Raw genomic sequence first — 60948 nt, 5'->3', positions numbered from 1 at the left:
ATATCTGTTTTATAAGTGTGGAGAATAATGTGTTCTGGGCTTTGAATCTCAAACTGTGGCACTCGGCGAGATTATCTTCTATGTCCTTTTATTTGTATTCTTAAGACAATCAATTCAATAAATACCAATAGCTTGGCATTACACTGAAGGAGCGAGTATTTAAACCAATACGTCTGAATATGATGCAATGACGTCAACTCAAGAAAATGTGATTTGCAGCCAGACTCCAAATGAGTAAGATTTGGTTTCACTTGAATCTTTATTGTTTACATAATTCAACATAGATAGTAGGTAATTATGTCCTTGATGTGTTCAAAATGAGAGAAAAAGATGGTAGGATTAAGCTGAGCCTACTTGGTAAAACATTGCTTGACCTTGAGAGGAACGACACGGCTGCACAGACAGAGCGTTTCCCATTGGCAGAACACAGAAGCACATAGAATTCTGGAGTGGACATCATCTCTGAGCCTCCTCCTCTCGCTTCTCCTCTTATTCCAATCTAAAGCCGGCACGGCTAAAAGTCTAGCAACGATTCAACAGCTGTCAATACTAGAGGTGGATCTGTACATCGGGAATAACATGTACACCGAGTATAACTTGACTATTTTTCTGTGCAGTGAGAAATATACCTACCTATTATCCTAAACATCACTGAAATACATAGAGTAGGATGGTAGGGCCACAGCACTCCAGCAAAAACCCACTTTCTTTACTATTCACACGCCACTGAGAAATTGTCATGTGAAGAACAGGACAATATGTATTTTAAAAAGACAACAACAACAAACAAAAAAAGAAATATGTGAGTAGTATTTGTATACATGTATGTATGTATTTACTATCCACGAAATACCCAAAAGGAAATATCTGGTACTATCTTGACGGGGGGAGAAATACAACAGCAATGAAAAAAAAACAAAAAAAAACAACAACCAACAACTAAGTACAAAGGGTGTTAAAATATTGCAGAGAGAACATCAAATCTAACCATGCACCAAGTAAGGCAACCTACTGCATATGCTCTTTTTACTTTTATAGATATAGAAAAAAAAAATAGGGTGTATGCACTATGAGAAGTGCGCCTACTCCTACAACACCTGTAAGGACTATTGTCAGCGCTGTCTGCTGAGTGTACACTTAGAGATGGGGGCTCCTGGATTTCTGGCCCCACCTACAGACAGACAGTCTGGTGCAGACTAAAGTCGTCACTCTATTGTACGGCAGAGGTCACTGGTAGTGTTGCCCATCATCGATAACCTAAGTAATGCAAAGTATGCCCTTATGCTACAATAAAGCCTTAGTGTGAACTCCGACAGGAAAATAGATGTATCAAATTCCCAGTTTGTTCTTTTTAAAATACAGAATATGTTTGTTTGTTTTTTTTCTTTTCATTTCTCCTCTTTACATTCACTTTTATTTTGCAGTTAATAGTCTAGGAAATACTTTCATAAATGTACTGACTTATATGCATGGGAGTGTGTTAGTGTGCGTGTGCACATGTATAAATGTGCCGCGGGAAAGCCTGGGATTGTTTCAGGAGGTTGTGTTTTACAAATCCTTTGTCTTGATGAGGGTAACCAAAGGTTTGTCATCGGGACTGTAGTCTTCGTAGGCGATGGGGGTGGCGTCGTACATGGCAGGCCGGGACTTCTTCCCAAATCTGAGGAGAAAACAAACAATGACAAAAAAAACAACAAATATCCATCGATGTTGAAAGAAAATGTACATTTTGCAAAAAGAGTGCCGTAGAGTTTAATATCTGTAGAGTCAAGAAGATGCAAAAAAGGCGACATTAGACACAAATGTCAAGACTTGCATGAAAATATTAGATATTCTAGAATATGTCTTAAACACTTGTTTATGGAGCCTGCTTGTTAAACCCTTGTTTGTTTCAACATATCACTTGTGAATCGGACCGCTGAAAAGAATCCTGGGATTAACTGCTTTCAACTCGTACTCAATTTTGAAAATTGACCTTAAACTAGGATTTCAATCTGGGGTCAATCTCAACAGAAACATTGGATTAAAGTCTTTGTGATCATACATAGCCCTTCACATCTCCTGGACTCCTCTCTCCACTCCACAGCAAGGAAAAATCCAGCAAATTAATTTTTCACCTCAACTGCCATCAGTAAAACTAACAGTGGAATATCAGTGATCTCATTTCTGTGTCGGTTTGTAAGTTTGGACAGTTTGACATTCATTAAATGTGTTGCTTTGGTTGTGTGTTTACTTTTTGGCAGTCAAAGATGAATTCCCACTGTTAAAGTGCTAAAGTCATCCGGATCCGGCTGAACGCTCGATGACAGAAAAAGCCAGCACTGACCTGGCGTGGCGGATGGAGGCGATAGCGTTGCTGAACTCGCTGTCGATGCTGCGACAGTTGTAGAACTCCTGGTAGGCGTGCCGTGACGAGCCCTGGTACTCGATGCGGCTGATGCGGCAGATGCCCACAATGAGGATAATGAGCATGAGGACGAAGGCCACACACAGAGCTCCAATGATGATATACAGGGAGTGGCGGGGCATGTTGGTCAGGGTGTCCTCGGTGTGTGCTGGCTTCCACTGCAGATCTGACACACGCACACACACACACACACACACACACACACACACACACAGAAGCTTGCAGGTCTGTATATGTCGCAGCTCAGATTAATGGCTGAGGACGTGCGTTGTGACAGGCTGACTTACGGATCTCACAGCAGGGTCCCACCCACCCAGGTGGACAGTGACAAGTGAAGCCATTTGATTGGTCGATGCAGGTGCCTCCGTGGTGACAGGGGTTGCTCTCACACTCGTTGATGTCGACCTCGCATTTCTCCCCTGATCAGACATGTAGCGTTGCATTTAAAGACAACTCCAGCCAAGAACAATCAGATGGGTCGTAGTTTTACTCCTTAACAGTTTTTTTTTCTATCCGAGCTTTAAGATTTATCAAAAGGAGGCGGGCTGGAAGAATGTGGTGGTTAGAGGTTCCCCCCATTTAATTTGTGATTAATAATCCTAGTTCTGTGTTCTGCAGTTAGTGTCCCCAATGTTCATGGCAGCGGCACTCACCCAGGTATCCAGGTGGGCAGGCACAGGAAGCATTAAGCCCTGCGCTCTCGCAGCGCCCTCCATTCTGACAGTGCGTCTTCAGACATGGATCCTTGTAAATTTCACAGTGTCGGCCTGTAACGCAGTGCACATATGCTTTGTGAGAGGGTGTGAAAACGAATCGCATTGAATGTTTAGATCTGTGAAAATGTAATTCAGGCTCGTTCACAGGCCCACACGTACCTTCAAACTGTGGCGTGCAGACACACTCATAAGCATTGATGAGGTCTCTACAGGTGGCGTAGTTCTGGCAGGGGGCCGACAGACACTCGTTGTACTCCTCCTCACAGTACAAGCCATGATATCCTTCGTGGGACACACAAATACACAGTGTTTACCAGGGGTTACCATCTTTTAAAACTGATGGTGCTGTTACATTATTAATGCACCCCTGTGAGGATGTTGCAACCTTTATTTATCAACGAAAGACTTTGCTGACTTTTGTGTATGTGGAATAAAGACAAAGAAACTAGTGGTAAATCCTGGATGCTGGAGCCTCCGCATACCAGCAGCTCAAGTAGTGACTTTCATCTTATTTGCATTTCAATGTATAAAAAGGAAACTACTGAAGCACTACTGCAGGGCACCAAGGGGCCATCGCATTACAAAGACTGAATTTCTTTATCCATTCTTCTTGCTCTAGAGGGACAAAGATATTCTTTGGTTATACTTTAACCGGGTGCTCATTGTTGTAGTGATTAGCACACTCTCACAGCGAGAAGACCCCCAAGTCCATTTCAAGCCTGGGGCCGTCATGTATGGAGATTGCATGTTCTCCATATGTGTATATGAGGGTTTTCTCTCACTATCCAAAAGCATGTATGTTCAGTTATGTGGATTGATCTTAACCATCTTTGGCATGGGCAACAATGAGGCCACTACTAGTATGAATAGTAACCTTGATGCACAGCTCTTCTCAGTTCCCTGCAAAAGTATTGTGCTGTTGAGTTTCAGTGGGATTGGACATGAGGTCAGAGACATGCAGTGCACTGTGTTTTCCATAGGATGGCAGCTGTGCACTGAGGCAGAAGAGGCCATCAGCAGTGGAGAAATGTGGACATGACAAGGCTTTGTTTGCCTTTTTTCATCATACCAACCAGGTAAAAACAACGACAAATGTAAAGTGCAATATGTTTAAATATATACCTTTAGTCACATTTTATGTCAATTTGTGTCTTAAGTATGAATCTAGAATCAGGTGATGAAGACTGGAAAAGAAAACCAGCAGGATTAAAGGCTTTATTACTCTCTCTCCAAATACTTAGCCGAAAGATAGATAGCTGCGATGTTTACATGTGCGCATGAACACACACCTGGCGGAAATTCAGTATTTTATTAAACCGTTGTGCCATCTCCCACAGAGATCTAAAAACACCAGAGGACCAATTGAGCTCTTTCATGGCCGCTGTAGCGATCTGTTTTCATTAGCTCGTTTCCAACTTTGACTGACGATATTTCTCATTCGGGTTACAATCCTGAGTGTGGGTTCAACTAACCCTCGCCGAGCCGCAGTTGACTTGTGTTCGGGGGGGAAGAGAAGGAGAATTAATGAGGAGCCTCTCGGGTCCTCTCTGTGAAATGCCACTGAAATGTCAAGTGCCTTTCCAGGACTCTATCTGCTTTCTGCGGGCTGGCTGGTGGGCTGGCAGCCTCTGAGTTGGATTACAGGGAACTGGAGGATGAATCCATCTACATATCAGCTTTGTTTCAAACAGCCAATGGGCATTCGAACGGCTCCACACATCCACATAACACTACTGCGCTCACACACACACGCCTGGTCTTTGACAGAATAGATCCCCTGGCTCACCACAACATCACCACTACCTGCCTAGTCTGAACCTTGAGTCCAACCGTGCCTCACTTCGAATCAGAAAATTTAACAATCAATATGGAAAAGCACTTTGGAAGAAAAATAGGAAAGGATTACAAAGCAGAAGGAAAATAATTCAACTCGGGCTGTGTTGAACACAGAAGTAAGTTAAGTGAGCAATTGGAAAGCAGCAGAGGCGTGCTCCGCACCAGGACACAGCGGGAGTCGCACCGTTTGAAAAAAAAAAAAACACAAGGAATGAGATGAGAGGAAGGATTATCCAGTCGTTTGAAAAAAACAAAACAAAACAAAAAACCTCAAAGAGTTCAAATATTTAATTGTTGCTTCAAGGTGTGAAAACAGACTGGAGAGTAACAGGATTTGGAAAAAAACAAAGTGTTTCAAAATCTGTACGTGAATGACAGAAGCAGCTAATTATTCTTCATTCTGTGTTTATGTCAAAGGATGACAACGTTTCCAAACAGAGAAGCAATATGATTAACATCAGCAACCAAGCAAAGACAGGAAAAGGAGCAGATGTTGATGCAGGAGGATGAGGATGGGTATGATATAAGATGAAGATGAAGACAACTAAAAACACTGAGTAGTTGGGCTAAAGTGTCAAATCACACTGACGGGCCACTGGGGACATCATTTATCACACCATCCCATAAAAGGTATGATAATAATGATAAGTCATCACTCCACTCAATTGATTCAATCAAGAGGCATCAGCACCAGCAGCACAATCACCCCTTCTAAATATAACTCTGCACCGAGGCCATTTTCACCACCACCCCAAGTCTGAGCCCGTGTGACATCTTTTTATGTATCACTAGGCTTTATGTGCCGGTTGTAAAGCTGATTTACGGTGGACCTGATGGAAACAAGAGGATTTGGAAAGTCTTTCTAAATGTCAGACTAAAACACAGGCTGTTGGAAAGTTACAAGGATCTATCCAAAGTAGACAAAGTACCATTAAAGAATATTTTGCAACATGTTATAAAATAGCAGAAACCACAGGTATACTCATCTATTCTCAAACATTTTAGATGTATTTCATATCTACAATAATAAGAGTGGCCTGAACTATTTCAGGAAACCTTCTCAATTCTTATATCTCATGTACCTCATGCTTCTCTTTGAATGCCTCAGTCATAAGTGGCAGGTGAAACTACTCATAATTCAATTAAATGCACATTTTTAGAAATTAGCTATAATATTGGAGTGTTACAGAAATGAAAGATACCTGGAATATCAGCTTTACTGCTGGAATTTAATTGTAATAATTGTGGCAGTCACACACTATATATAAAGACCAAAGCATGAGAAGAAATATGCAGAATCATTTGTCGTCCTGATATCCTATTTTGTGAAACCATTAAGAAGTCTTCCATTCAAATACAAATCACTATTTGGAGTGAAGCAAAGCATGCAGGGGGTTGTGAGACTTGTGAGAGGCACAATGTGGCTTGAGATCTGTGAGCTCATCCTCAGTGATTTCCTCTGTTTCAGTGTGACGCCGGACGAGTAAACGTCATAAACCAAGTAATCGGTTTTGTGATGCAACTGGCCATATACTGACCCATATGCTTCGAAGTCTTCTCAGATCTTCTTTTTGATAAGTGTCAAACATTTCTTGAATTCTAAAATGTACATTTTAAGAAATATTAATCCTGTCTCGTGCAATTAATTTGCCAGCATAAAATCAACTGCAGAGATGGAGAAAGAGACACGTTGGGCATCTAATCTATCATCGGAACGCTCCTCCACTGCTCCCATTGTTTTCAGGAGTCTGACAGCCTGTCACCTTCGGCATGAACCAAAAGAGTTTTAAGAGGAAAAGTTTATGTTTCAAATACCTTGATTCTGTTCAGATTTAGGTTTGATTGCCATTAAAAAGGAAAGAAATATATCAATATTGTGATACTATAATAATATTTAGAGGTAATATAGACATTTCCACTCAGAATTTACTGGAAGAACAAATGACGTCTCACTGAAAATGAAGGCGTCTGTGCTGCAGGTTTCCTCTTCACATCTTATTTAAATCACATCAGAGTAAATTATATTTGTCACTCAAAACAAGATGTTACAAGACAGTATATGTCTCGCATGCCTGATTGTTACATCCAGTATAGATCAAAACAAAAACAGTACCATGGAATAAAACAACTTTTTTTGCACTGAAGCACCCAGTTGAGGTAACACTAAGAATAGAATAGAATAGAATAGGTTACGATATTATTATATTTACAGCGACATTTGAAGTGCCAGCCAGTCAATGTAACAGCAAAAGTATATATATTATAACTAAAACGCTAGAATAAGTTATTAATAATAATAATAATAATAATAATAATAATACTAATACTAATACTACTACTACTACTACTACTAATAATAATAATAATAATAATAATAATAATAATAATAATAATTACATGAATGAATAAATAAATGCCTAAATAAATAAATGCCTAAATCAATACATAAATAAGCACGCTCTCTTAATGTACATTCATCCTCTGGTCATTTTTGGCTGCATTTATTACAGTTATTGCCATTAAATAAAAACTAAATTCCAGTCTGTTAGTTCTTGCTTTGATTTGTAGCAGAAATACATGAAACTTAAGAAGGGGGGGCTGAAGTTAACTTGTAGTATGACACAGTTAAAGATACACAAAAAACCTGATGGAGGGATAGATCATGTATATGTCTGCACACACACACTTAAAAGCTACCGTAAATAATATTTTTGTTCTATCCCATGCACATACAAGTACAAATGAGGGGGAAACAGACAGTGAGTTTGAAAATTATTTCCTGATTAAAATTATGTACAGCCAACAATCCATATTCTGGAATTTCAATGAATAAGAAGTATATAAGTGTATTTGGTTCTTAGTGCCAGTTGCACCAGTAACAGGTTTCATCCCCGTCAAAGCATCAGTCAGTGAGACGAGAGACAGTGTGGCTCACCTGGGACACAGAGGCACCTGTAGCTGTTGCCCACGCTGCGGCACACCCCGTGGGCACAGGGGTTCAGGGCACAGAAGTCCACCAGTTGTGCACACGTAGGGCCTGTGAACCCTGCCGTGCAGGTACAGCCGAACCCCAGGGGCCCGGGCCCCTGAGCGTAACACGTCCCGTTATTGTGGCAGGGACCGGAGGCACACGGGTCCACCTTCTGCTCGCACGTGGCTCCCTGGTAACCTGTGAGGAAAAAGTGGCAGACAGAAAGAAAATAAGTTACGTAAAAACATGTATTTGTGTGAAGTTTGGGAAAGTCACAGAAAGTGGTTTAAAGTGATTGATATTCACGATTAAAACATAGAAAAAATAACACCTGCACATGGTGAGGTCGAGCTTGTTGGTTTGGAGGCAAAATAGGGACGAAAACTTCAGAATAACCCACTTTCACACTTTCAGAGTGAAAACTGCAGGGGTGGTGTTTATGTAAATTGGGTGGTGCAAAGGGATACGTGACATTCGTTCGTGTTGCCATGAAATCACACCCACTCTTCTTGCCCGAGACATCCACCTCATGTTAATGAGCTCACACAGAATTTGCAATGTGTTGTCAGAGACGTCTAAAACAGACTTCAAGTCTAAAAGGCAGAGTTTGATGAGTTCAGATGACGAGTTTGTGATGGTTTGCCTCATTTACAGCGACAGGAATAAACCGAGCACATCCCAGATACACTTGCCCCAATTAGACGTATTACCACAGAACCAGCGACACAATAGAGGAAGAGAGAGTAGCGCCTCAATGGAAAAGGACAACCATTGAGTAGAAGCATGAATGAATGAATGAATGAATGAATGAATGAATGAATGAATATAAGCAATTTTTATATAATACAAATAAAAAACAATTCATAATAATTTTCCATTCTTTGTCATCGTCCCTCTAAACTGTTGCCGCTGTTTGATATTCAACAGCTTTTCTGCGTGTGGGCCGAGAGCTACTAAGCTTATTTTCGTCACTGAGACCGTTTCACAGTTTATCTTTATCACTTGAACTATCCCTTCACTTTACATCGTTCTAAAATAAATTTCCCCTCTTTAAAAAAAAACCAAAAAAAAAAAAAACCTGTTGAATACAAACAGGAAGGTTTTTACTCAGTAAAGCAAGATATAAACAATGGATTTGTGGAATCTAAATAACCAGTATTATTAATTAATCTAACAGCCCTTGAGTAAAAATAAAGGGACAGTGGTTTTCTTTTTAATTCTGAGCTGAATCCCTGATGGAATCAGCACTAGAGTGGCTCACTACTGCCACCTAACGATCAAAGAAAGGTTTTACTTAAATGTTACTTGCTGCACATTTAAGATGAGCAGGACACCAAATACACTTTTTACCAAATAACCAAACTAGAGAAATGTTTTCTTAAAATTCTGCCCTGGTGTAAAGTGAGGCATCCTGGTGTATTTTCAGCCAACACGGATTAAAGATTCCTGTTGCATTGCAGGGATAATTTGACAGTTGTTGAAATGCTCAAGATGAGATGAGAAGATTGATTCTGTGTCTGAATTTAAAAATAATTTAATTAGCAGCGCAGAAATCTCAAAAATCAATCACTAAATAATCAACCAAACTTGTTCAATTCATATACATACATAATAAAGGGGACGCTATGTCGCCATAGTGGAAATTAAATAGTATGTGCAATATCTTGACATGTAAGAACTTTATAATAACTTGAGCAGCAACTAAGGAATTATGTTTAATTATCTGGGACAAACAAGAAAGTGGTGTGCAAACAGAATCTTGGATTTTTCTAAATTTATTTTATTTTTTTAAATGTTTTCCAGAAATCGTTTCAGACAGTCGAAGCTCCACAGAAACATCTGCTTCCCCATAAAAGAGAGCATGAGGTTGGATTCGGTGAAAATCACTGCCACGGGCAGTTTTAATGTTGCTCGCTGTTGTTTTGAGACAAGACAAACAGAGCGAAAGCGGCTTAGGAGGAATTGAATTCACATTGCTGACAGGAAGGTCCGGCTGATCTGCTGGGGCAGTGGGGTTTTTTTGTTTGTTTTTTAAGATGTGCGCAGCCCCTCGTTTTCTTCTTCTTGCCTCTCTGCGCAAAACCGCCAGCGTCTCCGTCACCTCCTCTCATTAGCTCGAGAGCCTCCGCTTCCTCCACCTGTCTTCCACTTCTAAAAATAGACTCCTTTCTTCACCCCATCTCCTCCTCCGTCTTCATCTCCCACGAGAGGGGCCATTGTGTGCCGCAGAGGGAGGAACGGCCCGCTGCCGGCGTGCACGGAGCTGTAACATGTGGGCCCTGTAATTTACAGTAACGCTGTAAATCCGTGTGCTGACTGCACCGGAGTGCACACTCCATTGAACTAATGAAGAGATCTCTCGTAAGCAACCATTGATCTGCAAGACTTTATTTCCAGTGTGTGGGGAGGGCATTTATCATCCAGCAGAGAGCGGAGCAATGTGCAGCAGTCAGGGGAAACTCTCACCCAGGCTCCTGCTTCACCTCCTTGCTCCTCTGCCACATCACCCCCCCCCCCCCCCCACATCCTCTTTAATCTTAAGCACTGCCCTGCACACAGACACTAACACGTGCATGAATTAAATTTTACAATTTGTATTTCTTCTGTCACGGTTTAATCCAGCTGCCTTCCCCTACATTTAGCTCCTTTGCTCTCTCTAAGAACTTGAGCTCATTTATTTTCTCTCTCTCTCTCTGTGTTTTAAGCCTATTAGTGTCCACATCTTTTTCGAAATTGACCAAAGCACGTACGCATGCATCGTGACACGGGCCGACGAGAGAGGAGTCTGTTGCTTTCTGCTGCGGGCGTTCGAACCTGCCAAAGGAGTTAACAGTTTAAATTTAGCTGGCACGCTCACTCCTCCGCCCCTTCTCCTCCTGACTGGAGGCAACCACAGTCCCCACATTCACACCACTCTGTGCAAGTGAAAACGAATGTGTGAGCCTCCGCCGAGGAGCCGGACGGCAAAAAGAACTCCGCGCACATGCATGAAATTCAAATTACGAAGGATTTTTCACACGGGGTTGACTTCTTCATCACCTAACCTTGAACTGAGACTAGAGACTTCCCAGACCACATTCTTCACACACATTTAAAATGTCGACGTCACATCTGTCTGAGCCTGATGTCCACAAAGAGAGAGAGAGAGAGAGAGAGAGAGAGAGAGAGAGAGAGAGAGAGAGAGAGAGAGAGAGAGAGAGCGGGTCGCTCTGTCCCCATGTTCTGCTGCTGCAGAATCAGGCCTTCATAGTGGGGGTTGCTTCGTTCTTTACTCACACAAAGATTTTACTTTGTAATTTGCATTTTACTTTGGCTTCTTCGACAGAAGACAGTTTTCACAGCAGAGGAAAATAAGGGGAGCACAGGTGTGAGACACCTGCAAACACAAACACACATTGTGTTCTTGTTTATTAATCAAATATTCTAAAATTACATCAAGGCGTTAGGTGGAGGGATAATACACGGTTGCTAAAAAGAAAAAAAGATATAAATAGTATCTATTTGGCTTAGGCTTGTAGAAACATAAAGGGGTGTGTGTACATGTACGACCTAATATTACACTGTTTATTAGTGTAACATTTGTACGGTTTTTTAGGCCTCTGTAACTACAGCGTGAGCATATTGCTCATACACGCTTAAATGATCGTTTCAATTTCCTAAGTGATGCTTTATAATTTTAATAAATTGAACGTAAAATGATGGTAAAAGCAGGAAAACTTCCCTTGCATTTCGGGTGTTGGTTTATATGCCACAGCCGGAGTGAAAAGGCCGTATTCATGTCACTCGTAGTGGCAATCTAACTTCATCGTCTGTCCATACGAGTGTCTGTGCAGCTCCTCGCCACTGTTAGTGCTGACAGTGTATTGTTCCAATCTAAAATATGAACTGTATGATAAAGTGCTCGCACATCCTGAACGACTTTACTTCATTTGACTGGCGTCATGTTCGTGTTGTAAATATACGCAGATGTCCGACGTTGAGGCTCCTGAACGCAGCGGATCAAGGTTTTCTGGGGGGAAAATGCTTTATTTTCTGACTTCATGTGTGGTATTTACTCCCTTAGAAAGATGGTAACATGCGCCAGATGTGCCATGTTGATTGCAAAATTACTCCTCGGAGTCAAGCCCCCTGTCCTCGTTACGTTCACCACTGCGGCCTCGAGCCAGTAACCTGTGGACGGATACCCAAAACACCACATTAGTCTACTTAGTTGCTCCTTGGCTCATGTTCTCCCAGGAAATCTGAGGGTTTTCTGAGAAACGCTGCTGACAGAAAAAACAAACACGGAGGAAAATATCTTGATCCCCGCAGGGGGAATCGAGCAAAAATAAAAATGCAGCACATGCTGTCAGGGCTGGCCTTGTGATCACAAAGCTGATGCATCTCTGATGACAGCTCCTAGATTTGTCATGCCAGCCATCATTTTATTTATGGTTGGTGCCACTGAAACACTGAGCGAAAACTTGGGAGGTGATTTATGCGTATGGGAGGGAGGGAAGCACTGCGCGGCATTGAAATAATGTGAATACGTTCGAGGGAGCTCACTTTTCTCTCACCAGTTGAGGACACTTGAGTACAAATCTAGGCTCAATTATCATGCAGCACAAAGCTTTTCTGCCCAAGAGTCCCAAGAAACACAAGTAGAGCGACGGAGACGGATGCATGACTTCTGCTCCAAAAACAAAGAAATAAGGGTTTTGTCCAGAGGGAAATGAATGTTGGAGGAACCACCGTAAATCTAATTCTTCTTACAAATATTCCTCTGTTTGGTTTTTCCCTCCTCACTCCTGCACACGATGTGTGAAAGGATTTCATACGAAAGGGAATGAAAAGTATTCTTGGACATATGGCGTCGATGAAAGCCTGAAATGTGTAACGCAACCACCAAATCTGTTATATTAATACAAACAAGCTTCTGTTAAAAACATCAGTGCAGAGAAAGAGAAACGGGGACACCTATTATTAAGGATAAACAGCTGGACTTATTTCTGCTACACACTGAGGGAAAATACAAGGCGTGGACTATAATCACTACTCAACCAAGGAGGATGTTTGCTGATGTTTTCCTGCTGGAATTTATCCGTACTTTATTCACTGACTACTGAGTTTCTGCATTATTTCAAACTGCTGCCTCAACGTGAGACACGCCACCTTCTCATCACTTGTATGAGTGAGGACGAATGGCTTACTGCCTCATGTGTTGTTGTTTTGAACTACATGATGTATTACACTTAGAACTGAGCGGAGCTTTTTGTTGACGGTGCACTTTCATAACAACTGTATGGTTTTATCATTAAAGATTGATGTGAAAGCAATATAAAGGGTGACGGCAGTTGTTTTTGTGAGCAGCCTTTAGGAAACGCATGCAACTATACTGTTACACTTTAGTGTAGTTTATCATTTAATTTCTCTCCAATACATTACCATTATATACAGTTCTTACATGTACACTTTAACTCAAATGATCCCCCTATTAGTAAGATTTAATTCAAGAAAATAAGTTAACATCATGTGGTTGTAAGGTAGACCTATTAGAATCTATATACTATATTTTTCTGAATATACCGAATTATTTTTTACCTCCGGTGGCACCATTGTGACTGAGAATATCTCTTTTATCTCTTCTGTAGTTTTCATCAGATTTTCTGTGAAATTAGGCAACATATTTATTTTATTTACACAACAGACTCATTTCTCACCTAAAAAGAGTATTAAAAAAAAAAGCTAGAATAGCTAAAGTTGCTAAAGGCAGCATTTAAAATAAATACAGATAAAATGATTAAACCACTAAAATTGCTCGATGTAAATAAAGCATTAAAAGAATGAATGGAATGGCTAAATTGGCTAAAATTGATTGAATACAGCTGAAAACCCATAAGAAAATGTGCAAACGAAAAACTAAATGGCTTAAATAGGTAAAAAAAAAAAAAAAAAAGCAGACAAAAAGAATGTTCTAACAAGTAAAACTGCTTAAATTTCTGAAACAGCTTGACGTCCCCAAAAGCATAAAACAGCTATAAAAAAAACAAAAAGGTTACTCAGCTCAAAACTGTATGAAAAATGCCTTTTAAAAAGGGAAAAAAACTTAACCACAGATACTAAAACAAATATAATTCTAACAAAAACTTCAGTACAACATAAAATACATTTTCTTTGATATAGTTTAGAGTTTTATATGGCAAAACCTCACAACTTTATGAGCTGTGTTATTGTCATTTTAAAGGTTTAAACGTATTGGGGTTCGGGTTGACCAAAATTACTACATGTCAAAATAAATCTGTCACATTTCATAAATCCTCTCTTGACAGGGAATCCTTGTAATAACTGCTGGCGGCGTTGTTGCCGCAGCTCTCGCTGCAGTTCCTCTCATTTATATGAAAATAAATACACGAGCGGCGGATTATGAATTCCTTCCCTCGTCGGAGACTGTGTTCTTTTGGCAGCTGCGTGTCGATAACGTAGTGGCTCAGCAATAAACTGACAGTCAGGAGGGGTACCTGGAACAACTTTCCCGCCAGGTTTTCCATCCATCTGCTGGTTTTTTAATTTTTTTTATTTCTATGCTTGATGTCCACTGTTACCTAACAGTATCCCCGTGATTTAGATGGACATGCATGGTCAGCGTACATGGTCTCGGTTAATTGCAAACCAATGTGCTCTTGTTGGGAGATGCCTGTTCCGGCAGCAGTTTCGCGGTCACGCGTTTCCCCGGAGAGGCTGATGCAGGTCGCTCAGGCTACGAAGACTAATTAGAATGAAGGAGGAAGGTTTAAATTAAGCATCTCAGTGGCACAGATACTGTTTGACACGCAGGCCGCCTCGCCCGCTCTATAATAACTGGGATTAGACGAGTGAAAAAATGCACACGGCATTGCAGGATACACAAACCTAATCCTATGCTCCAATTTATCTTAGATTCTTTCACAAGCAACCATGGCATCAGAAAACACCGGGTTCCAGTGTGTGAGGAGTGTGTGAGTGTACCTTCAGGACAATAACACCGCGGCCCGGCCAGGCTGCTGAAACAAGTGGCTCCGTTCTTGCAGGGCCGGGAGAGGCAGTGGTCAACCAGCAACTGGCAGCGCTCCCCTTCATAACCTGGCCAAACACACAATCTGATAGTTTCAGCAACTGACAAAGACTCGTCCGATATAGTCTCAATCTTTAAATTGTGAAATGGCGTCAGTTCAGGAGTCACATGCAGCCGAGTTTGATGTCACCGGGGCCGACGCACAGAAAACTGAACCATGACTATCAAATGTTCCTTATGTTTGAGTGTGAGAAGTCTGAGTACCTTCTGAAATGTACTTTGCTCTTTTGTGTAAAACCCATTATAAATAACGTGAATCTTATAGGTAAAAGTTTGATTCTTCTTCGAGCTGCAAGATTTCCGGGGCCTTTATGGTGCATGTTGTCATAAACTGCCTCTCACATTCCAATCTGGCTTACATGCTATATTTGGCAAAAAGAAAAATAATAATAATGATTGAGATTAATTAGTTTATTTAATTAATACATTTTTGAACACTTGTATTTCTTACTGCAGAGAGGGAACGATAAAACTTGTAGTACCACTTCTGATCACGAGATAGGAGGGGTCACATGATGAGGAGGCCCGTATACTCCATGGTACAGGTGGACTGGTGCAATTACACAAGTTTACAAGTCTTCCAGTACAGAAGTTATTCTACAGCCGAGGGAGAATTTGTGGTTAGAATTTCAAAAGAGATGATATTACGATAGTAAAATATGAATTTTGAACTTTGGTCTTTCTTTTTCCCGTGCTATTTTTTTTTTTTTCATATTAGAGCTGGTTTTAACCAGTAAACCAGTAAAATATCTGGTCAATTCTTTATCGTCTGCAGCTGTCGTAACTGTTACACACTGGGATCTTCAATTTGTCTCTGTGACACAATAAAACAACGAACTTGTAATTTAACAGAATAATTAACACTTTCACCTTCTGCTTATCCATTTACATCGTGATTTCATGATTTTTATTGTGTTGCGGTTAATGTGACTATATGCTATGTTATCCATCACCTTTCAGCCTGTTTTCTTTATTTGAAATGTGTATTCTGCCATGGAATGCAAAATAAACTCAGCATTTGATAAGTTTTCTAGGCCTGTTAATGAAATATGACTACATTACAATTAAAAAATACTTATACTCATATTTTGATTTTAACTTTGTAGATCACCCTGACGTTTTACAAATCTGTGCAGTGATTATAATGGTTCATATGTCAAAAAAGTACCAACGAATGGAGGAGCCTACCTCACGTGAATGCTAAAATAAAGGACTGAATAAATGAACCATAACTCACTAATTTCAGAAGAAACAACAAAAGCTGTAGACACATCGTTAAGTTACATTTGACTTTTCTGACTTCTGTTCCGGCTGTTCTTTTCTTCTTCAGACCACTCACTGACACATTTCTTAGACCCTCACGTGGTTTTGGGTTTGTGACGATGTCATGCCGTGTTCAGAAGCACACCTGGCTGGCAGCTGCAGGTGAAGTTGTGTCCCTCCCCTCCCTGCCGGACGTCGCTGCATGTGCCGTTGTTGCGACACGGTCGGCGGTGGCAGGCGTCAAACTCCTCGCAGAATATCCCCGTGTATCCGTCTTCGCACTCGCAGAAGAAAGTGCTCTGCGGGACAACAATTGCACGCAAGTTGGTCGTGTGGAATGGGAGGCGCCTCAGAGGTGCGACTCGGAGCGACGCCATCCGGGGAGGAAAAAAACGTGTGAAACACAAATAATGAGATTGCAGATTGTAAAATAATTCAGGGACACAATCTGATGCTCTCAACTAGCGAGGGAAGTTTATAATGAGGAAGGAAATAAGGACATGGTGACTCTCTGTGCTCGCTTCATGCTCGGAGTCACTCCTGCTGCTTCGGTCAGGGTGTGGATGTCGAGGGACCTCGGGGTCGCCACTGCAGGCTCCTTCTGCCGCTGCATTTTTTCTCACATTACATGTAGCTTATATCTATTAATAGAGCATGTAGCTCTCATGTTAAAATGCCAGTTTTGACTAATAAGCAACACACAATTTATGATTATTTTTGTTTATTCAGGATTAGGAAATCCTTCTAAATGCTTTGAGAAATGCCCACTTTTTCAGCAATGCCGGAACGTTTGACAGTAACACACTTAAGCCTGATTACTATTAAGAAATATAGAATGACAGTGACAGGAGTTTCTCTGAGTTTGTTCCTTTTTTAGGAAAAGAGTTGAAGAGCTGTTGTCTCTCTAAGAACTATGTACCTCGACCATATGTGCACATGTGCAGCAGCATTGTTGAGAAAAGTTGCGTTTCCACACAGACACTGTAGGGATGGTGTTGGAGCCTTTTCCTCTGTTCCCGTGACGACAAGTCGGAGCGTTTTCGCAAACAGCTCCACCTTGGGAGCCATTTTCAAAAAGTTGTGTCTTCAGTGGCTTTGTTGTTGTGCGACTGCAGCAGCGGAGGATTTTCTGATCAAAGACCTTAAAAATAACTAAATAACTTAAACAAACTAATTCACAGAGATAATTTACAGGAAACAAATCAGGTACTTTTTCTGTTAATAACTAGTGACTTTTAACTGTAATCAAGCACAATTTTTATTAAATTGTGTGTGTGTGTGTGAGACCTGTCAAAGGTGAGCTGGGACTCGCGCTCGTATTTTCTTATATTTTATATTTTACATTGTATATTTTCTTTTTGGTAGAACCTTATCCTATTAACAGAGCTTTGATTTGACTCCCGTGTGAACGCAGCACTGTTTTGAATCCATCCAATTATTCACAGCATGTTATCGGAGCTCGACGCTCATCCTGGTTTTAATTTTGAAATGTATTCTTATCACAGTCGAGCTATAATTTGCTGCATTGTTTGTTTTCCGCAACACTTCGGCTGCGATTTAATGAGTTCCACTGTGTTTGTGAATAAAGAGCAAAAAAAAAAAAGCTTTCAAATACTAAAAGTAGCCCTCAACCTCATTGATAACGTGGGTTTTGAAAAAGCAAACCTTTGCTGATGTTGGGATGCGTGTGAGGTGTGAAGTGGATGATTGTTGAAATTGTGCTTTTGAAAACATGAAACCACCAACTTCATTTTGATTTGACTGTGTTTAAGCTTACAGGTTTTTGTTTTTTTTGTTTATTTATTTATTCAAGCGTAAGAGGATGCAGCAGGATATTTTCCGGTGAAATGGGCTCTTGACGGAAGAAAAAGAAGGATTTCATGTTTCTCAAACTCTCACCTCAGAGGGCTGCGTGATACATTTGCCCTTGCCGGAGCACTGAGGGTCGCTGAAGCTGCTGCCCGGCTCCACGCAGCTGCTGGCTTTCACCGTCAGGTTGAGACGCAGGGTGACCTCGGGGGCTGTGGGAGCCCCCACACGGATCATACCTGCCACAGGAGACAAGATCACCTCAGATACTGTTCAAGTAGTCTTATTTAAGAAGCAGAACGTATATTTTGATGACAAGGGCAAGGGCAGGATAGACCTTGGACAGGTCGCCAGTCCATCATGGGGGCAGAGAAACAAAGCACACACACACACACACTCACAATCTATGGAAACCAATCAGAGTGTCCAGTCCGTGAATATAAATCTATTCAGTGTCAATATTTGTCAAGATATTCTTGATCCCACGGACTCTGGCAATTCCTTAACTTTTCATGTGAAGCAGTGTGTCCATCCATCCATCCATCCATTTCTCCATCAGGACCTGAGGCATGTTTACATCAGGTGTGTCTTAGGTTTTAGGAGGACGCAAAGATGCCAAAAATATAAGCAATAAACACGAAAGTTAATTAAAAAGAGTTCACGTAGGCTGGTTATTACAGCGACCAAACTGACTCGTCCCTCTCTCCAGATCTATAAATCCAGACCATCTCCTCCGGTACGTTCAATCACAGCTGACAGCTACACGGGCCCGCAGATAAAAATAGCCTTGTAGTGAATATTAAGTGCTACTTTTTAAAGAGCCTGATCTGAACCAACTCACTGTAACTCCACCGGTGACGAGCGCGGTGATGCAAGCTCTCCCAGCCAGTCAGGACACAGATAACAGGGCGCATGTTTCTCTGTCGCGCCCGATGACATCAAACAGTAGACCTGCACAGTCATTTCACTGCACAGACGTCGCAGCATTTCGGTCACGTCACTTCTTTGACCTTGCATGTACAGACTGCTGCATGCTGGGTAAAATACCGACACAAGACACACTTTGAGTGTAAATGGGAGCGTGCTGTTGTTCCAAAGTTCCCGCTTTCTGTAACGCAGCCTGGGCTCTAACAGCAAGAAGCACATATACGCTACTTCACTCCTCTTCCTCTTGCTTCCTCTGTCCTGCCCTGTAATCCTTTGCTGTCTTCCCATCTTCTTCCTCCCGTCTTTCTCCCTCGTTATCGCACACGTCCTCCCTCCCACCCTCCATTATCCTCTCGCCCCTCTCTGATTTAACTCCCCAATGTCACCCCTCCCTCACTCCCTCACTCCCTCCCTCGCTCCCTCGTTCCGGTGAGGCAGAAGCTGTTGCTGCCACACAGTTAGCAGACATGTCAAGGTCAACAGACAGGAAGTGTCGTGCGACAGCATCAGGTATGAAACACCGGCCATCCAGTAAAAAACAAAACAAAAAAACCTGAAGATCTTCAACTATGACAACAATTACTCACTTAACAATATGCTCACTCGCGCTGTGTGAGAAACTCAACATCAGAATACAGATGTGAGCATCAGTGCGTCTTTTCGATATGCAAATATACTATTCTGACTCATGTATGCAAATGCTGTGTTATTGTCCCCAGTGACATGTCAAGAATAAATGCGGTAATTGCAAGTTATTTAAATTCATTAATCCTCTGATGTTTTTTTGGCAAGGCTATAAATGCGCTAGTTGGAGGTAATTCAAACTGTTTCCCATTCACCCACTCAGCTCCTCTGAGGAGGTTGGATCAACTGTCATGCACACGAGATGTCATAGTAACACGGAAGAGAGAAGTATTACTGAGCATTATTATTATTAATATTATTATTATATCGTGTGGGGGACTTTTTAGCATCTGAATGGTTTCCAGTGGTTTCTGCTTGTGTTATTTGTTGACAGCATCTGAGATTTACTTGACGCGCACTCCAAGAAATTGGAGACTTACTAAGGAAGTAGTTCTGTCCCAGGGGCAGAGAGTGGTCTGGGACCACCAGTCCATCAGCAGCCTGCAGAAACCACATGGTGGTGCCGTTCAAAATGGATGATCGCAGGAAGCCGTCTTCATTCACCCGCCACAGCACCGGAGCTCCACTGGCATTCACCACGACCCTGAGGGGACAGGAGGGAGGAAGTGAGACTGAGCAGGGACGTTTGGGAAAATCAGGACGATGTTGGTGGTTTGTGGAGACGGTTTTTGCCTGAAAGTTTTCATCCATCACCATGATCCACTTTTAATTGGTGACACATCTCAGCAGCTGCTTCAGCTTTAGTTGCAGGTTTGCAGCCTTCCGAGAGTAAACGATGAATTTTGCCAGAAGAAACACACTGAATCCACAAATATCACAAACCAGGAGACTGCAATCCTTATCGCTTTGTGACGACTTAATTTCTCACTGAGTGACGACTCAAATAGAACTGGAAAGCCACCAGATAGTAAAATAATCTACTCTGAAAAAGCCTCTTCCAGTTGAGACCTGATAACATGTTACCCTCCGTCGTGCGCACACTGTGGTCAGCAGCAGCAGCTTAGTAGTCATGAAGCAAACAGGCGGTGTTGTAGTGAAGGTCACTGTGTCCCATGTTTGTATCTGATCATCAGAGGACTTGTTTTCCAGGGTGTTACATGTTTCTTGCATCATGGTCAGATCTGAGGAGCAATGGCTGCCAGAACTAGTGCTAAACTTAACATTAGGACTTTTGAGTTTTCAAAAGAAAACAAAACAGAACTGTGGAGTGCACACTACATCTAAAACACATATGTTTTTATATTAAACTATATGTAAAAGGTGCGACAAGAGAAAGCCCTTTTTACACAATCACAGGAGATTTGAACGTATTAGATATCCTTCCTGTGGATCCCGAATGCCATGAAATGCTCAAAAGAACTTCTTGATGCTTGTTTTTTTACTTCATTATAATTACTAACCTGTCAAAATGTACCAGGTCTGCATAAATACATTTCAAGTTAAAACTCTGGCAATTGATTAATTTTGTTTGCTGATAGCATGCAGCGAGAGTAAAGTCACTTTACGTTACAAAATGCATCAAATATCCAAATAACTACAAAATTTTAAATTGATATTCTCATAATAAAAAAGGAGCGAGTAAACACTGTTTAAATGCGTTTTGATGTTAGACATTGTATGGTAAAACATTTATTGATTCTTTATGTTACACGACGCTACTACTTAGTTTTGTGTAGAGAATTACTACAGACATCAATAGATCTTGCCTCAATCCATAGCTCTGTGGAGCACAGACAGTTTGTCTAAACTTATAAAATAATCAATATTGTCTGCCGGAGAAGTATTTGCAGGGAACACAGAGAATCACGGCTCATTCCAAGAACGACACGGACCACGAGGACAAATCCTCTCTCTGGAGATCTGCTGTGGTCAAACATCTCACTGCCAAAAACAGCCTCTTGATAGGGCTCATAATTTTATCGGTAAAAATTCCGTCCTCAGTTTTCCTCCGGGTGCACTGAGAAGAACAATGCAGGCTCCGTCCCAATGAGAGAGACGCTGACTCCACCAGCTGCTGAAGCTAAGGATGCGGGACAGACCCGAGCCGAGGCGAGCTGGTTGTTGGGGAAGGCAGACAAAAGCATGAAGCACTCGCTCACGACGGCCTCAAACAGAAAGATCCAAACGGTGAAACAAAAACAGACGTCGTAGGACTGAAGCAGGAAAATGAGCACGGTGAGAAGGTTGGACAAGACACAGGTTGAGACAATAATGGTGAGATGAATGAAATGTGGAGACAAAAGGAGAACTTGGAAAAAGAGACGCAAACATGAAACAAACAACAGAAATGGGAATGACTGGAAAGCTACAATAGCACAAGAAAGACACAAAATATTTGTGTTGGGACAGGTTCCCACAAACACTGTGAGGCGGCAGAGAGAGAAAGACTGATGGCATGAATTAAAACATGGTAGGCCATGAGCTGTCGTAGTAAATTGTTTGGCCTGTACCATACAAAGATGAGCAATCATGACTAACTTTTGTTGTTGCTTGAATCCTCTGATCTTACCTGGTGCAAAGAGAGGGGTCTCAATAGACTTAAACATGGTCTTGACGGACTTAAAATGGCCTGAGATCATTTCATGAGTGTCAGAAGAGAGTTGTGGGCTCCTACACACTGTGTGCTTTTGAGTAATCTTATGGATTTTGTACCTGCTGCATGACGTGGACTTCTTACAGTACGACTTTAAGCTTTGCAGCATCATTTCAACCTTGACTGAACCACGTTTGTCATCCTGTGCAACATTACGATATGCTGCCAGTGTATTAAAGGAATAAGTCAATAAAGTTAAGCCGGAATCAAGCTTTATTAGTAAATTTTTTGTTTTTTTATGTTCAAGTGTAGAAATAGACATAGTCAGCAAGTCTTAGGTCATTACATGTTCCGTGGTGCGGTGGAGTGGGAAGGATTGAATTTCAGACATTGTACAGAGCTTATGCCACCTATGGATGCACAGCCACGATTTCCTTTCACCGTACATTAGATCACAATATTTTAGGCCATGAGACAATATCATCGTAACGGCTTCATTTTTCGTCTGGGACAGGGGGAAATCGCAGACTGTATCCCGACCTGTACTACACTTCACGGAGCGATTCCTGCTAACTCCTTCTTACAACGGATGCAAATGTGGCATAAAATATTCCACAATGTGACACTCCTTCACCACCCAAAATGTAATTTGTAAATTCCCATGAAGGTAAAATGGCAGGTCATCCACAGTCTGCTTTAATACCCATCTTTTTCCCTGTGTATAAATGCCACCAGCACACAACTCTCTTCCTAATTAGTTTCTTTTATCTCTCTCTTGAAGACCCGGTTGCACACTGGAAATATTTACAGAACCAAGTTTTGATTCTTTCATTTTGACTCATGGCAGATTCGGCGGAGTTTGACGTGATGCATTCAAACTTACAACCACACCGAAATTTATGAACGGACAACGCAACGCGTCGTAAACTCACAGGACTGCTAGAATTGCACAAAGCCGTTGGAGCCTCGGTAGTTTCCAGTCAATACTGATATAACACATGGTGTTTACTATAAATCCACCAATGAGGATTGTAAGAGGAATTCTCTGCAGCTTCATTGAGGCTCCTCATGGTTTAATGCTTCTGAGCGCCCCGTCTAACCTCACTCCCACACCTGAAAGAATCATTTCCACATTAACAAAAACAAATAAAAGGATGCGTGATTATCCTCTCAGCCCTCGCCGTACTGCAGCTATTCGCTTTAATGAGTCCCTGAAACCTACAAGAGCAATAATTATTATTATTAGCCCCAGAGCATGTTTCATACAGAGACACAGCTTAAAGGGGCTTCACAGATTAAAAATAGATGTTGGGTTGCGCGTGGCAAAAAAAAAAAAAAAAAGTGTTTATTTTGTTTAAGAATAATCAGATAGCTGGAATCAGTAAGCAACACACTGCTTGACTTTTTATAAAAAAAATAAATTGTCATAGTGTTTAATGTTTTTAACAACAGATAAAATGATAATAAGTGAGTCCTAATTAAAAGCGGGGATTTAAGATATGCTTTAAATGAGACAGTTGTGACAGTTCTATTCAAACAAATAAAGAAAATACAAAAGTCTCAGGGAGCATGTTCAGGATGTTTCAAGGTTGAGCGTCGCAGGAGGATCCAGGCGACGTCCGTCCCAAAGAGCAGTGGTGCAGCGGGAGCTGAGCCTCAAGGTGAGGCTGTGAGCGCCGAACAAAATAATGAGGAGGTGGACAGGAAACTTGCAGCTGAAATTAGCTTTCCTTTGCTGGAGCCCGAGGGCCAACATGAGGAGCTGCGGTATCTGGGGAACTTCTGCTTCTCCAAGTTAAATTAAGCAAAGTAAAGTTGTGGAAATGAATAATATTTTCTATGTGTTCTGCAGGCCGTAGTTTTATTATTTAGATCATCTGATATTGACCCACCGATATCAAAATCTGATTTAATAATAACAAAACAATCAGACTAAAGAGTAAACATTCACACGAGTGATACTCAGCATGGGAGTACACACACACACACACAGAGTATCTGTAGGGGTATCAGGATTACTCCCTCCGGCCTCATTATATTACCATTATCATTTCTAAACGGATGTCACTTTAGGATCACTGCTTAGTAGTTAAGTGGTGCCTGTGAGTTTGCCGAAGTGTCCTTCAGTGTCTGCGTCCGGGTGTGCGTTAAGGTGTCGTGTGTAATTACACTGAATGAAAACAACGCAGCAGCAGCTGCTCAGCTCGCAGCTCCCGGTCTGCCATCGTGATCGGGCCCCCGAGTCGTGCCTACCATCCATAATGAGGAACAACATCAAGGACAACCTACCTTCACCTTGACCAATTCTTCTGCATAATTCATTGACCCTTATTTGCTGAGCAATTGTAATATTGTTTATGAGCAAACACGTCCTGAAAAGATGGAATAAAGCTGCACTGTTGTAGTACAGAGGCTCGGGAGGCAGAGGTGGGTCATCACCAGAGGATCCAAATGACAGATTATTAGCTACAAAGGCTCTGCAGCACAGTTGCTGAGCGGGATGCAGATAAAAGGCTGGCCGAGTGGATTCAGTCTCTTTGTTTTCTTTGAATTCATTATGCGGGAAACAAACGGCAGAATATGCTTTGTTGTTATTTGTGCTGAATGGGATGCACAATTAATATTGGCTGGGGTCAGATTTTTAAGATTTACTGAGAGACAATATGGAGTAAAAAGAAAAAAGAAAAAAGAACGCACATCCAGTTACGCTGCATGTTCTCCATGTGTGACTAGGTTATCTCCAGGTGCTCTAGTCCCAGGTCAACGGGTGGCTTTAAATGTCCCATTGGTGGGAATGTGTGTGTGTGTGTGTGTGTGTGTGTGTGTGTGTGTGTGTGTGTGTGTGTGTGTGTGTGTGTGTGTGTGTGTGTGTGTGTGTGTGTGTGTGTGTGTGTGTGTGTGTGTGTGTGTGTGTGTGAGTGTGTGTGTGTGTGTGTGTGTGTGTAATTGTCTGTCCTTTTGTGTTTGTCCTCAGATGTCCAAAGTGTACCCTGCCTTCCGCCATCATCAACTGGGACTGGCTTCAGTGGTCTGCAAACTTGTGTTGCATTACATTCTTAGCTGTGTGGTTTTCTGCTGCTGTTTCATAGTGACATAGAGACCGTCCCCGCGAGACTCAATTTTACACTTTATGAACGTGATCATTTATATAACTTCAGATATACTTATAACAATGTGAACGTTGCTTTCACACACACCACACTTTTACTATTTCATTAGTCATTTATTTGTAATAGTGGCACACTTTGCAATGAAAGCTTATCTTATGTGCATAGTCTCGTGAGATTTAGACGAAAACCATAAAGAAATCTAACTCAGGCACAGTAATGTGCAGATTAGATTATGCAATTTTCATTAACAAGATTTATTGGACAAAGGATGTTGGCAGGAAGAGAGGAAGAAGACTTCAGAGATTGATGGATGGAGTGAAGGAGGAGGTGGAGACGGTTGGTGTGAAAGTAGAGGAGGCAGGAGATAAGATGAAATGAATGAAGATGATCTACTCCTGAATGGAGCAGCTGGAAGAAGAAGAAGGAGGAGGAGGAGGAGGAGGAGTAAAAAACATATCTGAAAGATAAGGAAGTGTTCCCAGTTAAATGTCAAGATGAAGAGAAGGAACCTAAGAAATATTTTATTCTTCTTTGCCAATATCTTATACATGAATGAATGGATGAATGTATATTTAGTCAGTTCACCTTTTGGATTTGAAAAATGTCTTCTGAATCCACAGTCCTCAGCTCGATTGAAAACGAGTCCCCAGTTTGGGAGAAACAACTTCTTAATCCTAAATAAAAGTATTTTCGGCCAATTGTTTGTTGTGTGAAAGGTAATATTTCTGCTTCTCTGGTGTGTGGAAAAAATCAAAATAGGAAAAGTGTTTGACAATTTCTGGGCATAGCGCAAAGCAGACTGTCGTCTGCAGTCTGCTGAGTAAACTGCAGTGATGGGTGAATAGATATACAGTAGAAAAAAAAAAAGAAAAAGATTGATCAGACATAAATGAGGGCCTGTGGCTATATTTACACCCGGGGCCATCTTGTTGGATAATCTGACCCTGCTTGAAGAGGCTAAGAGCTCTTACTTTACTGCCGTCTCCTCAGGCACCTCCAGAGACATCGTCAGCGTTCCTGATGTGAGCTCGCAAAGCTCGGGACTCACACAGTGCAGACCTTCAGTCACCTGGAACACACACACACACACACACACACACACACACACACACACACACACACACACACACACACACACACACACACACACACACACACACACACACACACACACACACACACACACACACAGTGTGTTTTCTCCCAAACATTTCAAAAGTTCAACTTCAGGAGATTGAATTCAGCACTTAAGAAGTCATCTCACTCGGTCGGCCTCCCACGGCACCACCAGCAGCCTCTGCCCTGGTTTGGGTTGCCATGGCGGCAGGGTGGGGGGTGCTGGCGTGGTGGAGGAGGAGACGGTGGTCGGTTGTGGCGGCTGAGTGGCTACTGGCGTGGTGGAGGCGACGGGGGTGGCCAGCTCAGGAGCGGAGGGGGTGGCGGGCTCCCAATCAGCTGCCGGGAGGTCCAACAGGATCTGATCGCATCGCTCCCCCTCGTAGCCTTCGGTGCACTCGCAGGTGTACGCCGGCTCCCCCTCCTCCCCGCCATCGCTCCGGCTGCAGTTTCCATGGAGACAGGGGCTGCTGGCACAGGGGTCTGTGAAAAACTGAGATAATGGAGAAAATAAACAAATGATAAAGGGAATAATGTAATAGACATCTCGCTGTTTCTTTGCTGTCCACTGCACGCCGGGACTCGTCTTTTAATACGCTGTTAATTTCTACAAAGAAACCTCCAAACGTCAGAGGACGAGTCGGCTTTAGTGAAATGGAGCGGGTCCTTAAAACAAGAAAGTGCGTAAGTACAAAGTCAGTGATCATCTCGCTCTCTCAAACGACTTCCTTTATTGCTCTCTGAATCAGCTTTCACATTTCCAGCCTCTCGCCATTCATTACATTTTCACAATGTGATTTTATTAAATCCTGGGGTGGCCCCCGCTTTCCCTTTAGTCACTCCCACAGTATGAAAACACACCTTTAGTCACATACTCAGATTTTGTCCCCGAATCCGGTTGTCGGCCTGTCATGCTGCAATGATAGAAATGCTCCCTGACAGCTCTCCTCATGCCGCTTACTCCATCAATAATTGATCGTATTTGGAGAACACTTTTCAGTGAAGGTGGGAGAGGGCAAACCATGCTTATGAAGTTCATTGTAGGACAGGGTCTCAGACCATCTATAATTCCGCTGCCTCTTATTCATTTTTTTTTTGTTTTGTTTAACTTGAAAATTCATTGAGACAGCCTCAGGTATGTTCAACCCCAGATGTCTGATTTAAATGTGTTCACATTCAGTTTTAATAAAGCTGGAAAAAAAACAAAAAAAAAAACAACACAAAAACTGCGGCTGCAGAGAGCATACAGACAGTCAGTAATGATTCTCACACTGAATCCCTCGGTGCATACAGATGTGAGAGAGTGACTGTACATATGTGAGAGAAACAGCGAGAAGCAGAACAACAGAGCGCTGCTCGCAGGCTGCTCTCGCCACGACAAAGTCACAGCTCATTAGCACTAACGCAGCTCAAGATTTATTCTTTTTTATTTTTTTTTTCCTGTTTGTTTCCATGAGCAATCCTTCTATTACCTCCTCCACGGCGCTAAAGCTGAGCAATCCCAGCAGTCCACTTTCAGGTACTCGCAAAGTCTGCTGCTCTCAAATCCTCTGAAACAGCACCTGGGATCCAGTTTATCAACCTTTAGAGAACAGCAGTGCCAGATGGGCCAAGTTCGACGAAGCATTCAAGTCCAGATCGTGACCTTTTTCATGAGTCACTCTTGATCCCCCCCCTTTCATAACAGTCGCTGTCAGAGCAGGACAAAATGTTCCTGAACAAAGTACATGGATGACAAAACAGGATCAAGAACACCCGGCCATCCATCTTCTACACCGCTTTATCAGGTTTGGGGACACGGGGGGCTGGAGCGCTGCAGGTCGCCAGTCCGTCACAAACAGAGACAGAAAATCATCCACACACACAAACGTAAAATCAATTAATGAGACACTATTTCACTTTTACACATCTTTTTTGACCGTGGGAGGAACCTTGATTGGTTTAATTGGTTAGAGTTTCTGCATTTCTTTCATCAGTGACAGTACATTGACTGTAAGGATTTAACTGTATCATCACGTAGGCTTATTCTACACAGAGTCTATTTCAATTTCCCTTGACTAAACATTCACCCTCACGCAGTATGCTGATGATAGTGAACACAACAAAGCCCCCAAGCTCTGCAAACTTCACACTAACCAGCCAATTCTATTGAAAACACATGTGGCAGGAGACCCCTTTACCGATTTATTTTGACGCCCTATCCTTTGTTGTTGCGATTCCAGCCTATTTTGCCTCATTTTGCTTGATGCACTCGCGTTACCAAGGAGCTCAAATGCCTCAGGCTTTGGCAAACCATGTGAATCAATTTCTTCTAAGCAGGTGATAATAACCCACATTAGCCTCTTTATCTAAATTCCTCACACACCACCAAACAGAACAAAGAGATCGTCCAAGCCAAAGTAATTGCTTCACAAGGTGCTGTTGTCCTCTGGACAGGAGACATATTAAAGGGTAAAAAAAACCAAACAACATAAAGTATTCCAGTGAGGTAATGAACACGTCTCTTCTGGAGAAAGGAACTTTCTGTCTCGGAGTTTGCATGTTTTACTGTGCTTGCGTTGGTTCAGGTGTCGAGCTTCACTGTTCAGTTCACAGGAACACTGTTCAGTGTTGGAGTGTCAACGTGGTCTGGATAAACTGGTTTTGTTTTGAGCAGTTTAAGAAGCAAAATGCAGTGACTTAAAAGCTCGTAGCTTGTCATTCATTTAAATTGCAAACCTATAAAATCATTGAGTGCCCCTCATGATCTCTGATTGTCATCCCAGAGGAAATCAAACAAATCATTCTCCCGGTGTGCTCCAGCGGTGTCAAATATACTGACTCATGTTAGGTTTTGTAAGAAAAAAAGAAGAAGAAGAAAACGGGAATATTTTAAAAAGGCACTCTTAGTTCTTTGCACTAAAACTCAAAAGTATCAGTTAATATAAAATTGGGCCGCATGTGGCTCCTCAACTAAAACTAGGTTGACTCCTACTTGTTTAAAACATGCGGACGGATGACTTGTATGATCACTTCTTCTATGGTTTTCTCAAACAAACACGAGATTAGTTATCATGTTTTGGCTGTGTACTTTAAACATATCTTTTCTTTTCACTTCCTCCTAAAACGTTGCTCATGTATTTTTGGAGGCATTACAGACATCAAATGTGCGACACCGACCACAACACTAGACTGCATGTGCCAATGTATTCCCCGCTGAGGCACAGACATAAATGTAGTGACTGTTCATAATGAAATATGAGCTGGTTGAGAGGTGATGGGTCTTTTTGATTAAATTTGCTATTAATGCCCTGATCTTAAAACCTCTTTTAAAATCAATGGGATCTTTTCATCTTCCTATCCACAGAGTGCTCATTAATCCCGATTTAAAGGAGACATATCATGCTTTTAAATCCTTCCTTTTTACATATAAATCATACAGTTGTGGTCTATACAACGCGAAACTGCAATGCTTGGGTCTGAATTCCTCATTATTATAGCTCCACAGGCCCCTTTTCAACCCCTTTTCTGATGTGCTTCTGAGAGCAACTCGTTTTGGGGCGGTCTCTTCAAATGCAAATGAGACACTTCAGACCCCTCCTCCTCTCCAGGTTGCAGAGGTCACACTCGGTTCAACGTCACCCTGTTCGGCCATCTTTGTAGTTTGATAGAACAGATACAATTATCTAGCGGCGCAGAAACTTTATATTCACACATTATTTACAAAATGTCAACAAGGGAAGATTTGTCCATCCAGCCATACATGTTGGAGCCAGAGTCGGACCCGGCGGAGCGAGATGAAAATGACGATGATGCACCTGAAGAACAACGTCTTCATATGGATGTAACGCAATGGTGTGTTACTATATTTACACTAACTTCTCCATCCATGCCCACTACTACAATACTGCCTGTATTACAACGACTATTTAACACAGAAGTTACATTATAATCTAAAACGAGCACACAGCGCTAACATATGAAGACGGTGCAACTGCTAATGCTAACAAAACAATGACAGGGACGTCTTATCATCACACTTTTTAGCGTTATATACAGCTTACCGAAGTGCTCTGTTCGTCATCTCCATAGATAGAAGGAACTGACCGCTCAATCAGACCAAGTCTTTCGGCAAATCCTTCTTTATACTGGCGGAGGTTGCTGAAGCAGTCGTCCTTAAAGTGCTTCGCGCACACAAAAATGACCTTACCCACAGATGTGGGTACATTTCTGTGAAAAATAAAACTCAACCAGGCACTTCGAAAAGGTTCTGATGCTGGGAGACGGTGTAACGAAGCTTGTGGGTTACTACATCCAACAACCGAACATTTCGACTTATCCTCTCGTAACTTCGGTTGGACTACAAAATCGCAGCGAGAAACAAAAATGGCGGATTGCTCGAAATGTCGATGTCCTAATTTGGCAGTTCCGCTGAGAATACTGTGACGTCATTGTTCAAAAAACGTAATAGAGAATAGAAAAATCGAAACCGATCGCAAAATATGACCAAAACAGAATATAAAGATATCAACGGAGCACCTGAAGAGACTACTTTGAACTTTTCTGTACTTCTAAACACTCTAAATATACACCAAAATGCATTTAAGGGCTAAAAAAGTGGATTTAGCATGATATGTCCCCTTTAAGTCACTCATTTTAATTTGCTAATGCAAGATGTCCACCTCATCATCGGCTCAAGAGAAAGGAGAGAAATAGCAACGCTAATTAAGCATTAGCATGAGCAGTTTGACCTGATGGAGGAGCCTGCATGTCTCTCTGCGCGTGCACACACACACACACACACACACACACACACACACACACACACACACACACACACACACACACACACACACACACACACACACGCACGTGGAGACACATTTGCACTTCAACACTTTCCTAAGCACTTCTGCTCATTGTGTTTTAATTGGATTAAATATAAAGAGGTGAGAAGTGAGAGGAAAGGAACCAGAGAACATGCGCATGAAAGCAAAAAATCACTAAAGATAAGAGAACGAGTTGATCCATTTTAAACCTAAACTGAATATAATGGATAATTTAATTTGGCAGTGTGAGCCAAACATGTGGCCACGGCATTAAGTTGGAGAAGGCAACACATGCATAATTTAATAAGCAAGATGGGCGCGAATGGCTCAGGAAAGCTGAAGAGAATGCACCTGCTGTACATATGTTTTGAGCTTTTTGCATAATTAAAATGAAAGTCCTTTGTTGAGTCTCAGGTTGAGTGAAGTGAGCAGTGATTTGTTTTGTTTTTTCCAGAGGATATTAAATCTGTGCACCACACGACTCACATCCTCTGAATTAACAGAGGGTTAGGCTTTATTAATGATTTTACTCACACCCTGACAACAACCATCCACCTACAGCACAGGATTAAGTCTGTCAATAAGCCAATAATAACTATGGCAATAATAAAGATATACTAACACACATTTCAACCGATGGTATTAGAGGAAACAAGCCTGGTGGTAAGTTCCGACAACAATGAAAAGAAGCTATGCAGGTATTGTAAAACACAAGTAGTCTGTGCTGTTATAGCTACGAGTATATGAGTATGTGTTAATCGTAATCCTGTTGTTTAAATGCAGAAACCTATGTTTAAAAAAAGAAAAACTCTTAACAACTGAATCATTGCTATGGCAACAGCCTATCAGTTGCTGTTTACAGTTGCCATGACACTAACAATATAGTGCAGCTATCACTGGTGGTGCCAATGTTATATGTTACTTTATGCCATTAGAAAGGGGTCATTTAAGAATGACGGAATATTTTGAAAATAAATTATATAAATACACAATCGAGCACCAACTTCTTGGTTATAATTGAGGTTGTGAAAAAAAATAACAACATAAAAATGCTCAAAATATGGTGCATGTCTATTTGTAAGATGATTGTATTCTACACGATGGGGGGATTAATGAGAAATACTTTAAATCTTTAATGGGCCAGAAATAAGAAGCAGAGGTGTGATGAACACTTCATTACAGTAAAGATAAAACAGTTGATGTAGTATTTTTCCACGCACCTAATTGAAGTCAATATAACTTTGTCATATCAATGTCCCCATGTTATCAGTTGAGTTGCATTAAATCTGGATGTTGAAGAAAAGAAACCTGGCAGTAATGGCTACGCTTTAAAACAGTGATATACTGACACTAAAACAGCAGCGCAGCAATTGATTTGCTTGTCTGCTCGCAGTGAAAGTCCTGTTTATACCCCGAGCATGACTGAGCAGGATGTAATCCTGCAAGTAAAGTTTTAAAACGATCAATAGCCGGAGTCATGAGGAGTTTTGCCCAATAAGATCAAAACGGAGCCGAAATGCAGCGTGTGATGGAGCAGAGGACGCACATATTTCAATCATAGATCTCCTCTCAATTTATATGAAACAAACCAAGCATGTACCGAAGCGTAGGCCAATATTTGTGCACTTGTAAGTCCCCAAAGGAGGATCTATCCATCCATCCATCCAAGCATATACTGTTTAATCCAGTGCAGGATCGAGGGGCGCTAGAGCTGATATCAGCTGGTGAAGGCAGGATACACCCTGGACAGGTCACCAGTCCATCACAGGGCAAACACACACACTCATGTTCACACTAATTCACCTCACATGCATGTTTCTGGACAGTGGGAGGAAACGGGAGCACACACACGGAGAACATGCAAACTGCACACAGACAGCATTTGAACCCGGACCTTCTCGCTATGAGGCGAGGCATAGTACCACTTATCCTCTTCACCTTCATACTTCCTCTATCATGAGCTATGAAGCCGGGCTCATTCTGCAGCAGGTACAGATGGATGGCGCAGCTTGAAGGTCAGAATATTAAAACTGTTTATGCAGGGGGAACAACTGTCTTTTGTTTTCTCTCTTAAGGATCCATTTAATCACCAATTCAGCAGAAGTGGCTTTAAACATTCTTTTTTTTAAATGCCACACGTCATATAGTTTCAAAGTTTGTCTTTATTTTCAACCACATCCTCAGATAATTGAAGTTTCTGAAACAAGAATCAACAAAGTCTGAGGTAGTTGAAGCATGTAGAATAACAACAGCGGTCAAATGTGCGAGCAGCACAAATATGTATAATTATGATAAGACCTCTAGTTGCCATAGCAATCCGAGAACTGTCTGTAATCTTCATTGTTGCAACCAACAAAGTAATAACTTGCCAATAATGTAAGAAGATATTTGAGCCATTATTAATCACTTTAACGGCTGATTATTAAATTATAGTGGAAGCATGCAAAACTATATTTCTAAATGTACAGTGCATATGTTCAAGCACATTTCTTAACCCAAAAATAATAATATATTTGACAAAAGCACTAATAAGAAGCAGTAACTGGGAACAAGTGTCACTTGTGACTCCCGCAATAATGTTTTGTTTGCATGTTTCATTTCACATGTTCATTAGTTCATTTATGTGGCCCATGTTGTTACCACTGGGGCGGACCAAAAGATAATAACAATAATAATAATAATTTGAAACTCGCTGTTTTGTTGGCACCATCTATTACTTAACATTTTTCGAGTATTTTTATACCTGGAAGACGTGTCCGACACATTAAGCAGCTCGTACGGTCACTCTGCAGCTATAATCGGAGGTGTTGTCATAGCAACGGTAGCTTAGTAACATAAGAGCAATTAGCACACAATGCAGTACACGGTGTTGTGAGTGTTTGTGTGCAGTTTTTCCCACCCCCACCCCGCCAGCTCCCCTGCACAGTCTCAATGTTTGCCCGAAAAGTCCCGTCACACCGCAGAGACATTCCGTCTCCTAATCCACTTACAACCTCATCTGGACTGTTTATCAGCGTTTTACCTCCCCTCAGCCAGAGTGACAGCAACCCCCACTGTGGCGGCACCAACACATACAGATAGTATTTCTCTTAATTAAACTCTCGTGAAAAACACTTGCTTGCTAATGGCGTGATCGGGATCTCGGCGGGCGAAATTGTTCTCGTGCAGCAACCTGACCCGGGGCAGGAGCTTAATGTGACGAGTCTACGAGAGGCCTTTATTTCATCTTTTACTAATGAGCGGCGTCGTTAAAAATTAATGCGTCTGATCTAGATCCATCCTCTTTTGAGGAGTGGGGCCCGTGTTTGTCGAGCGCTCGCCATTTGCTGAATTCAAAGAGCTGCGGAGAACTGGAGCATCTCTTTGCACCGCGTCGCCTCAGAGGAGCAGAGCAAACACAAGTAAATGTAACGCCGAGGAGAAAACACAACCCCGCAACATTAGAGGCCGCGCACCTATCACCGCAAGCGCACGCCATTCTCCCCCGAGCTGCAGCTGTGAAACACATCGCAAAACAGAACTATGAGACACTAACAGCCAGCGAGGGAACAAATACGCCGTAATTATATAATCAATCACACAGCAATTAGCTCCATGAACCAAATTAAACTTTCATATAGCCAGCAGTAATTTTTATCTCGAATGTGCAGCACATAATGAGCACCAGCAATTTAGCTAAAACAAAATATTTAATTCATGATAGTGACAAAATAATACTCGGAAATCATCCCTCAATAGACTCATTTTCTCCCGTGCAGTTTTCTCCGCCATCTCCTCTCTCGAGGTTTAAGCCTTGGGTTGTGATCTCATTACGGTGGCTGTGCACGACATAATAAAGAGAGATGAAGAAAATACACTCGGAAAAGCATGAAAACAGCTGCTGGTGTGTAATTAAGTGTTTTAATCAGGTGAGCAAACGAACAGCGCACAACACTTGTGGGTTCGCATCCAGACAGCGAGGAAAAGTGTTTGCTGCCGTGCGGCATGTGCTTTATGAGCGGAGAGGCCGGGGGAATACAGCCGAGGAGAAGAGGCAGACCAAATGAGGCATAAAGAAACAAATAAACCGCAGAGTAAGGAACCAACAAAGCAAAAAAGTGACTCAGACAGTAGGCGATGAAGACGCAGGAGCTTTGGAGATACAAGCCCACGTATGGTTCTGGGTATCAAACAGCAGTGAGAGAATCTGGGCGTCTGTTCCTTCCGCCGTCGTAAGGAACACATCCAAACGTAGGCGCAAAGCAAAGGAGCATCACAGTGAGGGTTATTTTAAATGCTAGGCTTAAAGGGCTGGCTTAGGGACCCACAGTGGGATTCAAACCTGCAAACTTCTGATCCTAATTGTACTCCTCTAAGCTCGAGGCCTGAGATGTCCGTATCGTACAACAGCAGTTTACAGAGTGAGAGCTCAGAGAGGGTCAATATTCTTAATTCATGAGAAGAAATCATAATAAACTGAAATTTTCTTAATTGACACACAAACTAAGAACTAAATCAGTTGTGAAGACTAATTAAAATAAGCTGTAGCACTAATCCATCGGTGTAACAACTTATGTACACATGAAAACATGTCCAATATTTAACTTTCTTTTTACTTTTATTGTGTGCCTTTATTTCATGTGGATCCCATTTAAAAAATAATATCCTACAATGTGAAAATCATTTGGAAATCCAGCATTCAAGCAAAGGTCACTATATGTGGTGCGAGGGAAAGTGTGTGCGTGACATGAGAGTTGTCCAAGCTCTTTGAGATTAGAGGTGGAATTCATCCGCCAACACTTTAATACACTCTGCTGTCTACATTCACCGATGTCTGACAAGCAGAGTTCAAAGTTTTGTATTTGAATTAATTCATCACAGTGCACGACTCTGTCAAACATTTTCTGTTCACGGACCACAGCAGCCAGAGGATCAACATTCCTGCAACAAAGTCTAATCTCTGCTTGTTCTCAATAAACCGACGAAAGCGGCTGAGTCACAGCCAGAGTCTCCATTGAGAGTGAAAGACCTGATGAGTCACAGCGACTGTGAATGACTTGAGCTCTGGCAGGTGGCTGAAGTTAATTTCAACAAGTTTTAACTTCGAGGGCTTCAAAGTGGGGAGAAAAATGCTGAACAACTACACTGATGGTGTTAAAATATTGAATAATTAATTCTATATAGATGAAGGCTGCATGTCCGGGCTCTTAATAAGGCTGCCATCGTTGTCTCACGCTTCAAAGTCTCATTTCTGCACAGATCAGAGGACGTTTTTTTTATTTTATAGAACAACAATCTGGACACACTCTCTGCTGCCTTTAACGAGAAATACAACCGTAAGCGCCCCTTTTAAGTTTCTACCACTGTGTTTCCTCGACTGGTTGCATATCTGCCATGTGTTGTATTTACCTTCAGGTGTTACAACAACATTACAGTGAGAAGCATTCTGATGACTCGCCTCAACGCTCAGCACTTAACAGCGGACGATGAATATAGAAAAAGTAACCACAAAGAAACATGAGTTTTCAAGAGTTGGCCAGGACTTTAAAAGAATTAAAAGGGGACTTACATTTCTCTGGTGAATGCTCGTTTTGCTTCGCTCTGAGTACACGTGTGTACTAATTAAAGATGCAAAGTGTGCTGTCTTTGGCCTCCATCGCTGTACGCCAAGAGATTTTACCTCGTAGGGTCATGTTTTCTGCAGACAGTGAAGTAATTCAACTTCGACCTTTTTGCGGCAATGTAAAGACATAAATGGAAAAGGAGCCAATGATGGTACATGAATGACTGAGTCATGTCCAGTCTGTCGGTGGTATGACTTTGAAGTTGTGGTCTTAATGCACATTTTCACCTTCATCTGTGAGAACACTCCTGTTTCATTATTGACTTTCCGAGATATAGCGTCGCTACTATGTTTGTATTTAATTGTTTACAAAATGAAAGGTGTTGTTTACTCAAAAAAAAAAATGTTTTTTTTCTATTTGGAGTTTTTATAATGTTCAAAATGTGTGGAAGTACTGAGCATAAGAGTAAAGATAACAATATAATGAGACACCTGACTGAGAGCATGGATGTATCCCCTGTTATTCTGCAAATTTACTGTCACTATGTGTAAAACCCCAAGGTTTTCTGGGGTGGAAAGCGAGACGTGTACTTCATAATAAAAACTATTTGCCGCACAAACTGATGAAAAAAGTGCCAGACAGTTAGTTTAAAGCTAAACAGCTAAACAATAGTTTAGCTGAATAGAATAGATCTCAACAATTGGCATAAAATGAATATTAATAGGTTTTCTAAAGACATCATCGGTGTGGAGGTTGGATGAAAGTTAAACAGTACTAGACTACAAACATACTGACAGTGAGCTGGGGTGTCACATCAATAGTCTATATAGTGTTTAGTGTTGGTAGAATGCCATCGACGCCTCATCCATGAGCGGGGCACCACTGTGGGTGACAACGTATAAATGGGAATATTTCTCAAACTAAATGACAGATTATAAATGAAAAAGAAAAACACAACCTTTCATCCTGTCATCAATATCAACTTAAATATATAATATTCCAGGCCAGGCTGATGAAGTTTCGGCTTTACAGTGACTTCCTGTCAAGTTCTGGAAGCAGACATTATTGTTGTTATGATTTATTACACCCATCAGTCAAAAAAATAAACACCCAGAATGAAAACCCTTCATGATCCATCCTCATCACTGTTCCTGTCAGCACACGTCTGCTTTCAACACTCACCTGGACATTTTCACCCACTTCCCTCACACAGAGAAGCAGTACGCTCCCATTAGAGATCCTCTATTATCACATGAGTAATAGTCTATTCTTTCCTTCTGGAAGACAAACAAGAGCAAAGACGCGCTCGTCTCGCTGTATCGTGAAAGCAAAACAATTATTATCGTTTGATCCTGCTGATGAAAATCAGTATTGGCTTCTTGTCTTGGGACTGCAGCTCATTAAAACATATTAACACGCTCGTCATTTATACACAAAACAAACAAACAGAATAGTGACCCAGTTCAGGGGCTGCGAGGTCTAAATGTGTCTTTCGCATATAAGACACTATTTTAACAGCTGTTTGGGCTCTTAAAAAAACAAAACTAAAATCTTTTTTGCAATTTAAATATCTGGTAAGTCTTTATACAGTCTGCAGCTGTCATAACTGTTACTCGCTCATGGTTCTGTAACTTGTATTTGTCCTTAATAAACTCAAATGCTATTTGTTTTAAAAGAATGTATGGCTTTGCCCTTGTTTATTTTAATGTTTTATTTTCACAAATTGAAAGGGTATCCCCCTGACCCCTAGGTTCATTTCTGCTGATTCACTGCACTGAAGTTCTCTCCTGCAAAACCCAGAGACATGAATCACCACATCAACTTTGCAGAGAGTGACAGCTGTCAGGAGATACGTATGACAGCAGATTTGCAAACAAGCTTTTAGCGAGTTTTGGAAAAAGTAGAGAACAGGAACTGCGACCGAAAACTTTTATTTTTCTTCTCAAGCAAACTTTCTCACATGAGCTGTAAAAAAAAAAAAAAAAACAGTATTCGGTTTATTGATCTCCACAAGGAAGCTGAGAATAAAAATATGCAAGGTCAAAACCTGTTCAAGCTGAGGTTTCTTTTCGGTTTTCTTGGTCCGTGCGATCAATAATATATAACACAGGAAAATGGGAAAAGGTACGAAAAAAAAGGTGCTCAAAGGTGCTTCTCACACGGTTCGGCTGAGTTTCTGCAGAGCCCCAGCAGGACCGACGGCAGCAGCAGCAGGTCTTCTGAAAATCCGTCTCTCCAGCTTCAACATCATGAACTGTCAATACTCCAGCATTGATCCCCTTAAGTAAACACCACGGCTCCCCGAGAACAGATATGTACCGCATGTTCGTCTGCACAAGCTTCAAAGAGGCGGCAGTTTGATTCACTGGCCTGTTTCAGTGTGTTTTATTAGGTTTTTATCTTGTGAGCCATTCTGGGAATGAAGTTAAACTGAAATGAGGAGTGTCAGCCGTCAGTCCTGTTATCTGTGAGGTGATTGACGAGTCAGAGAAAGCAGGACGAAAGCGGGACGAGGTGTTGAGCTCGCTCATACCGTGGAGCAGCTGCCGGCTGACAGGTTCAAGCTGCACTTATCATCTTATTATATTCACAGTGAATCAGACCACGATGGAAATGAAGTACAAAACATAGGCCTATAACTGAATGGATGGTGATCAGTCCATTTTAGCTTGTGAGGCTGTTTTGTCTTCCCGCAAAAGTGAAGCCAAAACATTGTGCAGTTGTGGCTAGAAGTGTTATAAAAGTCCATCTGAGGCGATCTCCAGTGACAGCTTGTCCAGGGGCAGCCGTCAATCACAACCAGTTGAACAGTCGTCGTTCAACAAGCACAAAGGAAGTTATTTCAGTGTGTGTATGTTTAGCCGGTGTGACATCTCCATTCGGAGAGCGCTTCATTCAAGTTTGTTTGGTCAGACGTCCGTTGTTGAGTCCATTCATTCATTTGTTAGACCCTCGCCGGAGTCGTCGCGGCACCATTCAGGGCCGAGGTATTCTCAAGCTGCTCTGTGCTGCAATAGTCAGAGCAGATTGCCATCAGGCTCTTTTCTCCGCTCTTTGAGGTGGTCTGCTCATTCTTTCCCCCCCATCAGCCCATTGTGGGATGATCAGAACAGCAGAAAGCTCCCACCTCTGAGCCTACAGACGTTTCTTCCTGTTAAAAGGGAGTTTTTTTTTTTCTTTTTTCAATGATGCTACGAATTCTCATGTGGAATAGTTGTGCTTTCTCTGTAAAAGTACCTTGAGATGACCATGTTGGTATCGGTGCGTCAATGTAAAATGGATGTGAGTTGAATCTTGTGTGGATAGTAGTGGCACTTAAGAGCTGATGTACCCGCAGCACCTGTTAGAAGTAGCACCAGTAAGAAGTAGCACCTGTTTGCAGCTGAATCTCTTTATGCATTGCCTGAATGAAACAACCCCTTATTTATTCATTGGGAATCTTCACGTCACTGCAGGAACAGACTTTGTCGGCTGTTTTTGTCGCTCTGAATTTTAACCTTTCCCCAAACAAAGCACTCAGGAGTCCAGTCACGGTTCCCATATAATATGCCTCATGATGTCTTATTGTGTGAATGGGAGTCATTTCATTGTCATTGTCTTTTTATTTTTTAAAGGCCAATATTTAGACAACTGTACGGGTTCCGTATGTTTCCGAAATCAGTACCAGTGATTGTGTGAAGGACGCAGGCATCATGGCAGCCATGACATAATATATAAATAAATAAATAATAATAATAATAATAATAATAATACATTTTGTAAATAAATAACAAAATCAAGTCTAAAGTAATAAGCAACCTTTAAAGCTTGTGAAGCCCTTGATGCAGCCTCCTAAAACCAAAATATTACTATTAAAGCAAAGAGAGAGTCACATAAAGATGATGTATTATACTCACTCTTAAGAGCTATCTGTTGACAGGCTCAAAAAAATACTCAAAAATGCATCTCGGAGAAGAATCTAAACCTCCTTAAATGTTTTTGTTTTGTTTTGTTTTGGGTTTTTGAGTGAAATATTCTGGCTATATCGGCCTGTATCAGGCTGAGCCATGTGAGGCCTTATAATGAGCACATTTAATAATGTGTTGCCATCTTGAATGGCGAACAACACAGAAATAAAGCAATTTTATGATTTCTAATAAATGTAAAACCATGTTTTCATTCAACAAAAGGACAAATCATGTTTTGCCCCTCAAACTATTATGCTGTCAGGGTTTCATTGTGCTCTCCAAAAACCCAAACTCAAATCACTCTGGGACACAAAAACCCATTTGCAACAATCACCCTCTTCATTATTATCTCAGCTGTGGCACCATCCAGTAAAACAGCTTGTGTTGTAGCCAGGAAGTATGTTTTTGTCAGTGGGTCTTTAATGTTATGTATTCCTGCACATCAAAGTGCTTGTCATCGCTCTCTCTCTCTCATCTCTCTCTCTCTCTCTCTCTCTCTCTCTCTCTCTCTCTCTCTCTCTCTCTCTCTCTTCAAAGACTACAACCTCTTTCATAATCTGGATCTATGAGGCCTAACACAAACGTGGCCGAGCACCTTGATAAATTTCAAGCTCGCCTTGATGCATAAATAGATGTAAATGTGGCCACAGAGGAAAGATGGGAGGGAAACATGCTCACCAGGAGGAACGGCCCTCCCTGCTCATAAAGTTCCAGCTCCAGTGTAAATTTTACATCCCTCCACTTTTTTTCCCCACCAAATTTTAACTAACTAAATTCTAACTCACTTCCATTTCCAACACGTCTGCGTTGTAATCGCCCACAAGGAAGCGCCCGCACACAGGAGGAGGCTCACTTTTGACATTAATCCCTCAAAATTGCCTCACGTCATCCCTCTAAAGACAGTTACTGATCAAATACGGCAAATGCCAAACCAGACGGAGCGACGGGTGGGGGGAGGGGCCCATGCTCGAAAATGAGACCAAGTACAGTGGGAGGCTGGGAGGAATAAGGAGAATACTCAGTGAGATGAGAACGATTTGAGATCTGAGGTGTTTCGAGACTCTATTTATACCGATCCAAGGCTGCAGGGGACTCAGTCGTCTCTTCTCCAGGACCGGGACACAGTTGTCTTGTCTTCTGATTTCACCACACAGGCACTAAAACAGATCAGGAGCTCTCGAGCTCTTTGTGAAATTATCAGAACCTGCTCTTGCAGGCGACGCATTTGACAGATAGACGAATAGAGATTTGTTATTTGGTGTTATGTCTCCCATACGCAGCCTTTTTGTTTTTCCCCCTTTTTGTCATCGACTATCTGCTTGACAGATACATTTGCCGGAGAGGAGACTGCAACACTTCAGTTATTTATGATCAGCTCCGACTTTATTATTAGCTTTGTGTCAGTGCTGAGACAAGAGTGATTTAAGGTGTCAAATCCAGATCACAGAAACACTGCTTCTGCATTCAGATTACTCATCCAACTCCTTTCATTTGTAAGCGGGGGTCTGATTCACGAAGATCCCCAAATCGGGAGTGTAACGCTGCATGAGTCAGACAAACAGATTGTGGTCTGCGGACGTTTGATTCAGTGTTTTCGTGAGTGTTTCAAAATAAGATTTGATCATCTGAATTCGGCAAAACTAGAAGAGATCAAGAAAAGGAAGAACAAAATGATGAAACCCTCATAAAGCAGGCGGTGTGGAGCTGAATGAGCCTCTCAGCACAAAAAAGGTGTGCGTCTCTGCTAAAAGGTGAGCTGATATTAACCTTTTGACATGTGTTAAATACAGACGCAATTTTAAACAATTAACTCTGGGCATTCTAGATCACACTGTGTCCCTGATTCTATTAACAGAATGTCCTCCCTGAATATCAAGAGTTTTGGCAGAAACACTCAATATCGCATTATGATTAGCGAAAGCCCATTAAGACGCATTATTTTGTTCATCCGTCCGACGCAGTGCGCTTCATTAGTAGATTAGTGCAAACCTTCAGCGGATCAGCACTAAAGTCACTTACCTGCCCTTTCTAGTAAAGACACACTCATTCATAATTTAGATGAGGAAGATAAAAAAAAAAAAGTGCCTTCATTTGGACCTGTCATCTAAAAAAGTTGGCCTTTCACTCATTTTCTGACACAGCTAGAAAAGCAGGCGGCTTTGTGCTCGAGCCAAGCGGGAAGCGTTTGAGGGAAGACACACCAGTCAAGTTCAGCTCAAACAGGACTGAATCCAATCCAACACAGGGCGGCATGTCAGGAGGGCTTGGAAAGAAAAAGCTGCCGGTGATACAGAGAAGACACGATCGCCGTTTAATATCAGGATAACAGCGAGCACTTCTGACAGCCTCGCTGAGAAGACTTTTCAGAATGCGGCACTCGTTTCAGTCCCCGGCTCCTTCTCCCACCTCCGCGCAGAGCCGATCAATGGCAGCTTGGAGCAGGTGGCGACACCGTTCCCAAACACTGACTGACTCGTGTGTTTCACCTCTCAACTTCTCGCCCTGCTGCTCGATCTGCCCCTCTCAACGCAAACATGCAGTACATGGTACCGCCACGCTTCAGTGTCCATCGAGAGGCCTGCGTGAATGATAAAACCTCGAGTTTTCCTCACCGAAATGCCCGTTTGGATCGTTGAAAAGGTTGATTCCGTCTGCTGTTTTGATCTTATTTCATTTTGAGTTATGAAAATGTGGCTAATAGAGAGACAAGATCCAATATTGTTGCTGCGATTTAGGTCCAATGCTACTTTTTCAGCTCAATGAATTTCAAAGTGTGGAACATTCCGTAGTGTAAAGGCGGCTCAGTGGTAAAGTGGTTCGCACTGCTGCCGACCAGCTAGATTATTCTGGGTTCACAATCTGCTGCGGTCCTTCCTGTACGTTGAAAGTCAGTTCTTTCTGTGACTGCAAATTGTTCACTGGTTCACTGTGGGAGCGTCGTCCTGTCTGACTGTACCCTATCATTCATCCGGCGAGTGTTTGCTGGGATGGGCTCCAGCACTTCATGCTCAGTATAAAGCAGGTATAGAAGATCGATGAGAGAAAGGATGTGGACGCTCTTGGCAAAGCATCAAATGAACCATTAAGAATTGTAGATCTAAATCCTTTTTACGTGTATTTACACTTTTGGTGCAGTGCTGCCATGCTATCACTAGCAGAATGGACGGAGAGGAACACATTACAGATCCGACTTCATCGTATCAACTTGATAGTATCATAAGTCATATCTTTATTCATTAAAGGCTATTTGTTCAGTCAGGCTTGACACGAGAGTGATTATTTTGTTGACTTTCATTTATTTTCCATCCAAAGAGCTTTTCTATAATTATCTTATTCCATTGCTGTTGTCCTCTGAGGTTTGAGATCAACAAGGTATTTTTGACCAAGAGAACTGAAACTGACCTGGGTATTTTCTTTTCTTTGGACCTTTCTCTGTAAAGAGATGCTTCTGTGTGGCAATTCAAGAGGAAAAAGCCATTTCTGACCAACTCGATCCATCCTATCTGTCACCGAGAAGCATGAGATGTTGAAAGTCACTAAAATTACCTTTCTCCCCTTCAGTGGCTCATCTTGGCCACATCTGCGTGACTAAATAAATTCAGCTGCTGCTGTGTGATTGGCCGATCAGCTATTTGCTGACGTACCTAACAAAGAGGCCACTGGCCAGTGAGTGTGTGTGTGTTGGCAGACGGTACGCCAGTAGCAGGAACAATTAAATCAAAACAATTTTATTTGCCATGTTTTCCATCTAATCAAGATCATCACAACTTTGCATTTCTACACCTCACTTCAGGACCAACACGCCAATCTGTGTACAGACCCAAGTACATGTTTATGTACAGCAGTCACATAGACAAGGACGGCACTGACACTTAAAAAGCACCAGTCAGCACTTTGTGCTCAGTGTTAGAGTTTATAGGATTAGTTGGGTAACAAAGGCACAGTCACACTGTTCTCTATTAGGTTCTACGGGGAATAAGCAACAGTTTGATTGGATGCTAGGATTGCACACACTGAATTGCTCACTGTCTGTTTTTTAATGCTTCCCTCTTGGATTGAGCAGTCGCACAAATAGCAGTAAGTCACCCAGCGCTTAGAACAATGTGCAGAAGGACTGAGTGTTTATCACATGCGGTGCAGCGCTTGCCTTTCATTTCACTCCTTTTCTTCACATGCACAAACAGAAAACGCACCAGAACTGGAGTTTAGACGTCTGGCATTTGTTTATAAGTCCACATTTGACAGCAGCTCATGCGAACAGACATCAAACTCAACTGCGGCATAATATATGGTCCGGTAGGGGAAAACCCCCTTCACAGCTACATCAGCACGTCACAATGCTCCTTCTTGGAGAAGTTTGATTTAAATCATTGTTCGTTCTCAATGTGAGTATGTTTAAAAGACACTCGGTGGTCGCACTGATGGTTCTGCTGCAGGCGTTTTGCCTCAACAATGATGTCATCTGTCTTTCACAGCTCCGTGACAACACTGGTCTGACAGCTGATGTATGTTTACCACCCGTACATTAAATCTCAAGGACATTACAGGAGTGACACAACGAGATCAGCAGCTGTTTCTGTGTGTTGCTGCTCTCTGCTACCTGCTTCAGACTGGTAAATGGCATGCAGACTCTGCTGCGCAACACAGAAGGATCGGATTTGAATAGAAGCCCTCCTCCTGGTTTTTAAGCTGTCTCTCTGTGTGACACGCTGTTTCATCATTGCCTTCTGCATGAAAAAAGTTGGTCCCCACTGCGATGCTGCTTACAAAAGAGGCAGGAACAACATCGGTTGTTGCACATAATGGTGAATTAGTGCGACAGCACTCGACATAAATGGTGTGTAGTTTGTGGGGTGTAAAGAGGGTACTCTGGTAAGTATAAAGCTCTTGTTGTATAAGAAATACACAATATAAGTGACATAAAGCTGTGTATGTCTCTCAGGGCACAGCTGGTCTGGATAGGTGTCATTCTGTGTGGTTATCTACAAGCCGGCTGCTCCCTCTGACCTACATACACAGAGGGCTGCTCGCAAAACAAGATATCTATGATGATGAAAAAAATGTGACACCTTATAAGCTGTCATGATTAAACACATTGGCATGAAGGCAGAACATCCTCTGAAGCTCCATCTGAGGCACGGGGAGTCTTCGTGGGCTTTTTGTTGTTGTTGTTGTTGTTGCTGCTTTTTTGCCATTTTGAAAATCGAGCAAAATCATTTTCAGGTCACATCTTATTGTTTCAAATAGAAACAGATTTAAAAAATAAATAAATAAATAAAATTCCCCCTTTGCTTCATGAGAGACTAAAAATGGGCCTGGAGCAGGTCCTGCTGCCACAGGGAATTACAGTCACTGAAACACTGGACGAAGGACGAAGGACATCCTGTTCCTATTGTTAGACAATAAAGAAGGCATATAAATGATCACCAGTCATTCTACCTGTCTCCCAGGGGTTTTTTTTTTTTACAAAGGAGTGAAATCATTAACCACGTGCTGCTTTCTGCATGCGTGCTAGAATCATTTATGATGAAAGAGCGAATAACGATAAAAGAAGCTTCTGAACAATGTGCAGCGGCAGCGGCAGCGGCAGCGGCAGCGGCAGCGGCAGCGGCAGCGGCAGCGGCAGCGGCAGCGGCAGCTCTGACATTTTCTGCTGGGTGTTATGTGCTGTCCACCTGTTGATCTTTTGGCTCCCATCGCCACTGCTCTGTTGCCATGGCAACCTGAGAAGTGGAACGGGGGCACGGCGATGAGAATTGGGCCTCGTAGTCGGAAAGCGACACTGGACATGTATCATCGCGGCCCTCCCACTGCAATCGTCCCCGAAGAGGGAGAAAATGTTTTTCGAAGCCACGAAAAATGTTTTTAGAAGCAGCTGCGGACCATCTGAGGCATCCGCAACACACGCCTACTGAACATGTTCGAACGACGACAGACGGAGAGAGGAGGACGGCAGGAACATCTGAACAGACAAATCCAAATACGGAGGATTGTGATCCTGAACGGGGCAACGTCACAAAGGAAATGAGACACGTTCAAATCACCCAAGATGAAGGAGAAGGTGGTGGTGTTTCCCTGAACTCATTTTAAAGGTTAATCTAAAGTCTTATTTGTTACTTTGCAAATAGAGAATATTTGTGGTCCTAAACAGTGTTAAATCTCTTATAAACTGTGATTTTAACAATCTTGTACATTTTAAACGTATATAACACATACGACTAATGCACAACAAGATTTGGCTTCTGCAGTGAGCCCCTCGCTATGGGAAGCTACTAAAAGGCACTTGGGAAGCAGTTGGGGGTGGAGGCTCTCCATCTTTTTACCTTTTGTGTAGTGATCAGTCGGAGAGGTTCAACCTTGTAGTTTCAGTGAGAAGGGGCTTTCTGTGTTAACCAGAGGGTCCTTAAAATTGAAGTTATGAACTTCAAGTAATTATTGTAAAACATACTGAGAACAAGATTTTTTTTAAAAAAAATTTATTTTGATTTATAGAAATTATTTCTTTTTACGTTATGACCTGAAGTCCAATACATCAGTGGTTCCCAACCAGGTGACCAGGAGCCTCCAACAGTGGCACCAGAGACCAGGGAGGCTTTGTCGTCAGAATTGAATCTGGAAATGCCCCCCAAAAAAAAACTAAGATAACTTCTAGAATCCTGGAGAAACTGCTTATTGCTTTATTTGCCTAATCATCACCGAAAGAGGTTTGAAAAGACATCAGGACAGTTTGGTAAAAATGATAGAAGGTTTAGTCCACAAGTCAAAGAGAGTAACTTAACTACTTTCACACATTGTCCCTGAAAAAGTCATTAGGATTCTGCTGAAGCCTCCTTCGTCCTCACTGAGCAGAGCCGACAGGACACTGATGAGTGGGTGAAAAAGGCTTTTATCAAAATAAAAAGTGTGAAATATTCAGTTGGCGATATGAACTGAATTAGAAATTCTGTGTGAGTTTCCTGCTGCTGCTTTTCAAACTCCGGCTTGTTTGTTTTCAGTTTCAGGTAATTGTGGAAGAAACAGTGTCATGAAGGTGTAAAGCCCTCCAGTGACGAACCGTGATTGACTGCTGATCAGGGAGGTTTGATGTGATCAGAGGGGGAACAGTTGGAGGCAGATGAAACAGTAGGAGGTGAAGCTCCAGACTTGGATCGATTCCTCCAAGCAGAAATCCTGATTCGCCCCCCTACAGCTCAAACCCCAGTACAACGTGCACTGTGGTTCAATGGTTCCTCAACAAGGAATATAAAAATAATCACTTCGTGCTTTTAAAGGAAATCCAAACAGATAAGTCTAAAGTCTCAATATTAACTTGTGAGACGTGAAAATTAAAAATCCAGAACCTGAAGATTTTACAACCTCCCACCAAATTTCCCAACATGCAGCCGTATTTCTACAGAGTCTCTCGTATGAACTGGAAGACGGGCCCGGCTGTTAATACGAGCTAATCTCTGCGTCGGACGCCCGAGGCAGGCGACTGCGCCGCGCTCCACTCCGCTCTCTGTCGGAGGTGCTCCACTGCTCCTGAAGGGATTTTTTGGGGGGGGGATTAAGCTGGCATTTATTGTCTGAAGCTGAGAGAAGATGTTCATGAAACACACCAGTACACACACACACACACACACACACACACACACACACACACACCACAGTGTGCTGCCTCCTCTCCCGGTTGGCCTCGTTAAATAACATATTGTCAGATAAACTTTAGTGACAAGTTTGGAGTGTGTGTGTGTGTGTGTGTGTGTGTGTGTGTGTGTGTGTGTGTGTGTGTGTGTGTGTGTGTGTGTGTGTGTGTGTGTGTGTGTGTGTGTGTGTGTGTGTGTGTGTGTGTGTGTGTGTGTGTGTGTGTGTGTGTATGAGGAGGAGGCAGTAGGAGTCACTATTGCATCTGTTACTGAGTCACCATCATTTGGAGGAACAAGGCCAACAGAGCAGACGACGATATGCGCACTCGCTCTGCCGCCACTCTCTCCTCCAGCACCGGCACATTTGCACAGATCGGGGCTGCATCTCTCAACCTGCGCACAGATCCTGGAGGCGAAGCACATTGGGAGTGTTGGGAGGAGAAAAGGCTTGTGAATCAACACCAACGAGCTCAACAAACCAAAACCCTTTGAGGGAAACTGCATACGTTTAATTATTTCTGAATATACATTTTGCAAAAATATTCTTGAGAGTTGCTATCGCCACAAATGATCCATCCATCAGTCTTTTCTTTGCAAGTCAGCCGTCCGCCGCCAGGCGAACACAGTCAAATAGAGGAAAAACTCAAACACACAAACAATCCAGTCATGGAGTACTTTAAGAAGTACATTTTGTGTTGTGAGTCGTCCTGCGGAGAGGTTGGAGTGCTTCCCTCTGCGGCCCTCTGCTGCCCCCTCTCACACACATTCACAGTGTGGAACGGACTTTCACTATGTTGACGTCGCCTTTGGTTGGATTGAAACAAACTCACAGTGAGTTGCAGCCTGGAAGTGAACATGAACCTCAAACAAACAAACTGATTAAAGTCCAAATGCAGAAAGAATGAGACCAACACCAGGTATGACAGGTGTCACCAGCGCTGTCGGCTTGTGGAGGAGTTTCTTTATTTTGACACGTGTAATGTGGCCGTTTCCGCTCGTGGCTTGACTGCATTATGAATGTTACGAGCTCTCGGGTAATAAAAAATACCACCTTAAAGATCACACAAGAAACTCTGCCCTGCTTATAGGACAGCTCTGGAAGTTTAAAAGATATTGCACATTTTTATTACAACAATGTTCATTTCCATATTTTGTAAAGAGGCCATGTTATACACAAAATGAACTATATATAGAATTTTTTTTTTTTTCCTTTTGTACTTCGGTCCTTAACAGGTAAATGCACCATAAATGTAGACGTTACCCTGGAGGAGACTTTGACACAGACATTTTTGTCACTTGTACCACTGATTTCTTTCTGATTGCAAATAAAAGGCCACTGTCAGCCTTAATCAGCCTCATATGTAAAAGTGCGGTATGGCTGGCCGTTCTAAAGACAGATTATGTGATTTAGAGCAACTGAGAATACCCATTGTAATCAAAAGGAAAATAATAGCACTGCTGTCGCATCGCAGGTATTCCGGTTTGATTGCCGGCTTGGAGCTCGCCTGTGTGGGTTCCCATTGGGTGCTTTAGCTTTATCCCATAATATAACCACGTAAACAATACATTGTCTGCACACACACTCACACACGCAAACACACAAGCTCCAAGCATCCATACAACACAAGCGTGAGTTAACATATGGGTGCAAAGGATGAAATAAGTCCCTTCCTACACATTGTCGCCAGTTAAATCAATAAAATGCACATGTGCAAAAACAAAACCGTCTTGTCACACTTGTCCAGATATACACACACACACACCTCCATCATGCCACGTACACTCGTTATGTTGACGGCAGCAACAGCAAAGACTGATCATTAGAAGTGACAGGACAATCTCGGTGTCAGTGTGGCGGGTTATTATCAGGGTAAATTAGTGCTGACTAAGCTCTTCTTCCCGTTCGGTAAAGTCACCGTGGATTGTGACATAACTCACTGCCCCACGAAAACAGATAAAAATAGAAATCAGGGCAGACACAATGCAATAAAAACATCCAAACTAAACCACTGGGAGAAATACAATGACTTCCTCTCTATCGAGGACAGAGTTTGAAGTTTCTCTGAGAGACTCAAAAAAAATACAAATATAAATCAAGAGCCAGAGACACTGTGATAAGAGCACTGCACATGATAACAAGCGCTGCCGACGTGTGAGCAAAACCGCAAAGCAGCAGTGAAGATTTGAAGGAAACTAGAATAAAACGCCAGGAAAACTGGAGCAATGACACACGACTACCGTCACAGAGAATGGATTTGGTCACTGGGGCTTCAATTCTGCTTCGACCGTACGTCCGCATGCTTTTGTGCTTCCAGAGACGATCCTCCGGGTTCTGAGTCTCAGGTATAATGTTTACCAGGTTCTTATCTTAGTTCAGGCTTGCAGCGTGTCAATTAGCGAGAGAGTTACGAAAAGCAGCGTTGTGGTGGGGTGGTTATGGCTTTTTGCTTTCCATGAGAAAGATCTGATTTGTACGGTGGCCCTGAAGGCCAAACGCAATGCAAAAGAGAGAACATAGATGCAAAAGCACCACAACACAACAGCCGAAAGGAAAGCTCGAATGCAGAAAAGTCACAACAGAAATGAACGAGCGGCAGATTGTTTTCAATGTGATGATATTTAGTTTTTCTGTCGGGACAGAAGAAATGTTTATCTCATTGTGGGGCTTTCAGAGTTCAGTACAAGAGCCTTCAGTCGAAGAAAACAGGCAAAATAAAACTGTACTGAAGCAGAATTTGTGATAATTTTATACATTCAGAAAACACCAGCAAAATGATACCCATCACAAGGCACAACTATTTATTAGATTACGTGTTTTAATACCTGATAAGGTCCCTCTACTGATGAAAGGTTAATCAATTGCACTGAAAGATATAAAACAAGCGTACCAAAGTAGAACATGCAGTGAAAATAAAGTAGTATTAATGGATTCACTCAAGAGAAGCTCCTCAGATCTACACCAAAAAAAGATACTTGAGTAAATGGATTTAATTACCTGAGACTGGTGGTTTCATCCATATGTCCGGGCCCATCTCACCAGCACCTCCTCAAGTACGACCCACAGATCAAAAGAGCAGGTGATGTGTGATATGGAAATGACCGGAGCGTTTGGCCACAGTCCCCCCACCTGTTCAAAGGCAGCGCGGCTCCCTTGTAATATCCAGGGACATCAGCATGAGTTGCAGCTCTGCCCAGTGATAATAGCTCAAAGAAATCTCACTTTGCCGACGCGGAGCCGCCGAATCAAAGCTATTGGCTGGTTAGTAACCAGCATTCATCCATCCATCGAGAACCGTTGCACATTTCCCCCTGCTAATAAACTCCAGAACTTCCAACAGTTGACTTACTTTTAAAAGGCCTGGTCTATTTTCGTCTTTGCCTTGAAGAGATTTGAAGATGTTGATGTGGTTTTTTTTGACACCTCGTGAGCGATCTCTCGTGCCACCCTCAGGCCAACATGTCAACTCAGTACAAAGGATATTTCCACATCCAAAATTCACATTTCCGTCACACTGCAGAGTCGAACGCTTTTATGTTCCACAAACAAATATAATATGTTAATGGTAAACTGAGCATTTTTGAAACTCCAACTATTAGATATGATGAATAAGAACGAATTAGAGGAACGGCGAGGCAAACGGAGATGAAGAATGATATTTCAAAAGTCTTAAAATTCTTCTTCGTTAGGAAATAAGAGTAGAGCGGCTCGAGAGAGGGTCTCAAATGATAAATTCATTAGGAAGACATGAAAGAGAATGACTCTTTAAAATATCTGCACATCGTTTGGAGATCTATTTTCAGTGGGTTATCTGCCCGCTTTTGCATGATGTGATGTCTGGATGGGACAGTGGTTTGTTCAATCTGAGGCCATGAGTGGAACTAGTGAAGGAGGCAGGAAAGGTGTCGCGGTGTACTTTACCCACATAGTGGTGAATTGTTTGTAAACTAATTGTGAATATGCAAGATGAAATTTTAACTCCGGGAATGACTTGTAGAACATATATCGGCCTTCATCGGTTCTGACTATATAGAGACTATAGTGAACACATGAACAGCTTCCCCATACTGAGCTCCTCCTGAAGGTCACAAACCTTCTGCTGTGGACTAAAGATGTCTCTGACACTTAAATTTCCAGTAAAAATATATAATATATATATGAAAGCATCAAGTATAATACATCTGAGTTGGTTTTAAATAGTGGCTATGAGTCCCTGGGTTGATAATGAGGACAACAGATAACAGACTGGAAAGTCATGCATGAGTGTCTGAGTGCACTTTTACACGATGAGTAAGATTCACATCTGGACAGATGAGGGATCGAACAAGGAACGTCTGGACTGGAAGACGACCTGCGCCACCCACTGACCCACAGCCTCCACCTAACTAAACCTAACTAGCTGTCAGGAAAAGATGCACGTGAGGCAGTAACATGAAGCTGCTCTGATTGGAGGACATAAGCAGGATCCGTGACAGAATCTTTCAACTCTGTGTTTGTTAGTACGGTTCTGTGGCTTCCACCCTCGCTCCGTCTAACTAAGCCGCCAATATCAAAGGCTGGTGACGAGATCTGAACTCTGCTTAATTGGTCGTAGCTCTGATGGTATCTGCAGCAGTGAGATTTCCCAGGAGACGCGAGCTGACCACGCACAGACTTTTCTCACATTTCTGGGAAGCTTCGGGATATCCTCAGTGCACAGGACACGTGCTTTGGAGGGTTGTTACATTCAACCACACTGGGAAAACACAACACTAATACTGTTCTATCAAAGGATCGTCACTTTTGAAATTGTCTGAACTGTAAGTGAGAGATCGAATCCCACTGCACTCACACCGAACATCTCATCGACATATTGTGTCTGTTCCTGACTGCTGCGAAAATTCAAAACAAAAATAAATAAATAACTTGTCAAGAGTGTGACGATTCCACTTTCTTCAATGCAAATCAAGTTATTTCAAGAAGTTGCCTGAAATACATCAGGTAGTTTGATGTTGATGTGGACTTGTAAATATTATTTAAAGGGATGCACACACACTTCAAAGGATCCAGATCACAGAAAATAAGGTTTTCACATTTTATTAAGAATGAAGAATTCTTTAAAGCTTTCAATGTGTCTTCATGTTGTTTTCTGGAAGACCAAATCTTTTTTGTTATTATTATACCTTTTTTAGTAGGAGAAGAATTTGTCATAAGACAAGATAATGCTGATAATGCTGATGAAGAGTTGGCATAGAGAGCAGAGAGACTGCAGCGCTACAACTATTTATCAAAGTATAAATTAACTGTGAAATATAGGACTTTTTAGGTACAACTTCTTTTAGTGTGGACTTGGCGTGCTGTTAATGTTCCTGTGTTTTTAATAGCCCTCTTTCCCCACAAAATGTAAACATTTGCATTATTAGTTTTTGACTACAGGCTGTAAACTCAATGTAAGTGTAAGTGAGAACTGGACGTCCCCTGCCTTTACCTGCCGTCCACTCAGATAGACTCCAGCCTCCGCAACCTTTGAGAATCATTTAATTCAAACGTGTAATTGATACGTACTATGTTTAAACAGAACGGGACTGAGCAAGTATTAAAAACCTAATTCAACATGCTGGCCGTAGCCCTGGATTTGACAGGATTTGGATGTGATCTAACTCAAGGCCACAGGAGGCAGAAGAGAGATCTGAAAATCACAGCGAGATGTCAATATACTCAAAGGATGCTTATGGAAGTGTAAAAAGGAGAGATTCACCAGTGAAAAAGTACTGCTAGGTGATGAAAGAGAGGCAGCGGTGATTAGAGCAACTCTCCACTGAGATCTAAAAAAAAAAAAAAAAAAGATCACAAGGATCAAAAATCCTCTAAATCATCCCGGTTCAGCCCTGCCTGCTGGAGAAACAGCTCGATTACTTCTGTGCAACGCATCGCCTCTTTCACTAGACCCACATCCTGCCTAGCAAATCACAGTGGCATGAAAATGCAGTCTTGTGTTCATAGTGTCGGGGCTGTAAATCCGAGTTCAGTGTGGAAGTCCAGCTATGATCCACTGCTTTCATATAACTGAGTGGCTGCAAAAAGCCAGCGAGAGCTCCCCGAACTTGGCCCGTAATGGACGGCTGCTTTGTGCCGCCACAGCCCCACTGTGTTGCAGACCAAGCCACCAGATCCATCAGGGTGCACAACAGGCCTTTCAATAATAAATAAGCGAGAGGCTGAAAAAACTAATAATTCACAAAAAGGGCCAGTGGCGATGAATTCCAACAGGACGGCTTACAGGCTGCCAACCAGGATAAAGGTGTAGGCAGATATTAAAACGCAGCAAGTTTAACAAGTAGAGTGGTTTTGTTTTCCCGGCGGTGCGCAAACTGTGGGTTTGTATTAAGCTGCTTTGATTCCTGCAGTATAAAACACAGGCCAGGAGCGAAGTCACAAGGCAGGATTATGCAGCTCAGCCAGATCATTTAAAAAAAAAATTGTGAATTATACCAAAACCAACAGGTACAAAACTTTGTTCTTCTTCTTTTTTTTCTCTTTCGACAGAACCAGAGTGTCTTTGTCTCAGTTTGCTGTCTTTATCATTGGGTTGGTGTTCAGATCTCACCCTGTCCACATGTCAAAATGTCAAAATGTCCTCTGGTGAGACACAAAACCCCAAGATTTGTGTGGCTGTGTGAAAGTATGTCTGGACCAAAGTGCATTGGGAGTGCTTAAGCAGCAAAAATGTGCTGCATAAGTGAAGTCCATTTACAGGTTTATGGATTCTCTAATAAACTAAAGTAATCATACTTGATTAATCCCCTTGGGCTAATTCCTTTTTCCAGACTTTCCTCCTCCTATTTCTAGGATGTGGTAGGCAGCCACATTAGGGTGCTCCAGGGAGCTGATGGGGGTCAAGGGTCTTGGTCAGGGACCCACAATGGTGACCCGTCAGCTGTGGGAATCAAACCTGCAACGTCCCAATCCCATGTCCGCTTCTCTAACTTCTTGGCCATCACTGCCCAATGTACAAGATGTTATTCTCTGTTCCTACAAGTCTTTTCTATCCACCCGACTCATTTCTCCTCGTCCACTTTCCGATTCCTCCTTCCCTTCGCTCACTGTGTTGGTCAGACCTACAGAGGACAGAAGGTGCAGACCAGCTCCACGCTCGGCGAGTCAGGTCATTTACCGAATCTCCATTGACTGCTGCTCCAGTTTCCATGGAGAAGAAACGACCAGCCTGAGACAGGCAGCGGGGCAAAGATCAATGATTCCCCCTGGGCCCGGCCAGGGGCTTTGTGCTGGACCTGGGGTTCGGTGCATGAGATGAATAAAGCCGCGGCGGACGCTGTTGCCTTGTTATTTCGTGGCAGACGTGAACTGTGGGCGGCATGGGGAAGCAGGAGATGGTTCCTCTTCTGGTGCGTGCGGTGCCCGGCCTCAGCTCGGCCTGCGTGACGACACCGTCCCTCTGTGGCCCGAGGGAAGCAGCGGCGGCGAAGCAGGAAAGGAACTGCCGCTGCTTTATATTGGGGGTTGAAACCAGGACATCCGGGGAGACGCGTGTCACCTGCCTGGAAAACTCAACACTCTCAGTCCATACTGCATGCACGCAGCACGCACAGTTTCCAGAAGCATGCGCTCACACAGGAGCAGACAAGGCGGGGGATGTGGCTGCCACCTGTTGGCGATGCTGCTGAAGTTCACCCAGTCACCTTGCTGTTTCACTCCGTGTTGCTGCAGCAGTCTCATTTATCCTCTCAGCTGCTGGCGGCTGCTCTCATTCACCCCGGCATGAATGACTCAGAGGCCTGGCTGCACATGGAGCCTCGTTCTACTGACGCTCGGCCATATATAGGCCATTTGCATTAGAAACGTCAAATGAATGCCGTCCGGCATCAGGGCAGCTTTATGTGAAGATCAATAAAGTGCTAAATTAAAATTAAGTAGCTTTATGTGTCCTTGAAGACAAAGCGCAGAGAAAACCACCACTGCTTGTGGCCGAATGTGGAGTCAACAATGATAAAATAATCTGTACATGTAATAGAAAGGTTTCTTCTTTAGATCTAATACTCTTTCAAACGGCAGGGTTTAATAGAAGTGTTAGAAATCCAAATACCAGCCATATTGCAGCATTTTTTTTTCATCAATTATGAAAAAAAAATCTCACGACAGCTTTTGCACAGAACTTTAAGACCTTGTGGAGACGCTGTGGACATAAACAGATTTTATTCTTGATTGTTAGGATGCGCCCCGCGACCCTGAACACGATAAGCGCTGGAGAAGATGGACGAAGAAGATGGATGTTCAGATGTACTCAGTGAATGGAGTGATCTTATTGGTTCTGGGCTTCACTTGGCATCAGCGCAACATTGATAAGTTCACACATGCAGCAGAATGTTTGGTGAATTTGCACGACTTCTGGCAGCTACTCAGCTGCTACTGAGTGGGGAAAAAAAGTACAACATTCAAAAATCTTTTGATGTAATTTGATGTACTGAATCTCGGCGCGTGCTTTTCCAGGTTCCCCTTCGCATCTCTCCGCTGCTGCTCATTCTTCCTGTTGCCACAGCAACGCAGCACTCGTCTCCATGTCTCAGTGACAGCACATGCTCCCATTAAAAAACCATCCGCAAGCAACACGGAGGACAAAAACGCGACTACCATCATCTTCTACTGTATATGGGAAGCATGAAGATCAGAATAGATAAACGAAGGCAGTTTATCGGGATCCATCAGGAGCGGCAGTGAAATTCCATTCACATTAAATTAATAATGGATCCCCACCATGACGTGGTTCATTCAGAGAAAAACTGAATTAATCTATTTCAGAATAGAAAAATCAGAAACTTTCTTTTTTAACACGTGGCTTCAAGACAAACTGCCCGACACTGACGACTTCTTGTCCTTTGCTGTGCGCTCAGTATGTTTGACGTTCTCTTTAACTCCACTACAACCTCCCAGGGCACAGGGGCGACTGTCCAGTGTCCACAGATGAAAGGTGAAAAGCAGGTTCTTACCTCACAGTTGCGTCCGGTGAAGCCCTGACCGCAGGTACAGGAGTACTCCCAGGTGTCCTCTGGCCTGCCGGCTGAGGTGAGAGCCAGGCAGAGCCCCCCGTTGAGGCAGGGTCGGCCCTCGCAGGGGTCCGGACGAGGTGCCGCCTGGGTCGGGGTGGGCTCGGCTGGCGCCGGGGTGTCCGGGGCCAGCTGGAAAGGAGAGGGGACGGCCCCGATGCTGCTGCTGGAGCCGCTGCCGGTCAGGAGCAGGAGGAGGAGGAGGAGGAGGAGACGCAGGGGGCACGTAAAGCTCCGTGCGATCTGTGCGGGATGGTGGCAGGACGCTGCCGGCACATTCAACACACTCATCCTCATCTTCTTAGTGTGGTTTTCTTTTCTTCTCCCTCTTCCTGTGTGTCTTTCTCCTCAGAGCTGCTGTTTGTGCTGGCTGGGCTCAGCAGCAACTGAGAGGTGTGTGAGAGAGAGGGAGAGCGAGGAGGAGGAGGAGGAGGAGGAGGAGGAAGCTGTTAGGATGTTGAGCCTCAGCTGTGCGGGAGGAGAATGACTGAAGAGTGGAGGCAGAGGGAGAGAGCGTAAGGATGCGGGAGGAGAAAGGGAGGGCTCTCAGCTTTTTTCTGTCTCCGAGTCATAGTGACGATGATCACTGACGACACACTCTCTCTCTCACACACACACACACACACACACACACACACACACACACACACACACACACACACACACACACACACACACCACCTTCATGCACAGCTCCTCTCCTCATTTAGAGTCGCATCATACACAACCTCTACTTTGGTACCAGCAGTACTGATGATGGACAAGAACATCCATTATTATCATAAGACGAGCTGCATTCACACCAGGTGAGAGTCTGGCAACAACAGACTCGTGTTCATCAGTATGAGTGAAAATGGTTTGTAAAAACTGGAACTGGAAGTGAACTGTGTTTTGGAGTAGAAGTTTAATCGACTGCTTCAATAGACTTGCCTTGACAGTTCTCTTTTGTTCCAAGTGGAGTTTAAAATGTGTTCTGTGTCCAGAGAAGAGGCGCCTCCGGGTCAATGAACATTAAAGTAGCCGTCCACTGATCGTATAAATAAAACCAAACATAACAAACAAGAAGGCTACGAGAAATTGAGAAACTCCACAGTGTATTTTGGGCTTTGGTACAAAGGGATGACAAACATATACTTTATCAAATGTATGCAACCTTAGGAATCTATGAGGTGAAGCTATGATGTATAATGAAGCTTAACTCTATCATTTCTGTAAGAGCACAATACTCCAGGTTCAAGCTTTGTGTGTACTGGCCATACCGAGAGGCACTCATGACATGTCCTGCTTCCTGTTTGAGAATAGTCAGATCTAAATATCTGACTTGATACCACACATTTAACACAACACATCAAAATAAATTAATGTTTAGATTTTAAACCTATGGAATGCAGTAGCAATGACGATCAGCTTCAGACAAACCATTCATGTTTATGTCTCTTTAGAATTGAGTTGCTTTCCATTTGACTTGGATCAGAGTTGCTAAACTTGCTTAAGTTGAGGAAAGAATCCCAGTTGCGGTGTTACAGATTTTCTGAACACTAGAAATAGGAAAACAGTTTGGACTTCATACAGCTGGAAACACCACAGCAGGGAAAGTTAAGCCCAGATTAAAATCAAGATTAACGTCTGTGATCACTTTTGATTTCAGTGTATCTGTGAGACAATTAAAACTGACCAAGATATAAGTATACAATAACTAATAGCGATACGGGAATCCCTGTTAAACATTGATAAATCAGCTGCTGTCAATATCGGACAGTATCGGTTTTAGAAACAAACTCCTCGTCAGAGTTTCAGAACAATCATGGTATTATAAGAAATATCTGATTTCCTGCTGCATTGTCTGCTAAAGGCAAATTCTCAATGCTTGAAACCGCTTTGGAAAGTTTCATTATTTGTAATTTTAGTGGTGGACCATTAGTGAAGAACATGCATTTGTGGGATGAGTTTGGAAGTGCATATTAGTAATTGGCCCATTTCTTCCAGTGGAGTGTCGTTTGGTGGATTGGATGAGTGAAGTATGAAGAATTGATGATTTCAGATTGTTGTGGCTTCATGATGTGGACCAAACTATGCACTGGGTGATAAATATTTACTTTAACTAAAATGCCATAACACTGAGAATAGATAGATTAGGAACAGGTGAAGGGAAAAATTACTTATTTTCTCAGGTATTTTTTTTAAATGTTTTATTTTTGAGACTATAAACTAAATTGGGTTTGTTTTTCTATATACTTGTAGTGCATGTAGTTTAAATTACCAACACATAAAAAATATGTATTTGTTAAAACCATCTTTGTGGCCCAAGTTATATTTCCATCACTTGAAAAGAGAAAAAAGAGGGGAAAGACAAACTGGATATTTTTTTTAAAAACATTACTCACCACTCAGCTGTTTCCTTCGTTTCTTTCTTCAGATTTAAAGTGTTTAGCTGTTTGAATGAGGTTAAAATACGTATTTTAGCGTTTAAAAATCAAACAATCACTCACTGATCACTGACTGCTGATTAGGGACAGGTGCTACCGAACTGTATTATGGGAAATGTAGGCATTGCATAGAGATCGCTGTTCTGTAGAAGTAACAGATGCAGTAAGATAAGATGGTATTTCGGTGTGTTTGAAAGCTGATGAGTATTTTGTTTTCAAGTGTGCTATTTTACTCACACTGAAGTACAAATTAAACTTATTTAATTTTAAAATTAAAAGCCACCACTACTAAGAGTCCTGTCTGCCTGGAGTTTGCATGTTCTCCCAATCACTCTGGTTTCCTTTAGTAGGTGTTACATCTGCGGAGCCTGTTGCTCTGAAGAAGTTACCATACGACTCAGAAGATGTGCTTTAGTGCTTTGCAATTTGGAACAAAAAACAAAAAAAAAAACCCAGTGAGAGGATTATTTTCATTTAGCTTTGGTTATTACAACACCCACTCAGATTTTTATGTAACACTGTTTTTCACTTGTTCCTGCAGGTTTGACATCACCGTGGCGAGTAAAGCTCCTGCAGGAGCTAGTCAAGTTATTAAACCATGCTGAGACCGACAGAGCAACATTTGAGGGGAGCCAGATGAAGAGCCACTGTGGCGATCTCCATGACACCTCGCAAAAACCCTGTCGTCAGTCCGCTCCCACGGAGAAGCAGATGGACAAAGATGTTGGAATCAAAGTGTGTGTGTGTGTGTGTGTGTGTGTGTGTGCGTGTAGGGATGGAGGTCCTGCGACGCAGAGGAGAAATGAGAGAAACCAACACACATGAGTCAAACAGTTACTTTATTTATGTTCAGGTAAAAACATGAACCTGATGCAGTAAATTATTGCAGATCTTAGAAACCAGCACATGAACGATTGGGCCAGAAGAGCATACAGTGGCGCCCTCCCCTGGCCACAGACTGCAGGTGCACACCACGGTTTGTTCCAAGCCAGCAGTGCAAAAAAAAAAAAAAAAAAATCAACTACAGCAAGAAATAAAGACAATATAGAAAATTAAAAAAAAAAAAGGTAAAGCAGACATTCCCACCTCAAACAGGGTGTGAAACTGCATATATATTTTATTCCATAAATGAACTTG

The 60948-nt window shown here is 42.4% G+C and overlaps 1 protein-coding gene across 1 annotated transcript; it reads right to left on the bottom strand.

Moving 5' to 3' along the window:
- Positions 1–237: 237 nt before the first annotated feature.
- On the bottom strand, positions 238–57881 carry dner (delta/notch-like EGF repeat containing). The gene is made up of 13 exons (XM_080460410.1): positions 57329–57881; positions 26572–26916; positions 26279–26376; positions 20084–20247; positions 18183–18331; positions 16429–16582; positions 14915–15028; positions 7895–8128; positions 3283–3405; positions 3061–3174; positions 2695–2826; positions 2327–2573; positions 238–1660 (listed from the first exon to the last, which is right to left on the bottom strand). The coding sequence occupies exons 1-13, from the start codon at positions 57680–57682 to the stop codon at positions 1549–1551; spliced, it is 2340 nt and encodes a 779-aa protein (XP_080316536.1). The 5' UTR covers positions 57683–57881; the 3' UTR covers positions 238–1548.
- Between the last annotated feature and the right edge of the window lie 3067 nt (positions 57882–60948).

This window comes from Lipophrys pholis (assembly GCF_963383615.2).
Source record: "Lipophrys pholis genome assembly, chromosome: 3".
In the NCBI taxonomy this organism is placed as follows: domain Eukaryota; kingdom Metazoa; phylum Chordata; class Actinopteri; order Blenniiformes; family Blenniidae; genus Lipophrys; species Lipophrys pholis.
This window is presented reverse-complemented; position numbering and strand designations above follow the sequence as displayed.

Bases quoted from the DNA above. Each gene is read 5' to 3' on its own strand.
- dner (XM_080460410.1), bottom strand. From the start codon at position 57,682: ATGAGGATGAGTGTGTTGAATGTGCCGGCAGCGTCCTGCCACCATCCC. The intron at 20,248-26,278 runs GTAAGAGCTCTT...CTGTCCCCTCAG, and splicing joins CCTGAGGAGACGGCAGTAAA to GGTCGTGGTGAATGCCAGTG. The intron at 2,574-2,694 runs GTAAGTCAGCCT...TGCGTGTGTCAG, and splicing joins GGGACCCTGCTGTGAGATCC to ATCTGCAGTGGAAGCCAGCA.